The sequence below is a fragment of the Dromaius novaehollandiae genome, chromosome 14, assembly GCF_036370855.1.
Source record: "Dromaius novaehollandiae isolate bDroNov1 chromosome 14, bDroNov1.hap1, whole genome shotgun sequence".
In the NCBI taxonomy this organism is placed as follows: domain Eukaryota; kingdom Metazoa; phylum Chordata; class Aves; order Casuariiformes; family Dromaiidae; genus Dromaius; species Dromaius novaehollandiae.
In genome coordinates this window covers 11,344,763-11,405,710 of record NC_088111.1, presented here as the reverse complement: position 1 = coordinate 11,405,710, position 60,948 = coordinate 11,344,763, and the positions used below count along the sequence as shown (strand labels likewise).

Genomic DNA, 60,948 nt, shown 5'->3' with positions numbered 1-60,948 from the left:
ATTTTTAGATAAAAGCAGCAAGGCATGCATGCAGTTAAGTTCAAGATTCTGGCTAGCTCACTTTCAACAGAAGAGTGAATTTTTGTATCTGGAAAGATAATGAATATGGAATCTCTAAGTTTCCTAAGGAAGTAGCATGTGTATCCCAAGTCGTCATCACTCATCTACCCAGCACAGCTATGGCTCGAGCACAATTTGAGTACTGGGCATTTTAGAATGAAACGAAGGTAACAACTCAATTAAGAGGTCAGTTATTCCCGGTAACAGCAGTATTACGGTATGCTCCACGGCTGAGTCAGACAAGGCCTGATTCTTCCACCAGTCTGTAGAATGCTCCCTTTTGAGCTATTAGTTTTTCCGGAGTATCAAATTCAGCTACCCAACCGTTTTCCAGGACTAAAATCCTGTGAATGTTAAAACAGAAATGTAAGCCTGGAGATACACCAACAACCGTAATAAAGTTATTTCTACTTATTTCTAAAATAAATCTCAATATTAGCTTGGTGTTCAACCAAGCTTCCAACAGCTTTTCAGCTGGGAAACAGGTGTGGGGTAGAAATAGGTTTCTGATGAGTGACTGTTCAATTACTGAGTCGGTGAAAGGAGAGGCTTTTGGCAACTGTGACTGGAGCAAACTTTGTGAACATACTTTGGCTTTGTGATTTTAAGATGAAGCAAAGAGCTGTAGCCATGGTTTAGCTTTCAGTGGGGAGAAAAAGGGTATGATACAGTGTGAAATGCATCATATGGGCATAAACAATCTCTGATTAGCCTCTTGGTGCCTAGCTGATGATAACTCCTAGCTAAGATAGCTCCTAGGATGTAAAGCAAAGCTTTGCAGGTTAAACAAGAAAAGGACAGAAGTAGAATTGCTGTTTGTTAGCACTGTGTGGCTTGTCTAGTTCACACAAGCTGCTTCTGTCTTCTTTCCTCTTTGGGAAACTGAAGATGTGTTTACCTGTCGCAGTCCATGATGGTGTTTACACGGTGAGCTATAGTTAACACTGTACTCTCTTTGAACTGAGTCCTCAGGGTGGCCTGAATCTGAAGATCAGTTTCTAGATCTACAGCTGATGTAGCCTCATCCAGAACCAGGATTTTGGCTTTCTGGAGAAGTGCTCTGGCCAGACAAACCAGCTGCTTCTGACCAGTGCTGCAAATGAGAAGAAGGGTGGTAAACTGAGAGTGGCAGTCGATTTTCTCTGGGGTTAGAACTCACGATTGGTTTGAAAACAGTATGAAATGGTGATTGTTCCCTTTTCCTGAAGGGGTGATTGAGGCTGGGTGGCACCACAGATAAGTGTGAAACAACCTAAGAAAATGAAGGGCGGGTATTACTGTAGGACCCAGCAGATTCGGATTTTGAGTGGGATTCCAGTGAGTGAAGCACTGCACAAGCACAAAGTCACCACAGTGATTCAGTCTGAAAGGTCTTCCAGTCAGTGTTTTTTGATGTGTTTTTATGCTGCTAAATAGGACAATCGTGCAGTGACTTGCTGTCTGGGTGCTATTCCTTTGTTTTGATAATTTAGACTCCTTGCCCTGCTGCTTATACGCCCTTGTAGCCCAGGGGCTAGCACTGCCCTGCCTTTGTCTTTCTGCAAATAAGGTACCTCAGGTTTTCCCCTTGGTCAGTGCACTTATATTCCAACTGATCTGGCAAATCTGCGATGAAGTTCTTGAGCTGAGTCAGTTCCAAAGCTGTCCAGATGTCTGCATCAGTGTATTGGTTAAGGGGGTCAAGATTTGTTCTTAGAGAGCCAGAAAACAAAACTGGATCCTGAGTACAGAAAGCACAAACAACTCTTAAAATGAATTACAGAAACGAGCTCTCTGGTTCTCTCTGCTGGGTGAAATCTGTGGCTAGTGTTACACTGAATGGGAGACCAGCAGAGCATAGAAGTTATTTACAGATTTGAAATTTCTGATGTCCTTTATCTCACAGTGACTTTCTAAACCTTTCCTATGTGTTAAGACTTGTAGTACTGCTTAAACATTCTGGAAATTAATTTCATACCTGGGGGATCACAGTTATCTTGGTTCTGAGGTCATGGAGACCTACTTGAGCAATATCTAGTCCATCAATTAGGATCTCTCCTTCCGCAGCTTCTACTAATCGCAGCAATCCAACAGCAAGAGTAGATTTCCCAGCTCCTGTTCTCCCAGTTATACCAATCTGTGAGTAAAATGGAAAGCTTCTGTTATTGATGTTGATCGTTTTCCACTGTTGTACAGACCTGTCATACGGTTCTTAGCTGATGTACGAACTTTGAAAAGAGAGCATGACATGGTTCAAATCTTGAAGGTTGTTCAGGACTCATGTTGCCTAGGGATATATTCTTAAAGGGAATCATTTTACAGTTTGTAACTGTTGTATATGAAGAAGGAATCATGAAAGCTTTTGAGAAGAATAACTAGTATACTTGCCAACTAGAACGAAGTCTTGATGCGGCACTAGATTTAAAAAATGAAATTCCTTTACAGAAGCTCTGCTAACCCTCTGCAAAGTGAAATTTTACTCAGAAGAAGGTTTAATGCATACAGGAAACTCTGCCTTACTCTAGGAGAGGCGTACAGGGTGATAAATGGAAAAGGGCTCATACCTTACCATAGCTTTCATGCTTATAAACTATTACCTTGGTGTATGGCAGGGACTGTACTTGCCCAGATCTGATCATTGCAAAGCACCATTCACACTTGTAGCTCTTATGAAACAAATGGCTTTGTTTACCTTCTCTTGCCCATTGATTGTTAGACTGACATGCTTCAGTGCTAACTCCAAATTTGGCCTGTATCGCAAACTATAGTTTCTGAATTCAATTCTTCCTTCAGTGAGCCAAGCCTGATCTTGAGGTTTGCCATTGAGAGTCCAGGGTGCCTAGACAGATGAAAATAAACAGCAGTGTATAAATCTGATTTAAGTTACCAAAACAAGTGGCCAAACTGAAATGGGAGACTTAAGAAGATATCTGTGCAAAATTCCTCCAGATTTCTTTACTGTTTCCAAAAGAGAAAAAAGTCTAACTTTCATAATCCAAATTTTGACTTTGTTACTTTGTTCAAAGGTTAGATCATCCTAATTGAAAACGAGGATAAGCATTTGTTCACGTGTCGGAGTCCTCACACTGTAAGTGCTTCAATAAAAAAAGATTTATACACTCCTGCAAACGGGACTGTGAACATCTGCGTTAGTAGGATTTCAGGTCAGTATGTGGAGAAATAATAATTTTAATGATTACAGAACATAAAAATGATTGCACTGGAGATTCTTAGTGGCTAAAAGGCTATCTAGCAGCCATCAGTTATCACAGAGTTGCATCTGAACTGGCACAATAAATACATACTCCAAATATGGGTAGAAAATATAGCTCATTCCATGGGTGTTACCAAGTGAAGCTGGCTTAAGGAAATATGATGATCAGAGGTTATAAAACAAGCCTAGTTAGCTGGATGAAAAACAAATGCTGCGGTTCTTTAAAGGAAACATAACTGGCCTTTCAGAAAGGAAAAACTAGGGGGAGTTGTCTAGATGGAACAGCAAAGTTACTCATTTGGTTTGTAGAGAGATGTTCACCTCCCCTGGTAAGACCAATAGCTGGTTAGCTACCTCTTTAGGAGTCCTCAAGTATTCTCTCACTCTCTCCACAGAAACAATGTTGTTTTCTATTTCTGTCCAGGAGCGCACCATCCAGTTCAAAACACCAGTTATCTAGCAGAAAGAAACAGAAGCATTAGGACAGAGAAAATGACTGTTGATTTGTGCTCAAAAGGTAGCTGGTACTTTGTCATGGTATTTATTTATAAAGACCTCATCAGCTAATTACTTGAGAAATCATTTCTTAGAAGGCTAAGAAATAATCACGGGCCTCGTGAAAGTTTGTAAAGCTGTATGGAAAAAGCCTGGCCAGCTTCCCCTATAGTTTCTTCTAAGCAAGTTTATAGAGAATGAAAAGTTACTACCTGACTCAGGCGCTTAAAGATAGTGCGACTGTTTCTTAGACCATTGCATAGTTTGTCTATAAGCACATAAGACAGACAGCAAAGACCACACTTCAGTTGTTCAGAGCTCGCTATATAAACTCAAGTATGAGTTCACATGCAGGAGGAAAAAGACAGCTGCTGCATGGATTTATCAGGTTCATTCTCTCTAACGGGCCATGTTCTCAGGAGGCTCTGGATTTCAACAATGATAGTAGTTTAGATTAGATTACTAGATTAAGTTTTTTAAAACTAGAAGAGTATTCATGCTTTATCACTTTGGTCTTCTACCTCTTTTACTATTACTTAGAAGAATAAAGGCAGTTACATGTACCCTTGGAAGGTGATTTCAGTCCTACAGAGAAGAAAAAACTTTACAAATGTAGTCATATTTTAGAGTTTTGGAACTTTACACTTGCTTTTGACACATGGCATTACTTCCATGTTGAGTTACCTGAAGAGCATATGAAATAGAAAAGCCAGCAGTTCCTGGACTAAGACGTGTTCTGCCAATTGCTGCAAATAGTGCTGCAAACAGCACAACGCCATTGCCTAGAAATTCCAGGTTTGTAGCAAGCCATCTGCAAGGGAAGAACAGTACAGAGCTGTTGCTGACTGCCCTCTTCTTTCCTCCCCACAGCATCTGTGATTACTTTGTAAAACACTTGTGGAACTGTAGGTATATAGGGTGCTCAGCGAAGCCGTTACCACCCTATGGCTGCTTATCCAGCCGTCCCATAGCTCATGGAGGGCTCCAGTCTGTCCAGACATGCTGGCCTGGGGTCTCCATTAGGGCCTTTGGGGTGGCGGCAGCCAGCACACTGGGGTTTGCATGAATTGGTCTGACATCTCTTGCTCTTTCTGGTACTTCTCACCTGTTCAGTGACTGACAGCTGGTGGTTCCACTGTCTGATGGGTTTGCTGCAGGCCTCGTGGCCTCTGTCACGCAATCATGGGCCTCACCAGGCATGTACCAGATTCCTGCATTTTGGGCACAGGATCATATCTCTAGCTAAGTGGCAGGGTGTGTGTGTGTGTGCGCACAGCAGCCACACAGCAAAGATGAGAGCATACTGGTTGTGTGCTGGGCACAATGCAGTGTGACACTGTAAGAGGCTATCCTGTCACTAGGACACTGTGCACCACTGTCTCATCTTCCATGTCTCTCTCTCCAAGCCTCGAAAGCAGTGAATTTCCACTCACTAGGGCCATGAGATTAAACCATGCTTTCCTCTACAATGCTGCAGCTTTGTACCTGTCAGCAACGGCTCCAGGGAAACATGTTCTCTGATTCTCATCCACTCGGGAATTGCTTTTCAAAATAAATCTCTCCTGGTCCTTGTAAGCACGGATCACGCTGCTCCCTTGAAAGGTTTCTGAAATGTGGGAATAGATGGGGGATCGGCTGGCAGCCTCCAGGCGTCTCAGCTGGCAGGAGGTGATGACGTAGAAGTGCTGGTACAAAGGGAAATGAAAGAGGAAGTGAGTAGCAGGTTTATGCCTCTGCGCAGCTGCTCCACAGAAAATATCAATAGGGCTCAACAAGCGCAGCAATACACAGCATCCTAATGCTACAAAACCTAGCTTAGGGGCAGCAGATGCCCTTAAAAGGTGATTGCAGTGCTTCTGCCTGATATGTGCTGTTTGACCTTCATTAAGAATACCACATGGTTGGTTAATGCAGGGAAGCCAGGGTACTGTAAACTCTCAAAGCCTCTAAGCTTGCACTTATCCTTTGTTGGATGGAGAATGGAGGAGTAATTTCACCCTTTAGTTGCCCTTCCCTTATGTTCAGTCCTACCCAGCAAAGCACGTGAGGTTTCAGACCCCAGTCTTGCTTGGCATACACGTTTATAGTAAGAAGGAACATAGGAATTCTGGGGGAAATGAAAAATGCCTTTGGTCTCGATATGATTTCATTTATGTTAATGGGAACAGGGAGCATAGCTCCAGGTGGGACCTGATTTGGACATCAGAAAAACACAAGCCTCTTTGAGGTCTCTGGGATGCTTCGGAGGGCTCAGGTGATATAGGAAGAGTCGCTGATGTTCTTTTTGCTCACATGCAACTGGAGATGATGAAACTAGTTTTTGCATGTCTTGGCCCCTAAGAAATGGGGAGGAGGCTTTCTGCAGGGACGTGGCCATGCTGCTTCAGCCTCTTCTGTCTGTGTATCTATATGAACTCCTACCTGGAATACAGCATACAGCACAGTCAAGGGCACTATGGCCATTGCTGCCATAGGTGTAGCCACTATAATCACAAGATAGATCTCCAGCAAGTTGAACAAGAATCCAAGCAAGGACTTCAGCTTGTCTGGGATGACAGAATCAATAGCATCGATTTCTTTGGAGAAGCGGTTCAGCAAGTTCCCAATGGGCGTCTGCTCAAAGAAGATCATGGGGGATCTAGCGACGCTCCTCAGCAGCTGCCGAAACAGCTTGTGTGATGCTAACACGCCACCTAGAAGGACTGCTGCTGTGGAGACGAATCTGCTGAGGGCTGTAATTTTAAAAATAATAATTAATGTGTCTGAACTTGGAGTTCCCCTTTGACAAAAATGACAATTTTCACTGGTGAAAGGAAGCGACTTTGTACTGTGGTAGCAATTAAGCCTTAGAGTTGCATGTTCTCTTTCTGCAAGGTAGCTCCAGAGGGGCATAAGAGCCTGAAAACAAGACTGGTGGGGGCCAGAGATTCAACAACTTGCATATACAGGGCAGAAACCCTTCATTCTTTGCAGAATGAGCTAGACTAGAATTACTTTGAGTTACTCGAAGTCTTCTGTGTGGATGGCACCTTAGGTCTCCTACCTACACATTCACTGTTAGCACAAGGAGGGTACCAAAACCATTCCGCTCTTCTCAATTTGTTCAAAGCTTTTGCAAACTTTTGCCATTTGGGCTGATATTTTCCCAGATTTGATTTCAGCCCTAAAACAGGTGATTCTTTAAGTGTGACCAAAAGAATTGTAGACACTTTTATTTTCAAGGGAAAGTTTTAAAGAAATGTAAAATTCCCCAATTTTTTCTTTCTTTACATCCAAAAGACCTAAACCAAGATTTAGTTCAATATGGAGAGCAGCCATCATTGGCACTTTGATATGATTTGTTTATATTGGGGGAATGAGATGGGATAAGGGAGAGAAAGATCAGTAGAAATGGTGGATACAATGGGGCAGAATGGAAAAACAAGGAAGTTGTCGTTCTTCCACTGGTGGATTTTTCTAGGGTCTCAGGCCATATAACTCCAACAGGCAGAAGTGCAAGAGGAAGACACTGTTCATCGTGGTCTACTGAAATGCACAGAACACTTCTGGCGCACCGCAAAGTGGAGTTTCAGGCAGTAACACTGGAAATATTGTTCAGATCCCTCTCTGTGCATCAGAGCCTGTAGTTTTAGGTCCCATGCCAAACCCTTAGGGCCAGTGCCAAGAGACCAGGAGGCTAAGAGCCTGTGGGCATGCACTTGTTTATATTCTAAGAAAACATCCTGGATATGGGAAAGGGAGATGCAAACACACAGAAGAATTAGGTGAGCAAGTTCAACAAACCTTGAATGACTCCTAGTGCACCAAAGACTCCAACCCTGAGCTCTGTGTGCTGCTGTGTTCCGTTGTGAGCAGGGTCGTCTGTCCACATGCTGAGCCAATAACCACGAGAAAATGACACAGTTTGCTGACATGTGAACAACAGAATGATGTACAAACACAGCAAGGAGCCTGTTGCCCTCAGGTACGCCACATAAATTGAAATATTAACCTGGAGTGAAACAATTAGGTGAATAAAGGGGATAGAAGGAGGGGTGGGAATGATCAAGTTTGTCAGCAAGGAACACCAGCTCTGAAACAAGGAATGATTTATTATGGCACATCTACTCTGTTGTGGGCCATAGCAACTGTGTTAATTCTCTTTTTGTTTTCCTGCTGGATGAATAATGAAATTGTATTTAAATAAATCTATGATGCTAACCAGTGATCGTAATCAACAGCTGCATGTTGGTTCCATTAGGCTTTGTTACTGCTGGAGTGAATGTAAGGCTTTCCTTAAGCCGGGCCGTCATTTACATCCATTGTCAGCGTGAGTGATAATTTGCATGTATCCCACTGACTGCTTTTGTGAGCGACTGCTGACCAGTAGAAGTGAGAGGATCCCAGTCTGGCTAATAACATACTTTCCTAGGGGAGGATCAGCCCCCTTATCTCTTTGGAGTGTCAGACTTTCTGTTCTCATCGCTTCTCTGTTGCAGTGTGTAGTCTCAGCTATTCTTGTCCTCCTCATGTTTTATCACTGCTACGATGTGTCCTGCATCCACAACTCATCCATGCCTAACTCCTCTTAGCTGGAATCCTGCCTCTGCTTGTCTTCCATAGTACCCTCCTTGCCTCAGCCCTTTCAGGTGCTCCCCTTGGATGAGACAAGAACATTGACGTGCCCCTTCCCAGTAGCCTCAAGATCCAACGTTACAAGTCCCTCTCTTCCCTGCCTTTGTCTCCTGCCACTATCTCACCCTGACTACCTCAGTGCGCCTTCCCTCTTCAGCTCAACTCCTGAATCAGTATCTTGCTTCTCAAGTAATCATAAATTATTCTTTCCTCCCTCACTTCCACAACATTCTCTCTGCAATTTATGTACCTTACTCTTGTTTTGTAACTACCACTTAGGCTGGGACATGACAGGAGATACAGTTTGCGTGGAAGGTGCTATATAAAATAACGATGAAATTACTTTGCCTCAGTTATAGGGCTAACTTGTACAGCTCAGCTGACTTCCCTGGAGTTTCACTGGTTTGCCTCAGGCAGAGAGGTGACCCACCTATCATGAGTGGGTCAGTAATAAGCCCATGATACAAGTCTTCGCTGTTACAGGAAAGTGCTGCGCTTACCCTGCCGCGTTGAGCTTTCTCTTCCTTGGTTAATCTTCCTTTGGCAGCTGCAGCGGGGGTACAGTCTTGACTTACAGGAATGGTCTCCCTTTCCGTCACACAAGACTTGACTGAACTGTCACTTCATAAAGCAAACAAAACTCCTTTTGAATTTTAGCCAAGGCAATGAGGATTTTAAAGCCTTTTTAGATCCAGGGAATCCCACCACCACATGTGTGTCTTTGAGGACAGAGGATCCTTCCCCCTGGGAGCATGTGAGAACACTTCCTGTATTGGGAATGTGGCACTCCCAGAGTTGAAAGGGGTATGGGAACCAGGGGAATTAGACAACCTTACCCATTCACCCCTATATCCATGCCTATTTTTAGGACTGTGGTTTTTGGTGTCCTCCAGAGTGACCAAGAGCATTGTTCATGTTTATCACAGGCACTGGGATCTGTCAAGTGTAGCTATAATCAGATGGAGGCTCTGAGCATTCACTAGCTGTGACTGACATGAAATGAGTCAGACCTTGCAGCCCCACTGGGAACTGAACAGCAACCAAATACACCAATATGCCTTGTACCTGAGTTCTGGGAGGAGTTACAGCTCCTTGTGAAACACAGAGAAAATGTTATTTCGCATCCATATTCAAGAGCAGTTCTCTGCCTAGTCTTGTGTTTTCCTTGTTTGCTCATTTACAAACTGATCCCAAACCTGTATCACACTTAGTAAGAGTCTTCACAGAGTCTTCTATGGGCTTTTGGAGGAAGTCCTTTGGTGCCTGAGAGAGCTTCAAGCTTACCTACAGAGCTTCTCCTGCGATGGATCATTTCCAGAAGTGATGGTGCCTTTGGTGTCTCCTACAGCTGTGAAATAAGTGCACTTTTTCTCTCTAAATGCTTTACATTCCCATTTTGTCCTGTATAACCATGAGAGATTGGTAATATGGAGGAAAGATTCATTATAAAGAATTGTTTCTAAAGTTAGAAATAATCTCTGTGAGGCTTTAAGAATGGCACATATAGTGGGTAATTATATTAACAGCATGATTGTTGTCCATTAAGATGGAACTGTTTACAGAAGAACCAATTTTGGAGTGATGAGTCAGCTAATTTGACAGGGATATTTTTTCCACACAAAATGATAACTTACTGCAATGGAATCTATCTCTGCTTTAAATGTCCTTAATAGAACAAATCTAAAACTGGCTTTTCCAGTTTTGTTCTATTTTTCCCTCTTCCTAACTGAACAGCAGCAGACCTCTAGTTCTTTAATGTTAAGTATAACATTAAGAAGGAAACAAGTGACTGATCAGACTGGGAAAAATGGTTCCAATTGATTTGGGTTACCTGATAAACCAGAGCCTGCTTTCTCTTCTGCAGTAATGTGTGAATGAAGAAATTCTGCAAAAGCCCCATTTCTCTGTAGAAGTTCTTGGTAAGAACCAACTTCTGAGATCGTTCCATCCACCAGCACAACAATATTGTCCACTTGGGGCAAAATGTTGATTGTGTGAGTCACCAGCACACGGGTCTACTTGAATCAAGAGAGAACAGTTACAATTGCTCTGGCATTTCACTGCTCACTCGAGCTGTTGCAGTCAGCTGTCTTCTGAAGAAAGATGCATACTTGGTGTGAGGCTGTAACTTTTGTGTATGCTATGTGTAGCAAACATATACATATATAAAACAACATTTCTGTGATCTCTTCCTATCGCTTCTGAGCATCTCTTTGATGAACTTTAACTTCACAGCATCATAGTATGGGTTTGTGCCTGTTTTGAAAGTGCAGAACTTGTGAGCAGAGGGGTGAACCACCTGGCTTGTGTCACAAAGTATAAAAGAGCAAGCATAGGAACTAAAGTCTGAAGTCCCAGACTACCACCCACTGTGTGGAAGAACCTTTTGCCTGGCTCACTGACCAGTTCCACATTGTTGATTCTACCCAGACTGAAGCTCTTAACTGGATTTATGTTAATCAGAGATTGTGTCACATTTATTGTCACCATTGTCAATATTTCAGAGTCAAATCTGTGTCTCACAACATCATCAGCCTGAATGGAGTTACAGTGAAGTTCCTTTTCATCTAAATTTTGAAGCATATTTGCACAAGTACTTACATGTAGGAAAGAACATAAGAAAAATATTTTTCCTCAGATAAGAAATGGGCATGTTCTGTATTTCTAGTATATTATCAGTCTTTGAGTACATGTTAAGTCTGATACCTGCTCTTTGCTAGTCTTTCCATATTTCAATATAGTGATTACGTGCTGATGCTTGCAACCAATCTATATGTGAAGAGAAAGATATTTGTAATCACAGAAGTTTCTGCTTTAATTGGGCTTTCCAATGAAAAAAATACCTTACATGAAGTATTTGTAGGATCCCTTCTGCCTGGGCACAGATTAGATTTATGATTTTTTTTTTTTTTAAACTAACTACTACCCTCTACCCTCCTGAAACAAGTAAAGCACAGCCTAGAAATGAGAAGCTGCATGCAAACTCCTGCCTTTAATGCAATGCTCTGACAATTTATGTCAAGAAACAAACGGAGCTGGCCTATCTTCTCTTCTCATGCATGCACATTTAAGATTCAAATTGCTTGACAGCAGAGAAATACCAAGGAATAGCAAAAAAAACCCAAAGCTGCAAAGAAGAAAGGAAGAGAAGAATTTAAGATGGATCTTAAGACCAGATTTTAAGTGATGAACGTTTGGGTAATGAAAATTGTGAAGGCCCCACTGAAGTATTATTCGAAAGTAATGGGATGAGACATTATGATGAGACATGATGAGCTGGAAGAGATCAGAGAGATTTTCCTAACTGTACTAGAAGTAAATCCCAAAGAGGGAGAAAAATAATGTTGACAGAAGAACAAAGAGCTCTAAACTTGCTGTAGAAATAAGGCTGGCACTAGGCATGTGGTTTGAGCGAGGATGCAGGAAGTCTTCCAGCAGAACCTAACTTTCCAGTCTTCCTCTTCTCTAGGTGAGATTCACTGTGCAACTTCCATGTGGTATGTGCATTGCAGGGGTCACCCATTCCACTTCCACTGTTGCTAATGGTAGTGCCCGATGCCACCAGCAAAAAAAATAACTTTGGGAGTCTTTGATGGACTGAGTACCCCACCTCATGAGAAGCATTTGAGGGGACCTGATGATTAGATACAGTTTTACTATCTTTTATCATTTAGAATTTATGATATACCTTGTCCTTCAGTAGGCCATTGGGTCCAAGAACATGTTCAAAAATATGCTGTCTAACGTGGGCATCAACAGCTGAGAGAGGGTCATCCAGCAGGTAAATGGAAGCCTTCCGGTACACGGCACGAGCGAGATTCACTCTTTGTTTCTGCCCTCCAGATATATTAATCCCCTGTAAAAATATATTGACACTGTTTATTCCAAAGTTACATCATCTTTGCCAACCCTTGCCTACATTTTACACTGAGGTTTTATGGCTTCCTTATGTTTAAATCAGTGTTACTCTCTCCAAAAAGGGTCCCTGAGATACTAAGGCAGTAACAGCTTCACTTGCAACTCCACTGACCTGCAAAAGAAGACCCAAGAATGACCTGGAGATGTTTATTTCATCTTTACCATCTCTCATATCTCTGGCTACCTTAACTGTCAGGTGGTGAGCTTCAGAGTCTGTTAAGTCACGATTTTTCAGAAATTCTTGAGCACCTCCCTCCTGCAAATTTAGTCCTTTCAACAGGTGTTTCAAGCAGGACACCGTAAGTTGTAGCGCCTCATGGAAAAGTTGGCCAAAATATAAAACTGGGCCAGCACCTTCTCTCCTATTTCACTCTTCCGCCCTGCAGGGAAGCTCTCCAAATCAGCTTGAAGTGCACAAGCATCAATAACTCTACTGAACCATATTTCATCCATCTCTTTCCCAAAGAGAATGTTATCTTCCACTGAAGCATTTTGTATCCAAGCTTGCTGAGGAACATAAGCGACTGTGCCCTGTAAAAATAGAAATGGAAGAATGTTACCAATGTCCTTTTCATAAGCTAAACTTGAAGAGTTTTACATACAGTGGGAGTGTGTCTTTGAAGAAAAGACCTCTCAGTTAGCTTTACAGAAGTTTGGTATGATAAATGAGACTGAGGAATGACTATCACCATTGACAGTTCTCAGAGTACTTTGCAGCAGAGAAGAAATGAGGTACAAGCAGGTGAAGTGCCCTACCAGGATACCATTTCAGCTCGGTGTCAGAGTGGGAAATGGGACTGGATCTCCAAAGTCCTGCTCCAGTTCCCATTCCCAAAGGCCAGGCTCCTCTAAGAGGTCTTAGGCACCTTCAGATGAATAAATGCAGGCTGCTACATCACAGCCTTTGCCAAAGTTTAGCAGTAGACTAAACAGGTTTTCATCAAGGAGATGATGCCTTGGGTAATACCTTATTGTTCCTGAAGACGGCCTAATCACAAGCAAATGCTCAGGGGAAGACTCACCTTCATGGTCACATAGCCATCTGTATTTTCCATCTCGCCAAGTAATGCTGACAGCAAGGAGGACTTTCCAGCACCCACTTGGCCAACTACAGCAAGCAAGGAGCCTCGATGCACAGTGAGATCTATCCTACAAAGAAAACACCCCCCCCTCTGCCCAGTTAGTCTCTTACCAGCTTTCAGATGTGCCTTCTGAAAAGAAAATAAGCAAAATTCTTGCTATTGTCTTGTTACAATAAAATTGTACCAACCTCCCCCCCCCCCAGTTTCATACTTTAGGCGTTAGTTACACAGAGTTACTCTTTCTGTCACGCTGACTTTTTGCAGCAGCTCAGGAGTTATCCCTTCAAAGGCATCTTCAACCAGAAATCCTTCAACCATAGCCTCATCTTGCTTTTTCCTGATGGGTTTCAAACCCAGCTCCAAGGCCCAGATCCCCATTCTGGAGATAGGCTAGCGCAAAGCACTGGATGCAAAACATTCTGAACATCAGTGCTTTGCAACAATTTTTCTTTTCTGAAACTGCAATACTTTTTGAAATAAGCATGTAGTGACATCATATATAATATTTGTATACAACTATTTCCACTTTTTGACTTAAATTACTGTATTTTCATATTTGGACAAGAAAATTCTGTAAACAGTCCCCATATATTTAGCCAACGTCCAGATGCAGGCACCCTCCCATTTCTGTGCCCCCATTAAGACAGGCATAAAAGCAAGATTAATTTTTGTCTGATTTTATAATTTCAGAATTCAGTGTTAAATATGAAGCAAACTCAAATCACAAGTGTCTAGATATTCCACACTGCTTTCACTTATGGCCTTGAAGAATTATTTCATTCAGCATGCAACCTGGCCTTTAGAAGTGAGATGATTAAGGGTAAGTCTATACCTTCTAAGACAAGGAGAAGTTTCCTTGCTCCAGCTAAAAGTCCCATTCCTTATGGTGATGCTTGCTTGCACTAAAATAGGAGAAGAAGTAGAATTAATGTATTTTCAAAGGTAAGTACAGAAATATCCCTATTTATGTGACTTTACTTTTCAGTGTGTACTTATATGTACAAAATAAGATGAACCTTATGTCCCAGAAGAAGGAGTTAATTATCAGGGCATTGATGGTTAGAAATGAATAGGCCTGAGAGAGAAAATGATGGCAAGTGGCAAATGGTTTTCCCTCTCGACTATGTAAGCACTCTAACAAAAGCTACAGCCTCTGTAGGACAATAATGCTAATGCAAAAGCTCACCCTGGTCAGAAGTGTTTCTGCTTGAGCTCTCAGGATTCAGTTCTTCCAGATTCAGAAAAGCTGCTAAGCGGTTTAAAGAAACTTTGGCCTGAAATAAAGAAACACAGGAAACAATAGGATTTAGAATTAGAAAGGTAGCTAGAACTCCAGGTAAAGACTCAATCTGAAGACCTGTTGACTAGGTGCTATGTTGCAGATGCTGTAACCTCAGATGGATAAATGTAGCGCTTCCCTATACTAATTGCTTTTTTTCCCCACCTTGCTCAGCAAAAACACATGTTCTTCCAAGTGTTTTCTCTTCTGTTTAGGTGCTTGAAATTGGTGCTTTTTTTTCCCCAAATTCATTTTTCAATACTTTCCAGTGGTTGTTTCTGTTAATGAAGAGTCATGATAGTCCTCTTGGGGAGCAAGAGGGAAATGCAGTTTCCCAATTTCTCCACAAGTATTTTTGCTTTTCTCTCTGGCCTCGTCTAACAGGATTTCTTTTGAGCTCCCAGGGAGCTTTTGCCCCATCTGTTCTGATTTCTGTAATTAAAAATGGTGCTGGAAGCACTTCTGAGATGAAATGCTGCTGATATAGGACTAAGAAGGAATTAATGCTTTTAAAAGACAGCTCAGGCACAGACGTTGCCCAACGAAAAAAGCATTAGCCCCAGCCTCACACCACAGGACATTAATATGGCCCCAAAAGACTGAAGAGTTGCTGTTAGTGACTATTTTGTTAATACATGGAGCCTTTCTGAAAAACAGTACCTCAAAGTACCTGTACAGCTGCAAATCCTTGCTCTTCACTGTTTCACGACAGCAATTAAATAGCTGGCCTGAAGTTGAATACCATAAGAAATACCTACCTTTTACCTTTTAATAGTAATATGTAAAAAAAACAGTTATGGCGAAAGAAAGAAACATAGCCTGCAATTCACCTGGACTGCAGCATTTATGGAGAATGGCAGGAAGGAGTGTGCAGTGTTGAGAATGTTGATCAGGGTTAAAGATACAAAAGCTTTCTGAGCATCCAGGATGTGTGTGTTGTCCACCAGGCTGTAGACAGCGAACATGACAAATGCAATCTGCAAGGAAGCAAAGAAAAAGCAAATCATTTGCTTCAGACAGGGAAGAGAATGCTTCAAGGGTGGCAGGTCCCTTCCTGAAGACTCTGGAACCCATTCAATCGAAGCCAGGGTATCAGCCATATACATGATGCCACTGTCCAGCAAATATCAGAGGCAAAGGTCTTGCATGCTGGTGACAAAACCAGCAATCTGATCACTTGACATTTGTTCTGCTTTAAGGAAGTTTTGGTGCTGCAACTATGGCAAGGTCACTGGCACAACTAATTCCCCATTGAACCGCAAGAACAGCAAGTGCAAAAGTGACTTGTGCAGACACTGACAGTGCCATAAACTGGGTGCAGTTGGTGGTCTCCAGGTGGTTCATGCAAGGCAGGGTCAGTCTGCCTGAAACACACCACCAGACCAGGCGACTGTCCATTGAACTGTTAGGACAATGTAAATGTCTGTATGGCTGATTCCTCTGGGGCTAGCTCCTCCTGTGAGACCACCAGACCTTCTGGGCAGACATTATCTATAGCCGTCCAACAGGAAAAACCTGTCCAGACAGAACCACAAAGAGAAGTAGAAATAATAGCAGCATGTGTTCTAGGTTGGAAGGTGAACCACTCACCAGGAAAGTTGATGAATGGAAGGAAGCTAAAGATGCTGAGAGGAGAATCTGAGATCTTCTTAGGGCCCAAAGTTCTTGCTTCCGGATATCAAGCACTTTCTCCATGAAGATGTTCTCCCAGCCATAGAGTTTGATTACTTTAATGTCACTGAGAATGGCATTGGTGAGTTTGGCCCTCTCATCTTTATAATTCATCTGGGCCTCCTGTAATAAATGTTTATGAACATCGTTTAATAGGGTGAGTGTTTAACTGTGCAATTATTCTGTAAAAAACACCTTAATCTTGCCTATGAATTCTAAACAAATTTCCTTGCAGTTGAGCTGTGTATACCCTTTTCCTTACAAATCTTCCAGGCTGGCAAATATTTGGCTTTTCATCTTCAGAGTTTAATTTTACTGGAAGTTTAAAAAAGAAAAAAAAACAGAAAAGGTGGGCAGACACAAAGTGAAAGATTGAATGTGAAGAAAAGCTTACTCTAAACCTCAAGAAACTTTATAGGCTTTGAATCCTACTATTGACAGTCCTTCTGGCAGTCACAGTCAGTATGGAAAATAAATATTAAGCTATTATGCATTAGTGATCCACTTCAGTACAATACCTTCTGTTACAACATGCCTACTGTAATCACCAGGTTTTGATTTGTTTTGTAGTCTTGGGTTCCACGTGATCCTTTCCTGGGAAAGCATGGCAGCCTTTAGCTTTTGAATCCCAGCATATTTCACATTAGTAAAACACTTCTCATTTTTATGAAGCAAAATATACCTGAAATTGACTCCTTTTCTTCGTGATCACAAAATTCAGTGGCAAAAGAAGAAGAAATACAGCAATTGAAGTCAAGGCAGAAGGCCCAATAAGCTGCCAGGAGAGAAAACGAAAGAAGAACTATTGGTGATTGCTAGAAACAACTGTCTTCTACTCCTCCTTGCTCACCTTCCTTCTCATTTGAAGCTTCTGCCTGACACCTCTCATGCCTATGGTTTTCCTCTAATCTACCCTTTGCCTTTCTTGGGAGTTGTGCTCCCTAATCACTGGGGATTGCTAACTCCCGAGGCAGGGTAGCTCCTGTCATCGTGCTCTGCTGAATTTATTTGCTTCCCTTTTAGAAACAAGATTAGGGCTGAAAGGGATCCAGAAACACTCTTGAGATTCAAGTCATTTTTTTCTTCCCACCTGTTCTTGGATGCGTTAAGGAGGACATCTTGTGGCTGGCATAAGTCAGTCACCCAAATCAGGTTTTGTTTAAAACAAAAGCAGACCCTCGACAAAATATTCTTGCAGCATAAATAGCTTGCCTGAATTTACATCAACGAGTGAGATGAAATGACAGCATTTTACTGTGCCATGTACACCTGGACAGCTCTTGGATACCAGGGTTCACAATGATTGTGGCTGTGGGCCAATATAAAGAGCTTGTTTTTCCTGGTTTAGCTGCAACCCTTGGCAGATTATTTCAGTTTGGTAGAGAGGTGAGTGCTGGTATACAGAGACAAAAAAAGGTGTTCGCTACACATAAGGTCTGTAAATGCTAGCAAATGAAGTATTAATTATTCCTAAATAAGGGAGAGAAAGATGTAAAGCAATCTGTAAATTACTACTGAAAAATCTCACGTAGCTCCACTATATGCAACAACATTCAGCTTGTCACCATCGCTAGAAAGGGATTAGAAAGGGATGATGAACTTTCAGCAGTCTATGTCATGGCTGCTAATCTATCTTCCAAGCCTGTAGGATCCTGCCAGGTACAAGGCATGGCCGATCCTAGTTAACATAGGAAGGTCTCAAAGGCCTCTGGAAAGCTACTGTCTTTGTAGCACTCATACTTCCATTTGGTGTGCAACCAGGAAAAAACAGGGCCTGAGAAATAGGGCTCTGTTCTGCCGAGAAAATGCCAAGAAACTAAGAAAACTAAGGGAAAAAAATGAACTTTTAGACTACCAGCCTTTATTCTAATTTAGGTTTTGCTCTCTCCTTGCTAAACTCCTTGATACCTATGAAATTTAACGTTTCCCATACTCTTTCAATATCATATGACCTTGCTTCAAACTATTCCGTTGATCTTGTGGTAATCAGACCTCAGGATGAAGTCCCTCAAGTTGTTATTTCAGACCATTCTCATTTATGCTTTGTAACTATGCTGACAAGCTGGAACTGAACTTGCAACCTGCTGTGGGCCACCCTATTTTGTTTGAAAAGACAGCTGAGAAAAGATCTGATGGCAGAAGTTTATCAGTAAGCTCAGAACAATCACACTTGCTGTCTTTGCCTAAAAGAGACTGAATGCTGAATACAGAGGTAAAAGGATGAAGTAAGCATCAGAAAAGGATTCTATACTGAAAAAAAATCTTCTAATAATACATGTGAATCCACCACGCTACAGAGCTAAGAATAATATGACAATTTCTAGTTGTTCAGATCAGCAAAACTCTAAGCAGAATTTTGAAAACTCCTCTTTCCTTTGATGTCAAGAATAGAAACAGATTGATAGGTACTCTCATCATATTTTACCTGCCACAGGAAGACAAAACAGATGATAATCCGAATAGGAGCAAGCCAGGTCCCGTTAAAATAGATGATGAGATCCATTAGCTTTTGGACATCAACAGATACCAGATTAACAATTTCACCTACTGTTGCTGCTTTTCTTGATGCATTTGACATGACTAGAATCTAGACAGGGTGGAGAGGAAAGACATAGTCAAACAACAGCTTTTGATCTGAGAATCAAACAAGTTTCTTTTCCTTATAAAGAAAGGAGAAGATGGAAAAAATGTCAAATCCTAGGTACTGAAAACACACTATTGCCTGGGATATGTGACTTCACTTTAGAATGAAGATTATATTCCTTCTGACAATGAATGAAAAGCCCCAACCATAATCTACAGCATAAGAAATCTTAAGTTGCTTTCTCCTTTTTTTTTTTTTGTTTTTTTTCCTTCAGAGGTAAGATTTGAAAAACAAATAGTAAAATACCTCCCACATGCTGTTCAGAGATGCATATAGCACAGAACTATATGCTAAAAGTAGTTCTCTAGTAACATCTTCCTTGATATTGTTAAGAATTAGTACCAACAATGTCATAATGATTAATGTAGGGCTTAGAAAAAAATGAAGCTGAAAGGGAAGCTGCAGACTCACCTTCCTGTACACAAGCCCTGTTACTGCAGTTTTTAGCCTCAACCCCAGAACAAGACACATGTACATGTATCGTTGTTCAAACAGAGTCTGGAGACAAGCTAATAGGAACATAGTGAAGGCATAGAAATAACCATGCCAGTTAGGGGCTTCTTGGTCTTCAATGAACTCCAGGAAAAGGCTGCAAGACAGGAGCAAAGTGTCAATGAACCCATGTAGAACTCATGAAATATCAGACACACAGAAATGCAGAAATTTCAGGGATTATTCTGTATTCGCTCTGGCTGAACTTTGTCAGCAAAAGAGCAGAAGAGTGGGACAGACTGCTAATATCCTGTGTCTACAACATCCTGATTTTAAACCTGTAGCCACTGTTGGTTTTGGAGCAATCTCAGATCTCATCATCTTCCCCTCAGGGGTGACCTCATTTTCAGTGTTAAGGATGGCTCCTAATTGTATGAATTTGTCAGAAATAGGCAAATTGGGAGCCATAATCTAAGGGAGCCAGTGACATTCCAGAACTTCATTTAACCTTTATGACTGACAAGTGATTCTGGCCTTGAACATATACTGTAATGTGTTGTACCAACACAGTCCACAAAGCAGAAAGACAGCTGACTAAACAAGCTACTTGAGATGTATAGGATGCACAACTGTGCTCTTTATAATTAGTCAGAGATCACAGAGCCTTAAGACTACAGTGAGTGGCTGACAGCCCATGTGATATGATGTGATATGTAGAACGATCCAAGAACTGACATTCCTGGTCTAGTCAAGTTGCCAAAAGACTTGGAGCAATGGGCCCTTTCCATTGTCAGAACAGAGCCATGAGAAAAATGTGCACAGCTTTGGCCAGTGATGGCTTTTTCTCATTGAATTGACTGTAGGTTTAGTACAAATGATAATTGAGCTCCTTTCATCAGCACTACGAAATTTCTAATTTAAGTTTCTGTGTGTCAGTCTCTGTGGGTGCTGTTAGACACATATCTGTGTGAGCTCATGCATACAGCAGTCTTATACGTGTGGTATTTCCTTTTGGAAATACATTCTAAATTTGCACGTACCTCAGTAACTTTGGGATGGAAAACAAGAAGACATCACAGATAACTAAGCTGAGGGTGCCAAGAAGGAAATAGGTTCCAAACATGCTCCAAAAAGCTTTCAGTAAGGGCCCATTCTGACTCTGCTCTGATTGCAGTAGGACCTGGGTCTCTTCAGCTTCTGCTAAGCCAGTTTCACTCTTCTGACTCCTTTTAAATGTTATGGACTCCATTTTTCTAGAGAAGAAAACATGAAGAAGGCTAGCTGTAACTGGAGAAAGCTTGAGGATCTTGTGCTTTCATTGTTAAATATCCCACACTGTGTCTTATGTCATGTCCAGTATAAATGCACATGAAAAAATGATCCCTCTTGCAAAGAATTTAAAGCTCCAACTTCCAGGAATTAAAGCATGTTCTTCAGCAGATTTCAATACTTAAAATCTGCTTTTGCACAAAGGAACTCACTTACTGAGTACTCACTCACTAAGGAGTAGTGACCCCCAAGTTTTCATAGCAGAGAGTTACTCAGATTATTTTACACAGACTATACTTTTCCTTGTTCAATTGACAAATAATTCAGAGGGAATGAACCTTCCAACCATTCCCTCATCCAGACAGGAAACACCTAGCAGATGTGAAGTTCAGACATGCATATGTGCTGAAGCAATCTGTATGGCACTCTGCAGGGAATGGAGGGGATGAAAGCATCTGTTCTGAGATGGCGTGTCAGCACCTGTGTATCTTACTTGTTCTGAATCATCTAGAAGAGAGAGAGAAACTGCCCACTTGAGTGCATGCCATACTCTCTAGACTAAGTACTTACTGCTTGGTTCTGCTACGATACTTTTTCCATTCTCTTTCAATCCGGGCAACAATTTCTTCTGAGGAGTTCTCTTTCCTCACTGACCACAGGTCATCCACCCCCAAGGATTGCTGATAGCCTTTCCAGACAAGCCTGGAGAACACAGAGACTGCTGTAACCTAAGCGCAGAAGGATTTGTTTGTGCGTGTAGCATATTCAAAACAGATGGGCTTTAAGTTAGTGGGTCGAGAGAGCTGCTTACATAAAATGTTATTTAGGAACACACTTTCCCAGAATCAACATGAATATTCAGGAACAGCAGTTTTGTTTCAAACCCATATGCTGTCTCGTGCCAACATAACTGTCATTTGCAAGTGAGCCCTAATTATATTTTACATTGTACTGAGATTTGCGGCGTGAGCAATGGGAGACAGAGTGTTGTTTAGCATATTCTGTCGCTCGGTGAAACATAGGCTAGGCCTTATCATTGCCGACAATCAGGCCCAGAGTATGTAATCATTTTCCTCCTGAATGCAAAGCAGCAGGGTGGGCCAGTGTCCCCCTCTGACATCTCCTCTCTGCCCAGCATTTGTCACAGGAAGGTCTGGCAGGCAGATGGGGCTGTGGGTGGTGTACACTGATCATTTTACATTACTGAGGTCTTTCAGGATTGGGAGGGCACTGGAGGGGTAGCTGGAAGCGGGGAGAGAATTATCTAGAATTGCAAAGTCAACTTTCAAATTTGTGCTTTAAACTATTTTCAAAAAAATAACTGAATTTGTGTAACTTGATCTTTTGGGAATTCCTCAGGTCTTCAGAGAAAGAATTTAAATCCTCACTAGGCAAGCTAATTTTTGAGCTGAGATATTTGCTGCTGGCTCTCATCTACAGCCTCTCTTACCCTAACTGTTTTTATCTGATATTCTAGAAAAAAGATGTTGTCTTCTGTGTTTTCTTACCCAGAGAACCACCAGTATGTGATTTTGGAAAGAAAAGAGGTGTTGGCTTCTGGACACTGATTCTGATGGGAGGAAAAACATGGATGATATTTATATATAGAAATGGGTACACATCAGATAAATACAATCCCCTTTCCACAGGAAAAGCAATCAAAAAGCAACACAATCCCCATAAACCCCCCCATACAAGGTGAATGTATTGTGGAGGATCAGTGTGATCAGGAGAGTTTGGTGAATTAGACTTTGAATGACGCCTAAGATGGAGGAGGAAAGAATCTCACTCTTCACACCCAAAGACATTCATTTTCTGAAGCACAGAGCTCTGCCCTACTCATACCTCATACAAGATAACAACGTTGGTGCTTTTGTGCTTGCTTTGTGCCCAGCCAACTCAGGAGTGAACCAGAAGGGGTTTATTAGCCTTGTTAGTTTTGCTAGTGCTGGTAGAAGTGGGAAAACTGGAGAAGCAGGAAAAAGCAGTGGCAAACTGGTAGGCGAACTGGGGAGATATGAAGAGCGGCATGGGGAGTGTTAGGTAGCAAAAAATTGGGAAACAGATTGGGCTACGGCACTCCCAGGAGGGCAAAGAACCCACCACATTAATAGCAAGTACAGGTGTTCTGAGAATAAATTGGTTCAATCAAAACAAGCAGTTAAACTGCTTGTTACTTTTAAAAATGTTGTCCTTTATACAGAACGATGCATTTTACATCTCCCAGATAATCATGTTCCTGCATTCGCAGAAATTTAAATTCCTGTTTGGACAATAAATCAATGCATTATGAAAAGCCGTTATACTTACAGTGCTGTTGACAGCTTTCGAGAAGAAGGGAGGGTGGTCAACTAAACAGAACAACACAAGTTCTCCTAGCACCAGGCTAACATAAAGGTAAGTTGTAACATGGTGGAAAGGGTCTTCCAGGAAGCCCTATGAAACAGAATACTGTTGAGATTGAGGTAAAGAATGTGAAATCAGTGGAGAAAGATGACATCTCATATTCTATAAGCCATAAACTCAGAGTTTTGGTTCAAAGCATGAGTATATTTTCTATAGCTGCATTTATTTAAACTGTAGTTATGCAGAACTACTTAAATGGAAAACTTTAAATGGAAAATTACCCAAATAATACCAAGTAATACTTAGTATTATTACCCAAATAATACTAAGTAAGTATAATATACCAAGATATTTATGCTGATACAAAATCTGCGATGAGGCCTGTTTTTAGTGACAGTATTTACATTCATTTTGCTTTTATTCACATATGAAGTCAGCTGAGCTCTCAGAAAACAACACTCTATCTAGATTGATAGGGATAACATGGATTAGAGATGACCAAGAATCATCAACTGTTCTTCTCAGCAAGTATCTTGAGAGGAATTTAGTTGTCCACCTCACAATCAATGAGGCAAAAAGAGCCATACTGTTTAGAGACTTCATACCCCTGCATGTTAGAAATACATGATTTCACTTACTCTTTCTAGGGCATGTTGGATTTTGGAACTAAGCATCACGACTGCAGACAGGAACGTGAGCAGCCAGTAAATCAGCAAGATGCCTGAAGACTGGGTGCCCACCATTCTTTCTGCCTGGGTAAGGAACATTGCAAGCATCTGAGAGGGAATGAGAAATATGTCCAAATAAGTAGCTGGTAATGGAAAGCCAAACACCATTATCAAATTAATTGACATACAGAGCAAAATAAATTAGTTTTTTTGCCCAAACATTTCAAGATGCTCAGAGCTGAACTATTGTTCCTAAAAGGCTAAAGATGAAAGGCATGTGCAATTTTGCACTCAAGAACGTAGGTACTGAAAGGGCAAGCAATACAAACAACTACAAGCAGGCCAAGAGGCTGGGAGGATCAGGGCTGTGAAGACACAGTGATAGAAGGGGAGAAGAGGCACTCAGCTGAACAGGAAACCCATTTCGTTCATTGAGATACCAACCACGCTACATCACGTACTGTGGCTGTGAGAAACTGGATCTTATCCTCTTATTGTGAGATCTCTTCCTAATCACTACTGCTGCCTCAGTTCCTGCGAGGTACACTCTACCCACAGGGCTGTATATAACATAGCCGTACACCCAGTGGTCCTGCCCCAGCTCCAAACCGTTGCCACTTCATACAGCAGAAGCTCACAAAGCGTGCCTCCGGCCTGCAAAGGCGTCACAGCAGCTTCTATTCCCCATTAGCCATCTTTGCACTCAAAGATACTGAGAAATAAAAGCAAGATCTACCCCAGGAGGGCTAAGCTGGGCCACATACAGACAAAACAAAGGAAGAATTACCATCGTAATCCCCAGTACTGCAGGGGTAATGAAGACTGCTGGAGCCCACGGGATTCCTTGGTTTATTTTCCCCAGCATGAAGAAGACATTAGAAAAGCACAGTATTACAAGGATGAATCCAAGGACCTGGGGCAGAGACAGCAAACACACGTTGGAATGGACTGAAATGGTGAGGGAATGGTCTACCAAACCCAGTGCTCCAAGCAGCCTGGGCTGTAAGACTGGAGAGGTGGGAGGGCTGGTTGGGGATAGAGAGTAAATGTTGAAGCAAACACAGAGACGGATTGCCAGGAAAGAGTTGATGATTTAGAAAAATTAAATTCTATATCAAAGTTGCCATAATGTTAGGATCAAACCCCAGCTTGCCCTTACCATTTTACTTTTGAAGATGTGGGACATCCTAATATAGCTTTTGTTTTTGTGTCGAAGATACAAGTAGTAGAATGGAAAACAGATCCAAAGATAGGCACAGGGGATCCAAGGAACAACTGTGTTCTCGAAGCACCAGGTAAATCTGGGGGTGTTTGTATACCACGTCTGGTTCCAGTCCTGCCACAGAATCAACACAGAAGTGAAACAGTAAGCCAAAGAATGCACAGTTTCGACAGCTAATATATGTTGCTAATGCTACACTGAGATCTACTATAATGTTAGAGGAACTCGATTTAGAGTTTTAAACATAAAAAAACATTTGGCCATAGAGGGGCTGGGGGAAGAACAGCAAGGTGTCATAGGTGAAGGAGGGAGGGCTCAGCAGTAGCATTTTGGAGGGAGTAGAAGTGGAACGAGAGAGAGAAAAAAGGTTGGAAAGTCAAAGACACTAAAGAAAAGACATCATGTGTCAAAAATAGGGAAAAAATGGTAACATGTAATAAAATATTCAATGTGGAATGAGATAAAATAATTGTGGAATCAGAAAGATTATGGCCAGTTGGGAACTGCCCACATCAGAGTGGTCAGTAAGGAACGATTGGTGAAGCACAGAGCTTAGGAGGAAAGAAGTGTCCTAGTGCATAAACTGCGTTTCCTTGGTTGTATTTATAATCAATTTATAATCTTTTTGACTGATCCTAACAAGCAGTTTAAATACTACTAACTAACAATGCAACAACTGCAGATGAACAAGTGAAAAAAAAGACTCAAGATAAATGACTTAAATAAATTAATAGCAAAGGCTCCATCCTGATAGATCTAAGGGACCAAATAATCTCCAAGACTGTGAGGGACCTTCGTGAGAACCAAGTATTTCAGAGGGGTCAGTGCCACTCAGCTGCAATAATCAGGCTCTGCTCAACTTGTTAACACTCCCAGGTTTTGGTGCTTGTGAAACTATAAGGCCCAAAGATGGAAAGAGCTGCAAGGCAGAATAACATGGCCCAAATCTCCAAACTTGTGTTGCCAAAGGAATAGTCCTGAATGATCTGTTGGCATCCAAGTAACAATGACCTGTTTTTTCAGAGGTACTTCATGTGTCTACAGCTCTCCCTGACTCCAAAGCAACTTGCATCCATGCTGTGTTTCTGAAAAGTGTGTGTCTTTTCCTTAGGTGCTCCAAAAGTAATCTAAAGCCAGTGTATAAGCAGCCAGCTGGGGAAATCTTGGCCTACACTTCTCAGTTCTGCCTGGTGCAGAAAGTTGGACCGGTGCTGACCATAGAAATGGTTCAGCAGGGTTTTTTTCTGGGTTATGGCACATGGCAGAAATTGAAGTTATGGCAGACTCCAAGCAAGTACTCGAATGACTGAAGTTATAATTTTGCTGCCTTACTGAATGTATAGACCTAGACCTAACTCTGTAATAAAGTGTCTAGTAAGTGTCTACAGTGTATATTTAGACTGCTTCCCTGTCTTGGTCCTTGATCCTGTGGGTAAATTTGTTCCAGCTTTGAGTAAAAGAAGATATTTTTTCTTTGACAGCTTGCTGAGGTGGTTTGAGTACTTAAATCCTTTTGGAGGACACTGAGAACAGGATGCAAGGCAAAGCAAGGCCAGGGGATAGGAACTTCTTGATGAAAAGCAGCAGCAGATAATGGCTTACAATTATGGCAGTTTATTAACCTTGAGGAAGAAGCTCCATGTGAGTCTGGATTGATCAACTCATTTCAGCCCTTTCAAAGATATTTCTGTACCGGGCCATTCAGCAGCCATTTTCTGAAGACAATAAAAGGCCTAAAGCGTATTTCAATATCCTCGGCGGCACAGTCCCACACAACCCACATCAAATTTACTTTAACTGGGAAAAGCGGGCACTTCCTTCGCACGTAGCCCAGGCGCGAGTGCAGAGGCCAGGCCAGGAGGCGCCGGCTCTGGGGAGGGGGCTGCTCTCCCCCACAACCGGAGCTGCCCCCCAGCGGGTCCGGGGCCGGGCAAGGCGGCGGAGGAGCCGCTCAGGGTGGGCCCCACGCGGCCCCACGGCAGCCAAGCCTGGCCGGGCCGAGCGGCGCGGGGGCGGCGGGGCTGGCCGCCCCCAGGCAGGGAGAAGGTCCCGGCGGCGCTCACTCACCCAGAGCCCCGCAGAGCCGGCGCGGGAGCCGCAGAGCCCGCCGCCCGCCGCCATGCCGCGCCTGGGGCAGCACCGCCGGCGTCTGCGGGTGCGTGTGGGGGCCCCGGCGCCTCAGTGCAGGGCGGCGCGGCAGCCGTCGCCCTTCGCCCCCGGCCCCTGCTGACCGCCCGGGCAGCCGCCTGGGCTGGGCCAGAGGCGGGTTGGAGGAGCCCGGCCCCCCGCGGCCATGTTTCCCGCACAGCCGGAGCCCACTGGCAGAGGCGATGGAAACAGGGGCGGGAGGGCTCGCTGGAAAATGGCCGCGAGCTGTGTTCCCGCCTGGCGTGCGGAAACCCCAGGCCAAGGCAGAGGGAGGCAGAAGCCCCCCACCACTCCCGCGCGGCGGCCCTGGCTGGGGGTTGTCGGTGTCCGGGTTCAGGCGCCGTCACTTTGCGCAGAAAGGTCCCCCGGGGACGGCGAGGCAAAGGGCAGCGGCGCTCAAACACGGCCTCTGGCGCGGGGCGGGTAAATGATTGTCCCTGGGTCGATAGCAGGGAGGGCAGGGCACGGCGAGGGCAGGGAGCGCAGCTACAGCGCGGCTGGGCCGTGGGCTGCGTCTTGCTGGCGGAGGTGGGCTGCGAGGCTTTTCTACAAACTGTTCGGGTTTGTTTCGTCATTCTGGAATAGCAGTTCACTGAAGCTGAACTCCCTCCTAGGAGAGGGCTGCTCTCAGTGCGTGTCCCAGCTGACAGACCAGCCCTCCCCAGGCTCCTGCGGCAGCTCGCTGTGGGGCAGGACAGGGGGCTGTGCAGGGGGGGCTATAGCCTATATCCTAAGATGTCTCCCAGGTGGCAACTTGGACGGGAGGGATTTGCCCTTTCCTGGTGGAACTGTAATCCCAAAGGCTCCCACAGCTGAGCGGTGGAGTCTACCCAGGGGTGAGCTTCACACTTTCCAGTCTTGAAAGCTTTAGGAAACCTTGCTTGCTGCCCGGCAGCATTTCTCCCTGTGCCAGCTCGGGGCAGCTCTGAATCCCCCCACCCAGGCACCAAACACGCATGGCGATGGCTCAGGGCTGAGTAAGATCCTTGTGCAGGATCTTGCCATGCCAACAGCTTGGCCACCGGAAAGGCAACAGCTCCTCAAATCCTTGAGGCCCGAGAAGTATCCCAAAGCTGCAATGGGAAAAGGGTAATTTGGGACTTGTAGGAGAAAAAAAGGGAATTTAAGGGAAGTAGGTAAAAATGCCAGAAACGCCGTGGCAGGGAGCAGAGCTGACACGAGGGCCTGTGTGGCAGGGCTGAAGGCGGCGGAGGGGACCGGAGCCCTCCCTCGGCGCCCCGTCTTCTCTGCCCTGGCGGCCCTGGTGGCAGGTGGCAGACGCACAAGGCGACCAACGAGTGAGCTGCCCTTGTCGCCTCTGCGGGAGAGGCGGCGGGATGGAAAACAGGGAAGAACACGAACAGAACAGAGATAAAATCCAGGAACTAATCTCTTACGTTAATAAAACAAAACCCTGGTTAGTGTCTGGCTGACGGCTGTCGGGTGCTTCGGCGGGGCGGGGCGGAGCCCGCCGGGCCGGCAGGGGGCAGCAGCGGCGCTGTCGGGGCGGGCGGCGCTTCCGGGGCGGGCGGCGCTGAGTCAGCGCGGCGCTGCGCGGCGGCGGCATGGGGTGCTGGGCCGCGGCGGCGCTGGCGCTGGGCTGCGCGCTGTGCTGCGCCCGGGCGCGCGGCTCCGAGGACATCGTCGTGGGCTGCGGCGGCTTCGTCAAGTCCGACGTGGAGATCAACTACTCCCTCATCGAGGTGCGCGGCGCCCCGCGGAGGGCGAAGCCGCCGCCTCCCCGCCCCTGCCGCGCGGCGTGCGGGGTGTTCGCCTCCTTTCGGCGGGGCTGCTCCCGGGCCTCGGCGCCGGCTCGCCAGGCCGCGGCTGCGCTCCTTGCGTGTTTGAGGCGGGCGGTTGTGCTCTGCCGCTGTCGGCTCTGCCCTGCTGCCCCCAGCCCCGCGGACTCGCCGTGTGCAGCCCCTGCCCGCAGCCTGCCTCGTTCCTGCTCTGCCCACGCTTCTTAAAAACCCGCAACTTTCTGTGTTTTGTTTCGCACAGATTAAGTTATACACTAAGCATGGTACTCTGAAATACCAGACCGACTGCGCTCCGAACAACGGCTATTTCATGATTCCCCTCTACGATAAGGTGGGTGACGGTGCTGTGCCCGCTGCGCGGGGCAGCCAGAGCCGCTTCCCGCTCCGTCTGCTCGCGGGTTGAACGCTGCCCGGACCCCGCGTGCCCGGGACGCGTTTGAACCGGTACAGCGCTGAGCTTCGGGACAAACGTGCAGGTTCTCACAAGCTCTGTGCATGCAAAGCTTTCGGTTTTCTACCTACAGAGATGAAAATAAATTTGCTGTATAAGGATGCGTTTTGTTGTGACCAAAATAAAAATAATTGAACAATGAACTGCAGTTTTTAGAAATGGTTTAAATATGAAAATAATGAAGTAGGAAGCTCAGAATGTCTCAGAAGTTTCATGGGGATTTAGACTGGAAAAAATGCTTGTATTTAAATTAAATAGAAATTGGCCTCAATTGGTCAAAGTGTATTGCTCTTTTACAGAACTGGTTAATTTATGGAAAAGAAAAAAGCTGTTCCCTTCCAAATCTGAGAATGTAAGACACTTTCTGATGTCGGGGTTTCATTCTTAGGGCTTTGAGCCTCCTCATGGATGAGGTTCAGAATGTGTGTGGTGCCCACTGGTTTAAAGAGGACCTCTGTGTAGGCTGATGCCCTTTTGGTGCAGAGCTTTTAAAAGGACTGAAACTTTGTTATCTCGTGTTTGGGCAGAATGGCTGAGTAGGACCTCCCATGAAAGTATTAAAGGCTGATTTGGGGCACATCTGTTGGGACAGACATTGCTGCTTTTTTGAACAGAGTATCCTAGGTAGGAGGAGAGGAAAATGGGGTACTTGACTCTTGTGTTGTTCTCTGCAGCATAATGCTTGCGTTCTGTTTTTTTTGTTTGTTTTGTTTTTTTCACCTTTTAGCTAAATTGCTTTTAGATCAGTGAAAATGGTTATTGCTTTCTTACTTTTAGGGGGATTTCATTCTTAAAATTGAGCCTCCCCTAGGGTGGAGTTTCGGTAAGTGGTTATATCTTTTCTTACAGTAGGACAGTGTATGTGCTTCAACTATGCCTAGCTTGCTGTTGGTAGGGAATATCAAGTGTTTTTCAGAAGAGATAAGCCCTACTGTATGGTTTTAGTAACTAAAATGTACTAACTGAATGGGAGGAAAATAAAGCTGTAAGGTAGACAGTGTGAGAAGGTAACCCCTGAACTGCTTTAAGGGAATGTGGGATTTTGACAGAGGCAAATGTAATGGCAGGCAGAAAGAGGTTTTTCAACATTTGGATTTGTGGTGGTTAACTTTGCTGAGACAAAGCTTCCAGACCATAACTTGGATGCTTGAGTTAGTGCATTTCTGTGGAAGTTTTGTAAAGCTTAAGCAGAATTGTGCCATGATTCCTCTGTCACTAACTACCATGCTGTTGCATTATTTTTCACCTCCAGAACCAACCAGTGTAGACATCCATGTGGATGGCATTAATGACATTTGCACAAAGGGAGGCGATATTAACTTTGTGTTTACTGGATTTTCTGTGAACGGAAAGGTTAGACTCCTTTATTTTTATTTATTCCATCTCATTTTAATTCTGCCTTCGTAGAAACATTCTTCTTTGGCTCTGCAAGCTGCTTTTATCCATTTATGCTTTGGTTTCTCTTCGTTTCGGCAGGTTCTCAGCAAAGGTCAGGCATTAGGTCCTGCTGGAGTCCAGGTTGTACTGAGAAATGCTGGCAGTGACATAAACATACAAGCAACTGTTACCCAGCCTGGAGGAAAGTGAGTGTGGGAGTATGCATGTGTGTGCACACTTTGTTCATTTGCTCATTTACACAGTAGTCTTTCAGTTCTGCTAAATCGGTTGGGATTATAGTAGTTCTGAAATATTTTCTTCAGACATGTGCAGAAAGTATGAATTGTTTTTATGTAAGCAAAGGTTTATGACTATTTCTGAAGAAACATAACCCTTTTCTTGTCATACAGGTTCGCTTTCTTTAAAGTGCTTCCTGGTGAATATGAAATCTTTGCATCTCATCCTACCTGGACGTTGAAAGAGGTTAGAGCCTATGAGAGTTCTTGTTGGCATGTTTAGCGAAGGTGGATCGGCTAGACCTTGTCTTGATCGGCTGTCATGAGCAAGGGCTTGTGCAAGCGGACAAGTTTAATGAGGTTTTTCTAAATTTCATTTAGGAAGGCGAGAAGTTAGGCAGGCCAACTTGGAGAATGTGAAGCCAGGGAAGGACTGGCAAGTGAGCTCTTGCCTTAGGTCTTCTTCTTTTGTACGTTCTGCAGGAGCTGGGAGATTAGTAGCAGTGCTCTAATCCTTCCCTTTCGGATTGCTTGCTTTCTAAGGAGCTCTGACAATCCTGATCAATTCCAACAGTAAAAATACTATTTTACAGAAATATCTTTGATTTAGTGTCTTTTTTTCTTTTGAATAGCCAATGGTCCCTCTTTGAATACTGCTGTTCTAGCTTGTATTTCTGTTGTTGAATATAGTAGTCTCTGATTGTTATTTAGGTGCTGTAAATATTCTTTTGATGAAAATGTGTGTGTTTTGGTATTTCAGGCAAATACAATGGTACGGGTGACCAGTTCTAATGCTTATGCTGCCAGTCCTCTGATTGTTGCTGGCTACAATGTTTCTGGGTCAGTAAGGAGTGATGGAGAACCCATGAAAGGAGTCATGTTTCTTCTTTTCTCTTCCTCAGTCACCAAAGAGGTAATGGCATGTCAGAACCTTTTCAGTAGGTGTATGGACATAAATCAGAAAGAGCAAAATAGCTTCTGAACTCACAGTGCCCTGTATCTCATCTTTGCCTTTCATTCTGATGCAGTCTAAAATACTGATACTGTAAATGAATGAAAAGATCCTCTTTGTATGCAGTGAGCGTTGTTTATAGAATACGTAAACTGTACAACCCCTTAAGCTATTCTTCTGTAACAGGTCCCTTGTTTTACAGCATTTGTATATGTGCTTAGTTTTCCCATGACCTCTATAGAATTACTCAGATGTGTAATGCAATAACCGTCTGTTTAAATGTTGGTAAAACTGAGGCCGAAGGTCTACATACAGTCATCTTTATACCTACGTTTCAGACACAGGAAATGAGAAGATTCTTTTAATTTCAACTCTTTTTGCCTTTTTTTTTTCTTTTTTCTTTTTTCTTCAAACAATGAGGCTCCTCAGCACCGAGGCTTTTCAGGGGCATAGAGCTGAAGTGGACAAGTGCAGATATAATATTGTTCAGTGCATGTTACTGATCTGTACATTCCTTGTGGGTCAGCAGAGTTATGGCTATGGTTTTTAGACAATATTTTTTCCAGTTACACCTTTTTGCATGCTGAATTTTGGTTAGTAAGAGTGTTCCTTCATCAGGATTACACTCTGCCAGGGTGAAAGACCACCTTCTGGTGCATGGTAAAAAATGTTGCCAGACAAACCCTGAATTTCATTGTAGAATGGATGTAATTTGTCTTCAGCATGAGTTTTTAGTTGTTCTCTGCCCTTTCAAGGTGAAGACAAAGTTCTCAAAGTTCAACAGCTGCTGTTGCTACCTTAAAAATGTATTATGAAATGATTGTGGAATGTTTGGTCATGTACTGTGATTTGATATGCAAAGTAGACCTCCGTTCTGTAATATTAAGCTTGCCCTCAGAACCAGAGTCAGTTAATGCTGAGACATGTCATGCTGCTCTGGGGTGCTGAGGAATGTTGAATTTCCCAGTTTTATGCCCTTGTTACCCTAATGTTCATTTTCTTTTTTCTTTTTTTTTCTTTCCCCCTATACATATACATGAAATGTAAGCTACATTACCAAGCTTAGGCTTCCAAAATAATTGGTACTTCCCATCCTTCGTTCTCAGGATAGCATTTTGAAAAAAAATCCCCAAATTATTTCCTCTCTGTTCTCTCAAGAGCGCAGAAAAAAAAAAAAAGTTAGTAGTAATGCATGTATTTACACAGGATGTCATGGGCTGTAATACTTCTCCAGTGGATGGATTCCAGTCCAGAGATGAGTCTTTATCCTATTTGTGCAATGTTGTATCAAAAGAAGATGGATCTTTCACCTTTCTTTCTCTGCCTAGTGGGAAATACACTGTGGTAAGTAGCTAGGAAGTTCATTGTTTGTTTGCCACTGGGTCATTAACTTTTGTTTTCTAAAGTAGGTAATATATAATTTTGTAGTTGTTAAAGTAGAAGTAGTTGAAGCATTTTGAAATGGGTGAAATAATGGAGGAGGACAGTCCAGCCTAAAATGTTTGACAGTGAAGTAAGTTGGTTTGGAAGAGCTGTATGGTGCAGTTTCTGAGGCAGGACTTACTGGTAAATTGCTCTCTGAATTACCTGAATACGCTGGCCAGTCAGAACCACACCTAGGCTGATACTAGATTGAAAGCTGCAGTTGCTGCTCCTGTGTCGCATCCTTTAAGTTCTGTCCCGTTTTCTTTTTTGACCTTTTTTTTGTCATTAATTCTAGGCATATTCACACATAGCTGGAGAGGGAAAAGCTATTTAACACGATCTAACCAGATCTCCCATTTAGGCTGTAAACACTGAGAACAATTTTACACTGCAGTCTGGAAGCTCTCTATACTTTCAGCCTTGCAGTTTCTTCCAGTGCTTTAAAGATGCCCTCAGTGGTGGACTGAGCAACACCTCCTCTCAGTGTAGACAAAAACATGGATGATGGAGCTGCACAACTGTTTTTCATCCCCCAAAGTGCTATTAATGGCTCTGATAAAACTTCATCTCCAACATACCCATTTTACGCTTTAAAATCTTTTGGCTCAAATGCCAACTTTAATCCCGCAAGAACAGAGTCTAAAGTAGTCAGCAGTAATTTTGCGGGTTTTGGTGGTGGTACAGTACTCCGGATATCCTGCTTGGCATGTTTGAGTTCTGTGACTTTTAGAATAGAGCTTAGGTTGCCTGTTTACTTTCTTTGCTGGTGTGCTGGAATACAAAATTTCTGAGCCAAGCAGCTTGTTTTCATGGAGTAACAGAAAACGAAAGGGTAGAAAAGTGAATGACTTGCATACATCTCTATTTTCTTGTGCTTCATCTGCTCTCTGGGAATGTTTTGAAACTGCAAGAATAGACAGAAATTTTAAATATTTCAGTGAGAATTATAATATTGAAATGGGAGACTTGAATCAAGTGGAGTGGGAGAACTGTGGAAAGGAGAAAAGAGTGGACACTAAGGCGTATATCCACAGAAGTGCTGTGGAGGGTCATGAGCCACTTACGATCTAGAATTACATGGGTACAATGCTGAAATAGAGGTATGGCTTCTGGACCAAAGCTGGTTATGTCTGGGAAGTGTGGAAGCATGGTTGTCTGTGCCCTTCCGAGAATGGTGGTCTTGCATTCTCAATCTCCATGGTCTAGAAGTGGAATCCAAATTTTTCTTATTGCTTGAATTCCTCTAGTGGTCATATATTCTTTTATACTCTGTTATCTGTAAACTCTCATGCATCAAAGTACCTTTGCTGTATTTTGAGTACAGGGTTATCTTTCTGTCCCTTTCTGTAATCTCAAATGGTTCATCAAACATTTCTGAAATCACCTTTGTTCATGTCTCCATCCCTCTGAGTTATTTTTCTAGCAAGTTTGCAGCCCCTTGGAAACTTTCCACTGCATAGAGGTGTCTGATGGTAGTAAGAACATGGAGGTAATAGAAAGCATTTCTGACATCATAGCTTCTTAGGAGTGAAAGCAATGTGTCTTCTTTCAGATCCCATTCTACAGGGGTGAGAGAATTACCTTTGATGTTGCACCGTCTAGATTGGACTTCTTTGTAGAACATGACAGTTTACAAATTGAGGTAAGATATTCAGAGAAGTAAAGCTGTTATTGCTATTTTTTCCTTCAGAAACATAACTGATTTTAGTAGAAAGCAGGTGTACTGTGCAAAAATGTTTTTATAAGAAGGGTTGAAGACATTCATTACCATGCTCACTTGCACAGCATGTAGACCACAGTATCTGGTATCGTGCTGTATTTCTGCACTTCAGTCCCTTTTACTCGGTAGAAACAAAATAGAGAAAAGCTGTTTACTAAGTTCACTTTTCATGTCCCTGTTGCAAGCAGTCAGTGACCTTTCCGGTTGCTTTAGTCATTCAGACTGTCAGATCTCTGGAGAAGGGCCTGTAAATTTTCACAGTATTTCTTGTAATGGCGTTATGATGTGTGATTTTGGCCTTCTGAACCATAGTGATGCAAATAAATTGCAAATCTGTTCCTGTGCTTGTTGAGACTCTGTTTCTTGAGCTTGATCCAGAATTTCATTGCAATTATCACAGGGGATTTTTTTTTAAAGGAGGAAATAAATTTTGTTTGTGTGAGGGGAAAGAAAAAAAAACTGTGTTCATTGCTGCAGATGTCTGAATGTTTTTACTGGGTAAAGATTGAAGTTAACTTTTTTTCCCATTTCAGCCTGTTTTCCATGTGATGGGTTTCTCTGTCACAGGCAGGGTGTTGAATGGTCCTGAAGGGGAAGGAGTTGCTGATGCCACTGTGACTCTAAACAATCAGATTAAAGGTATGTGTTTGTCTTGGTCTTTGTTGCTATAGGGAAGCCTTTAATTAAGGGAAGTCTTTAATTAAGCTCAAGCACAGGACTAGTGTATGAGTTGGAATTAAATCTTCAGGATAATACACTACTTCTGTTGTGATTTATTTGAAATATTGTAGTGATTTTCATTCAGTTGATAAAGTTTCCATTTTCTGACTTTAGAAGAGAGCATTAGGTATTCATCTGTTCTGATTTAGAAATCTCGCTTGGAATTTTTGTCAGACACATGCCAAATTGGAAATGGTACTATAAAATACAGAAACAGAAGTTGGTCCAGTAAGAAAGCATAATATTGTTTCTTTGCTATGCAATGTGAATTAAAAATAGGCTGAAGCAGTGCATGCCCTCAGTGGCTCTTTTAACACATGAGGATAGACAGTCAAGACATGCTGCTGTTTTTTTTCTTTTTTTTTTTTAACCCTCTTCTCTTTATTTGTTGCAGTAAAAACAAAAGCCGATGGCTCTTTCCGCCTTGAGAACATAACAACAGGTACATACACAATTCATGCCCGGAAAGAGCACCTTTTTTTTGATACTATTACGGTGAAAATTGCACCAAATACACCTCAGTTAGCAGACATCATAGCAACAGGGTAAGTACTGGTGTCATGATGAAAGTGTAAGCTGATATGTGGGCAAAGTCTTGAAAATGGGTGGTCCTCTTCTGTGTCATGCCTAGATTTGCATAGTTGCCAGGAGCTGAACATTGCTTGAGAAATTCAAGGAATATACATCAACATCATTGCATGGCAATGTTCTATCCACAGTGCTTTGCTGAACAGTAGTTAAACCTTAGAGCACCTTTTTAATAACCGTTCCCTTCCAGATGAAGATGCTGAGACATGGGGGTGTTAAGCAATTGTAGAAGAGTGTGTGGCAGAACCAAGAAAAGAACAGAGAGGCTTTCTGCCACTGATGCTGCACTTCAGATTTGACCCTCCTCTGCAGGAGTGGAGTAACATAACTGCCTAGTACAGTGTGGTACCAAACCGGTACCTTTTATTACTTATCACTGTTAGGGTCATAATTATCTTACATGAATTGTCTTTAAAAAAAATAACTCCAGCCTTGTGATTCTTTGACTGCTGAGCATAAGCCTGTATAATGGTGACAGGATGGTTTTGGCAGCGTAAGGCTGCGCAGTGGTGGGAGGCATGGTGTGAACTGAGCAAAACAAAAGGGGCATGGTTCTGTCCCCAGGAGCTTCTCCTCAGGAGGAAATAGTAGCAACCTTCAACAGTAGTGGTAAAAGCAGCAAATGAAGACTAGGAAATTATTAAGACAGGTGGCAACTAACTCCTATGGATTTGGCTAGCTATTTTTTAAAAAGTGTGTGCTATTGAATGATGAATTACAGTTGATTTTCAGTCACTGAATCTGTTGTACTATTGAAGGTGAAAAGTAAAACTTAACAGCTTCTGATTTGCCTTCTTGTCTTGTGTTTTCACAGAATGTAGTTCAGTAGGGTTGTTTCAATTCAATACCCATCGTATTTGAGATCTTTGACACAAAACATACCAGACTAGTTAAAACCTAGGAAAAAAAAAAAAGTAACATCATAGGGACTGCATTGTAAAAATCCCATTGGTTGTACAAGAATTTGCATTTACTCTACTGTGGCCACTTGTAATATCACTTTGGTATAAACACTGTTTAAGGGAGAATTCATTCTAATTCGTGTGTTAGTTCCTCAGTATAGTGAGTTTTGCTTTTGAGGATATTTTAAGACAAGTATTTTGTATATGTTTTGTCAAGTTGATATATCTATTCTAATGACTGACATTTATTTTACAGATTCAGTGTGTGTGGCCACATCTCAGTAACTCGTTTCCCTGACACAATCAAACAGATCAATAAGTACAAGGTAACCATGATGCCTCAAGACAAGGACAAAGCATCACTGGTTACAACAGAAACTGACCCTCACGGAACATTTTGTTTTAAGGCAAAATCGGGTACATACAACATTCAGGTAAGAATGAGCTTCTCTTACTCCACTGTAGGAATGTCAAGAGCTGTTACAAGATTTTGAAAGAGTTTATTTCTAAAGTTTGAGAAGTTGAAAATAGGTTTCTCTTCACCTGCTTGCAGTATTTAAACAATGACAGTTATTTCCTTTGTTCTTCTAAGCTGAAATTGCCATATTTCTTTACCTTTACACTTATTAAAAATGAAATTGGGCCATTGAGATCGAAGGTTTTTGTCTCTCTTTTCACTGAGATGTCCCCTAGATCACTTCTTATCTTAATATATTATCCTGTGAATGAGACATGTGATATGTACCTTATCAGGTGTCTAAATGGTTCCCTAGATTATAGGTCACAGCAGAATCTATAGCACAACCACCACACGTCTTGCATTGTGGGAGATAGTGCAGACTGGAAGAAGATGAGGAAGCGCATAGTTACAAGGCCTCTGACTGTCCTTAAAGATAATGAGAGCGCCTAATGTAGAAGCAGCAGTATTTCCCAAAGTGGGAACTCTTTCAGGCTTTTGGAACTGAGCTGTGAGGAGGATTTTCAGTTCAGGCCTTTTGCAGTTTTTTGAAGGATTTTTAATATCAACCACAGAATTTCGAAAAGCATGTTTGAGAGGCTGATTTTGCTTTGTCTGAGACTTGCCGTAAATTTCCATTTTCTCATTTCTGGCAAGTTGAACTCAGTACAGTGAGTGTATTAGGACTGGTATTTAAAAGCTGGTGATGCATTGATGTTATGTGCTCTTCAGGTAATTGTTCCAGAGGCTGAAACCAGAGCAGGATTGGCTTTGAAACCCAAAACGTTCCCTGTTACTGTTAGAGACAGACCAGTAATGGATGTGACCTTCTCTCAGTTTCTGGCCTCAGTCTCAGGAAAAATCTCTTGTTTAGGTAAGCCAATCTTGAGAGTGAAGTGAAAATGGGAAAGGAAAACTCTAGCACTGTGTGTGTGAATGAGTACTGTTTGGATCAAGGCAGTTGCTGTGGTTAGCCCCATCAGCAGATAAGTAAATTAACTTCCAGCACATAGATACAAACAGCCCTTATTCTGAAGACCTTACAGCCTAATAAAGTACTTTACTGAAGTTTGGAGCTATCTATTTTGCTGACTTTTTGTACCCATTTTAAATACTTGCTAGGCTCTTTGCTTTGCTAAGTTCTGGAAGGAAATGCTACTGGCTGTTGCAAGGGGTACTGTACTTCAGAAAAGTACTGGAAGGGAAAAAGCCATTAAAAATACAATGGATGTAAACATGTAAAAGCTTGTAGGCTCACGCTGTTGACTGAAAGTTGTAGTGTCTTTCTCTTTCTTATGCTTCTCTCTTTATTTTGGTCTATGGTTCATTTCTCCTCCTGTTTTGTTCGAGTGCCCACTAGTTTTAGCAGCAGATGATTCAAGTTTGACTTTTGTCATTTTTGCCCTTTACTTTTTCTCTCTGAGCTTTCTCTGCACTTGGTGTCCTGTTCTGTTTGGTCCCAGTAGTCTCGGCAGAGTTATTAGCCCAGGAGTTTAGTGTTGAGCTTCTGGTTGTTACTTGCTTTTAGATGCAAGAATATGGTTAATAAGCTTAAAATTACTGAAGAGTGCAGCAAAGCACCAGTGAACATGTACTTAAGAAATCAGAGCAATAGTTTTGCTTGGAAGTGTTTCTACTGGAAAAGAGTAATCATTTTAATCTTAATACACATGAAGCCTGGAGTGGGGGGTTTTGGAGGCTAAGCTGGGAAGCCAGAATGCAATGTAATTTTCTCGCGTCCTTCCTGCACAGATGTTTGTGGTGATCTGATGGTGACCTTACAGTCTGTGAGCCGCCAGGGTGAAAAACGCAACCTTCAGCTCTCAGGAAGCATGGACTCAGTGGCCTTCACATTTGAAAATGTGCTACCGGGCAAATACAAAAGTAGGATTATAGGGAATTGCTTGAAGCATTAGCTCAGTGTCTAAATTTGTGACTTAATCTCTTTACTTCCCTTATTGTGGATACTATTTACCCTGTATGTCGCATGCCCAACATGTGAACTGGTTCTGAAACTTGAGAGAGGCTGGAAAATACTGTACCCCAATGCATCATGTTTCCTCAATCTTGTACATTTAACTCTGTTGTCAGTTAACAGATAACTGCTCCTGTAAGTTTTAGGGACTATGTGCTGGTCTCACGGATTGGCTGGTGTGAAGTGAAAGAGCATTATCAAGAACTGAATTGTCCCAAATGTAAGAGCAGGCGCATGTCCTAGTTCTTCTGCTTCCACAGTAACCAGCCTCTCCTAAGAGTATTAATAGGTGTTTTGGCCAGCCTGGTTTAGCCTAGTATGAAAATAAATTGCTTTCTGGGGGAAGGCATAGAAGGGGCATGTACAGATTGCTGTTTTTACACGTGAATCAGAACATCATTCCACACTTGAAATTGGAGTTGGGATCTGAAGTCCTCGAGGCTCCTTTGACTACTACAAGGGTAGTGTACATTGCAGAACTTTCCAGACTTTATTGTTCTGTCTTGTAATAGCTTTTCTATTACAAGGTGTGCTGGATTCCTGGTGATGCAGCAGTACTTTGAGCCAGGTCTGTTGCCAAAGCTGTTTTCTGGGCTGATACTTGCTATGCATCTGAATTGGAAGATTTTTGTTAGGGAACAGTTAGCATGTTATGAGCTTTTTAACGACAATAACTGTCCTTATTCACAAAGCTTTGTTACTAAAATGCTTCGTATGGTGTGTATTCTAGTAAGCATTGTACATGAAGACTGGTGCTGGAAGAATAAGTCTTTGGAGCTGGAAGTCATGGAGGAAGATGTTTCAGGAGTAGAATTCAGACAGACTGGATATATGCTGAGATGTTCTCTTTCCCATGCAATTACGCTGGTATGTAGGTGACAAACACTCACATTTTTTAATAAACTTCTGTAGATAGGTTGGATTATGCTTTGAATCAAGGCTTTCTCATGTCTCTAGGGAGTCCTAAAACACAGCAATACTAATGGTTAGAGTGCTTTGAAATTTGTCTCTTGAGGTTGGTAAAATGATTGTTTGTTGTTAGCTGCTAGAAAGGAGAAGCATTAATGTACCTTTAGGCAAATATTGTTTTCATTTTGTTGTTTGGTAGTTGCTAATAGTGAATCGTATCATGGCTTCACAGGAATTTTATCAGGATGAAAATGGACCAGAGAATGTCGGCATTTATAACCTGTCCAAAGGAGTTAATAGATTCTGTCTTTCAAAGCCAGGTAACAGTTCTAAAATGTTAGTTTAAAAAAGAAAAAAACAACCTGTCAACTAATACTGCTAGGAATTAAAAAAAAAAAAAAAGTGGTTTCTGAGATTCTTGAGAGGAATTATTTTACTTACATCTGTATGTAAATGCTCTGTTATAGTATTTTTTCAAACTCTGTTGCTATATTGTCTTTTAATCAAATACATGTTCAGAAGCAAAAGAATTTTTTTGTTGTGGCTAGATGAAGGGCATTGATCTTTGAAAAACCAAGAACATACTAAAATAACTTTGTTCATAGGGGTTCTGTAACTAGAATGTGACTGACAAATAGAAGTTTCATTTCGATCCGGTATTCTTGAAGGATAGCTGTTTAAAGTACCACAAAGGAAAAAAAGAATTTTTAAAGTTTTGGGTGGTCTTTTCTTTTTTTTTTTTTTTTTTTTAAATATGTCTTGGAGGTAATTGTCTGTTATCACCTGTTAGCAAAACAATTAAGAAATGCATTTAGTTTTGGTTCAGTTTTCAGCTTTGATCAGTTCATTCTTAAAGCCGGTGGTCTCATTCTCAGTACAGTTACAACAGTGGTTCTGTAATCAGTCAGCAGGGCACCAGATATGGGACCCTAATAGGCTACTCCTGACCTTGTTAGGTCTGTTGTGTTTGTGATTATGTTTACCTGTGCCTGTCTATTGTGATGCCTAATTGTGTTTAGTATCAGTGTACGTTAGTAACTCTGAGCAGAGTCCAGTAGCGATCTGTGACTGAAGAGAGGTGAATCAATTTACAAGTGTCCACGTGAAAGGTAGTAGAGATACAGGCAAATTTTGTAATTGTGTCCATACCTCAGGTCTCATGTGGTCTTTAGAATTCAGCTGAATGCCAGCACAGTAAGCTTGAATTTTTTTCAGAGGATCTTTCTTTGACTTAATGTTTACAGGTGTATATGAAGTGACCCCACGTTCCTGCCACCGGTTTGAACATGAATATTACACTTACGATACGTAAGAACAAAATAATACTCTGGTTTTGATCTTTTGCCTGTCAGTGCACTTTCGTAAAGCTTCCTCTGCTGCTTGCTTTCAGCATTCGGGAGGTATTGCTATGACTGACTTTAACCAATAGAGGGAAGCTGTAGCAAGGCAGATGTGTCCTCTTGCCCTTTGCAGCACTTAGAAAAGAAAAATTCAACTAATGATAGGCTTTAAAGATGTTTTTGCTATTTTAAATGGATATTTCTGACTGCCTGTGTTTAATGCATTTTGCTTTGTAACAAAGTAGAGATATTTCAGTGGAAATTGTTGAATCACTTGTGAAGGTTGAAATGCAAAAGGTAGGATAAGGTTTTTTACTAAGGCACATGCCTCTTTGCCTGTATCCCTGGTACCAAGACAATCTGTGGTGACTTGGTTCTGCTCACCCCAGTTTTTGCAAGCTGAATAAATATTCACTGTAATCATCAGTGAGCAGTACTGATCTTCCTAATCAGCCATGTTTTATTAGTTATTTCTAGGTTATGGTTTGGCAAGGTGCTTAATGGCTCCTTGTGCCCAAAAAGAGGGTTTCTGTTCCCAGAGGGCAAAAAAATAATATGGCATTAAAAGCGGATTGTTTTCTGATGTGTTAGTGAATTAAAAGTAGTTCAGAGAGATGCATGAGAAATGTCAGAGCCAGCATAAAGCAAGTAAGTGTACAGAAGCAGGAACCCCCCTTTGGCAGCGAAGAGCAGTTAGACTTGGGGGATTTTGAACCATGTTAAATATGGAGAAGTGGTGAGTATCCCTCTGCTGTGTGTAAAGGGACTGTACATATGAAATCAATCACAGCAACTTGGGCTTGAGAGGAAGCAGGAGGCACCAAGCAAGGAAGTAATTTGGCCAATGTCATGCAGTAGTTTGGAGTTCAGAGCTGAGTAACGCTCCCTTTTCAATATGCTGTCATCTCAGCCATATAGCTTTGCCTGTGTAATTTGTATATTGTCTTTTATAAAGCACATTAAACTTAGAGATGGGAGCACAAACTCAGCTAAATGAGATTTGATTACTTTCTTTAAGAGGGAGACCTTCAGTTCATCTCTTTTATTACTTTGATTTACAGGTCCTCTCCTAGTATACTGACGCTCACTGCAATTCGACACCATGTCCTTGGCACAATTTCAACCGATAAACTAATGGATGTGACTGTTACCATTAAGTAAGAACAAAGAAATCTTGGGCCTATAAAAAGGGGGCGGGGGGGAGGGAAGGCGTCTTGCTCATAAAGTTTTATTTTGCTTTTAATACCACAGTGGTTGCTTTCTAAGGCAATGGGGTCCCAATCTAGACTATAAGAGGTTTGTTTGTTTGTTCGTTTGTTTTAATGCTAAGCTGTGCTTTGAGTACTCTGTAGATGGATATATAATTCCCAGTCATTAATTTCAACACTGTTACTTCATTTCATTATAGCCCGTTTCTATTTGCATGTCATGGAAAAAAGGAATAATTTTTCTGAGTGTTTATACATTTTAGTGAACTGAAATTTCAGAATTCAGAGGATGTTGTTTTTTAGCCTTTTCTGAGCTCCTTAGCACCAGGATCTATTTTGCCTTTTTTATTACTCCAAGAAGAGAGACTGCTGCTTTAGAGTATCGTTAGTGGTGTGAAGAGGGCTATAAAAGGAAAACCGTGCAGAGTGATTACACACTAATGTGCCGATTTATGTTTAGCCTAACATGCAGCTCATTGGGGAGCACTGATTTGTGAACATCTTTAATCGTTTGAGGTGCCAGATCTGCCTGGAAGAGGCTGATAATGATGAGTGCTTTGCTAGTGTTTTGCTGATGTCCACTTGTTCTGGACTAGGGGATTTCAAACTTTTTTTTGACTGTAGAAAATATCCTAACAGAGAGTGAATTTCCTGCAGCGCATTGCCTCATCCCTGAGTTTAGTGAACTTAAAACTGCAACTACTGGGCAACTACAGCAGCTGGAAAAAGAATACTGAGATGGTAAAGAGCCATTAGGTTTTAAAAACAGTTTAGTGAGGAATGAATATCATACCAACCTTCCAGGTTAGTTGAGGTTTTTTTTGAGACTACTGGCAAGTGGTCTGGAGGCAGCTTGGTTGCCACAGACTGTCTCTGTTCAAGCCTGCCTGAATCTTCCCTTTTGTGAAATGCCATTAACATAAAGGAAACAGCTTTGAAGTTAAAAACCGGACAGTTGTTTTTAAAAGGTCTGTGCTTGTGTTCAAGATCTGTGGCAGTAACCTGTTACCTTTCAGTTAATTAAAAAAAAAATCAAACGATTCTTAGCATTTTCTGATGAGCCTTGATAAAATTTAGTGTGATAGAGCAGTAGTATATGTTTGTCTCAAAAAAGAAAGAGTTGAATGCTGGTGAATATTGAAGTAGGAAAAAGCATTATCCTGATAAAGTGTTTGTAGAAAAAGTAATCACGGTCTTTTCAGTTCACTCCTCCCAGAGAATTTTGCAATATTCTGTACCAGTTTTTCAGACTGTTGTAGAAGAGACGAGATAAGATACAAAGGATGGCTGGAGACTAGAAGAAATTGGTAGGAAAGGGAGGACATCAGATCAGGGAAGGTAAAATGAGATACATTGTTCTAAGCTGATTAAAGGAACCTGATTAAACTTACCTAGTAATCTGTTAAGTAGACAGTGACAAGACAGCTGGATGGTTCAAATATCTGTGGCACATAGGGCAGAACTCAGAGCTATTTCTGGAATTTGCTATCTATTGGATGTATTTATTAATGACAAAATTATTTTCTCCTTGTATGCTCTTATCCCTGAGAGGCATATTCTGAGGGAAGGTAGTACTGGGAAAAGAAAAGTGAGCTACTAGTCTTTTCTTTAGTTTGTATAACTCATCCTTTCTGCATTAAACTAGTACTCAGTTCAGGAGTTCCAGTCTTTCTCTTGTTACAGATTAGGGCTTTGTTAAATGTACTCTGGCAAACTGTGTTGCTTTGGCTTAAGAATTTACCACTCCGCTAGCTCATCAGTGCTTCTGGGGGAGGTTATTGCCCCTACAGGAGAGCTGGTGTATGCTATTTTGTGCAAAATCAAGGCACTTTACTCACCAAAACTAAAGTTAAGCTAAGATGCTGGACTCTGCAAAGTGGCTGAGACATAAAAATGGTGTGGGTTTTTTTTTGTTTTGTTTTGTTTTATTTTTCCTGCTGGCTCTGCAGTGGTATGCTGAGGTGTAGCAGAGGGGAGGAAGAGGCAGCAAGGGTGTGACTTCTTGAATGGTCTTAACATGATGGAGCAGAATTTTTGTCTGCAAGTGCTGCAAGTAGGTCTTTTTCTGCTAGGCTAAGTTGCAGTAGGTTATCTGCAGCCCATATGAACAAACCTTCCTAGTAGTAACTGGTTCATATGGAGGTTTGAAAGTTTTAGTTGCACCTGGAATAAATAGCAGAATTAAAAAGGAATGGGTTTAAAAAAAAAAAAATCCTGGGATTTGTCCACTGGGGTATAAAGGGTGTAATTAACAGATATAACAAGCTCCTATGCGTCCATGCCAGAGGAGGTTATTTTGTTTTCTGCTTCCCATTTTCAGATCATCCATTGACAGTGAACCTGCCTTAGTTTTAGGGCCCCTGAAGTCTGTACAGGAGTTGCGTAGGGAGCAGCAGCTGGCAGAAATTGAGGCCCGCCGACAGGAGAGAGAAAAGAAGGGTCAAGAGGAGGAAGGAACAAAGCCACCAGTGCAAGAAATGGTGGAGGAACTCCAAGGACCATTCTTGTATGAATTTTCCTACTGGGCAAGGTACTACAGAGCTCTAGTGTACAGGGTGTATTCTTTGTACTACTGTCTGGAGTTGCCACCAGACAGAACACTGACACATTCCATAATGGAAAGAGCTGCTTTATGGAACCTATGTTTGTTCTTACTGCCTGCCAGCTAAAGGGAAACTAGTACCAGATAATATGAATGTAGCTCAAGTAATTGTTGTCCCCCCCACCCCCCCTTTGGGTATTTAGATGGGTCCTCTAGTCAATATGCAGTGCTGTGTACTACAAGAGAGCTGCTAATTAATTCCATCTTCTAATTGTGTCTTATTTGAGTTTTATAGGTCTGGAGAGAAAATTACTGTGACGCCTTCATCGAAAGAGCTTCTTTTCTACCCACCTTATGTGGAAACAGTTGTTAGTGGAGGTAAATATAAACAAACTTTTTTCTTAAAACAGGTTTTAAGGCAGAAATGTATCCCTACAGATGAGCCTATGAATAGCTCTTCAAAGGTAAAATTAAGAAGGCAGTTTCAGTTTCAGAAATTTCTTTGTGGACTAATTTCACTATGTGGAATTTGGAAATGGGGCTATTTGGTAGAGAGTGCAAATGCTGCTTTTTATCAGCAGAATATGCTTGCAAGTGCAGATAGATCAGCTGGCACAAGAGGATAGACTAGATTTCTGGAAATGATAGCAGATTCTCAGAATTATTTGTATTATATTTGTTGTCTAGAAAAATAGATGTAAAAAAGCAATATGTTTGTATTTTGAGACTATTATCAAATTCAAGCTTCTGTCAAGTTTTCTCTGTAGTAAATTACAATAATAATATTTACAAAATAAGTAAACTTTAAAATTGTCAGGGCTATCAGCAGTCAATTTATGCTACCTGTTCAGTCAGTGTCCATCTAGCCCTCAGGTTCCTACAGTGAACACCTTTTGTTGTCGGATTTTAATAGAAAATGTTAGGTGCCTCTCTGCTGTGCACATTCTAAATACATAGGTAAATTTAATTTTTTTACATGATTTATCAAAGCTCAGTATAATATCAGTTAGAGGAGAATATTGTTGGGTTTTTCTCCATGTGGCTGCATGCCTTGGAACTTTATGAATCCTCAGAACACCTAGCAAACTCAAAATGTTTTTGTTGGAGACATGCTTATGGCTTTCGAGCTTAGTTATTGATTTGGTTAATGTTTGGAGGTTTTAAGGTGTATGGCTATGTGGGTTGATCTCTTATTCTAAGCCAAAAGAACATCAGCTGATCACTTTGGAAGTAGTTAAGCTATTGCTGGAAGACAGAATGGTGACTGAATGTTTTACTTTCTTCTTGTCTTAAATCCCTTTTGCAATGACCAAGAGAGCTGTCCTGGAAAGCTGATAGAGATTCATGGAAAAGCAGGCTTATTTCTGGAAGGGCAGATTCATCCTGAACTGGAGGGCGTGGAGATTGTCATAGGTGAAAAGGGATCAACTTCCCCACTCATCACAGTTTTCACTGATGACAAAGGTGCTTACAGGTAATTAGCAGATTCGTTGTGCTTTTTTGGGTTCTTTAGTTTAAGTGTTGTGTGACTTGACAACACGTGTGAGATACCTAAATGTTTCTTGGCTTTTTTCGTTTGAAATGAGTTCTTCTTTCCTTTATTTAAAGTGTTGGGCCACTCCACAGTGACTTGGAATATACCGTTACTGCTCAGAAAGAAGGGTTTATTTTGACTGCGGTAGAAGGAACAGTTGGGGACTTCAAAGCTTTTGCCCTTGCTGGGGTGACGTTCGAGGTAATATTCTAACATGCTGAATGAATAGTGTGCAGTTTAGGGCCCGACAGGCAAGAAAGTTAACCCACTTCTCCCAGCCAACCACAAATGGGTGTGGGGATCTGATAATTCTGTTGTAGGGGAAACAAACCTCAGTGAATGAGTATAGCGGTAGACCATGACTTGCCATAGAGAAGTTATCTTGCATGTTTTATAGTGCAAATGTTAGAACCTGCAATCCAAAAGACTGGCTTTTTTTTTGCTTTTTGCAGCGTTGGACCATCTTCTGTAATTTCTTTTATCCCTTAGAGTGATTTTCTTTGTGTACAAGCTGATCCAGCTGGTACCTGGTTCTAGCCTATGGGATTCTTCATTCTGGCTCCCCCTGTTTCCTTTGAGAGCATGGGAATGGCTGTTCTGGTGGCACATGCCCTGTGCACCTTTGCTGCCCAGATGTTGGGAGCACAAGCTGTCGTAGCCCTGCAGTGTGACAGGAGGGGATATGCTGCAGATGTGGCTATTTTTTTTTCTGCTTATAGCTGAGTGCTCAGAGCCAGCAATGTGTGCGGCCCACAAGGGGCTTCTATATTGAGTCCTTCTTCGTAAAGCAACCATAGCTTGTACTTACAACTGTCACTTATTCAAAAATAGATCAAATCTGAGGATGACCAAGCTCTTGCTGGAGTTCTCCTGTCCCTCAGTGGTGGGGTGTTCCGGTCCAACCTCCTTACCCAGGATAACGGCATGCTGACTTTTTCCAATCTGGTAAAGTTGAAATTGATTCTTCTGAACGTGGCAATGCTATGTTACTTTACCCTCCAAAATCGGGATGTTATCAGTGCTTCTCATTGTTTTTTCCTGTGGGATTATAACACACAATGAGACTTCTGGCTTCCCTAGACAGGCCAGCTGTTAGTTTGCCTAACAGCACTTAAAATCTTAGGAAGTAAAAGATGTGAAATCTAATGTGGAAAGAGCTTTCTCCCCAGAGAAAGCAGATGATGTTGATTTCGATTACTAATGTGCAGTCTGCAAACATGAAGCAAGCCAATTTGTTAGTGATCATTTTAGAGACTTTGGAAGAAAAAAATCGAATTAGATTATTAATCTGTACATGTGTGTAGACATGTATGCATCTGCAAACTTAATTCTGGCATCTTTCTCTCCTGGTTACTTTCCTGTCCTTGAGCTCTTGTGTTAAAGTATTAGGGCCACAGTTTCCCTTTTCAGACTTTGTTTCCTGGTAGAGCTTCATTGGTCCAATGTGTTCTCTGTTTTTAAGTGTTCATATTTTCTGACCAGTTTAACCTATGGTTGGGAAAGTGAAATTCAGCTCTTCAGGGAGCTCTTGAACAAACATAATTGTTTGGAGTCAGTGAATCTTTATATCACTATTGGTGAACAGATTGCTTGATACCTCTCTGCAGAGCCCAGGGCAGTATTATTTTAAACCCATGATGAAAGAGTTTCGCTTTGAACCATCATCACAAATGATCGAAGTTCAGGAAGGACAGAATCTTAAAATCCGAATAACTGGTTACAGAACAGCTTACAGGTCAGTAGAGCTGAAATACTGTGCAAAATGCTACATACTTTGTCTGGATGTAAACGTGTTATGCAAAATGCACAGTTTGCATTATGCAAATTGTGTGTTTTCTCCTGATGTACCTCTATGCTGGAGGTTTGGGGTTTTGTTATTCTGCATATAAGCACATTATTTTAGCCGATTCCCATAGATGTGAGTTTATAGCTGAGCCCAGATGACAGGACATTTGCTGTGAAAGCACTGTCAGTGGCACTGAAAGTGACTTGTGCTGTGTGCAGTGGGAGAGGGGAGGTCTGTGTGTGGGCTGGTAGACTGCCTCAGGTATGTGACTTCAAGACTCTCCCTTTCCCTGCCCTCAGAGCTGTATGCCCTTGTTCAGCCTTGGAGGATAGGGACTCAGATTCCTAAAACTGTGCTCTGAATTGCAGCTAATTTAAATGCTTTAAACAGCTTCACATATATATTGTAAATTTCTCTTTTCTTCTCCATGTTATGCTAAATATACTAGGTACTTTTCCTATCAGTTATAACAATAAAATATCTTTAAAATGTGCATTAAAAGAGCATCTGCACATCTGTAGCGATTAGTTCTCTTTCTACCTCTAGTTGTTACGGCACAGTTTCCTCTTTAAATGGAGAGCCTGAGCAGGGAGTCTCGGTAGAAGCTGTGGGTCAGAAAGAGTGCAGCATCTATGGAGAAGACACGATAACTGATGAAGAGGGCAAATTCAGGCTACGTGGCCTTCTGGTAAGGATTGGAATACTCTGTTATTTGTTTTTATGTTAGTGTGATCATGGAGCAATAAAGCGTGTTTTATTAATTAGCTACAGACTTCTGTTTTCCCATCCTATTTTCTAGCTCAGATTCCCTTGAGTCTCTCTGTGGTAGGAAACATTTTCATGTAGCGATCATTTATTTTAGTAAAGGTGAAAAATGTGTTAGTGTAAGTCTGTGGAACTTTGTGCCAGCATACTCCGGTGGCCTTCAGGCAAACGAACAGTTTCCATGACATGATACAAGAGCCCCCCAGTCGATGCACTGAGCAGGTCTAACAGGTACACAAGTAAAAGCATAGGTGTTACAGCAGGGAGTTCTCTTGGGCAAAAGAGTTCGGGGAAGCATTTACTTTCTTTTGTGACAATACCGCTGCGGTGTATGTTAGCGGTACAATTGGGTGTATGGTTGATTGTACAACATATGTCTGCAGTAAGCCATTTTGCAGGAAACACAGAAGCTGAATTTCTGGGACCACTATTTGGGGTAAGCAGTTTATGTTCAAGTAGAAAGCAATATTTGATCTGTTTTTAATCCTGTTTAATGTGTTTTCTTTCTAACTAAAACATTCCTCAGATGACTTCTTTTAATAATGTAATGTAACAAACTAGTGAAAGTTCTGTGATAGCCCTTTTGTATTTGCTGGAAGTAAAACACCCTTAATTATTCAGATAAATTTTCCATTCAGGATAAGGAAAATTTTACTTGGACGAGGTTGGATATATTTGGGTGCTGCATTTTAGATAGAATATTAGAAAATTGTCTGACCATCTTAATTTGTCTAATGATAAAGCACGTGTTATTCAGTGATGGGTTTTATCATCTGGATGTTGCTTTTAGCCTGGCTGTGTATATCATGTCCAACTCAAAGCTGAAGGCAATGATCATATTGAAAGAGCTTTACCGCAGCATCGGGCAATTGAGGTAACTTCTTTGTTTTTGTTTTTGTCAGATCACTTAATGTGAAATGTTGTGTCTTGAATCTGCCTTGGCATTGTGCATATTCTGTCAGCAGCAAAGTAGCTGAATGCATTCTGTTTAGACAGGTGGCTTTCAGGAAGTTAGCTCTCTAAATACAGGTCCCCTGTTGTGTGTCAGCACCATAGCTTAAAATTGAAATAAAATCAAGCCCAAAGAGGAAACAAGTGAAAAGAACTCTTTCACAGTTGCAAAGACCATGCATCAAAAAACAAGTGAGTAAATATATAGAATACCTTTCAGCATTCCTTTATGATGTGGAACAAAGTACTGTCAGCTTGAGGGTGTGTCATAAATTGTCATATGATCTTATCTTAAATTATTGATTGATAGATGTATCTTATTATGCTCTATTTGGTCCAAATCCTGCAGTCTCGTGGTAGATAAAATTGCCATTCAGACCTGTGAATCTTTATAAAATGTAATAATAACTTTTTGAATTTTAAACTAAGCAAATCTTTTTAAATATTCCTCCATCCTTACAGATTCAGGTTAGCTGCCCCTCACTTGTCTCTTGACATCCAGCAAAGGTTAATTAACCTTCATTAGTTGTCCAGAACTTTTCAGTGGCAGACGGTTCAAACTTGAACAGGCATCTGACCAGGATGCCCTCCTTTGCAGCAAAACAGCGGGACAGAATTTTTTCAAGTTCTTAGTGTCTTCCTGCTAGGAGTGCTTGCTTTTTGGGAAAGGGAAGAAGAATCGCCACCCAAATCACAGAAAATCAAATGAAACTTAGATAATGCAAGTGATAGCTGTATACAGTGATTTGTACTGATCATATCCTAACTAGCGTGCCATTTTCTGCAAGAGAGAAATACGTTTAAAAGGTACCAGCAGGAAAAATGTACAAGCCTAGTGGGGTAGTTGGGGTACCCTAGTGGGTATTTGTAGAAATACAGATATCTTACATTTTAAGCAGTTTTGAAGCATATAAAGTTGTGTATTTTTGCAGTAGGCTATATTATGATATGAGCATATTTCTCATTAATCAGCTCTGTAGATATCCCAGAATAGTAATATGCATCTTTCAGCACAGAAGCAAAACACTGCGACTGACAATCAGACTTTGGGCAGTTCCGTGTATGTAACTCAGCACTTTACTCTCAAAATAATGCATGCTTTTGATACTTCTTCCATTTTTAGTTTAAATAAATCAATGCCATCAGCCTTGTGCTGATAATGCACAAGTCTAATTGCGAGTTCTATGCTCTGGAGGAAAAGTAATTGCAATTGGAAAGATTTCAAGTTTCCGTGTGTTTTTTATAGAACAAAACTCACTTTGTGTTTAAACTATGAGCAGTATTTGTGTTCTGTTAACTCTTACTCTGTCTAGAAAAAAATGACTGTTGTGTGTTGCAGGTTGGGAACAGTGACATTGATGATGTTAATATTATAGCGTTCCGGCAAATTAATCAATTTGATTTAAGTGGAAATGTGATTACATCCTCAGAATATCTCTCCACGTTATGTGTAAGTTCAGCCCTTTGATCTTTGTCAAGCATATTTGCCCTTGGTTCCCCAATGATATTGTGCAGGGTCACTGGAAATTGTTCAGTAGCCAGAGCACACATTGAATTCAAATTATCGCTAATTGTTTAATGAAGGTGAATTAGAATTACGGGTAGAGTTAAGATTCTAGTGTTGCTGACTGTGTTTCTGGGTCTGCCCCCTTGAGAGTTGCACTCATTGTAGGGAGAGAAAGACATCAGAGGTGAAACGAGTTATTTGCATCAGAGAACAGCATTTATCTGTGAAATAACTGGAATTTTTGACATACATGTCTGCTAGCAAGAAAATATTGTGTGAATACAAATATACCATAGGACACATGAATGTAAGAGTACATTTGTGTAAAAGTGTATGAAACAAATAGTATAGCTGAAATTTTCAAAATTCAGAAAACTGCACTGTGGTCTGAAAAAAATTGTGAAGCCCCTGTGATCCTTTCAGCTTAGGGTACAAATACTGAAAGTATCTGTAAGAGGTGCTAATGTGGTAGGAGTTGTAGTACCGTTTCTCAAATTTAAAAGGTTCTTCCTTTGACATGTTATCTACAAACATAAATGCAATGCCTAGATTTCTTCCTAACTAGTCTGTTTCGCATCTCACTTGCCAAGGTCTCATTGGCAGGATGTTGGGCTTTTGGGCAGACGTTCAGAGCATCCAGTGCTCAGAGCAGGTGTGAAAAGAAAATGTATCGCCTCAGTGAAGAGCACCTGAGCATGCTTCCCATCTTTCTAGGAGAGTTCAGACCCTTACAGTTCAGCCTAAGCATATAAGAGTTGATATCAAAATTTATTGATGTGGAAATTATTCAAGTCTGTACCTGTTTCACATTAGCCTGGGTCTTTTATTGTGTGTAATGCTTATGTGCTGGTGCAGTGTGCATGATCGTAGGCACTGTTTTCAGTGCAGAGGTTTTTGTCCTGAAAAGATGTGCTCAGATTTGATACAGGCACAACTGAGAGGTTTTGTGACCTCAGCCTGGCCTCTTCTGGGTGCATGAACTTGATGAAATAGCTGGAAATGCTCTGGTGAGCTGTGGTTGGAGCTGCGATCAGGGCAGTACTGGTTAGAACTGATGAGAATTTAGTTGAGCTATGACTTGTAAGGACAGCCAAGTCTTGGCAAATATCTGATCCATAAGTTTATAAACAATGGTATGGATGGTAGAAGACTAAGTCAGCTGCTTCAGAGTGGTCCACCAAATCCAACACTCTGCTCACTGTGTCTCCTCTGGAGGAGGCACAGTGGCTGATAGATGTTCTGTGCATATAGGCAGCCTGGGGGAAGAAGGTGCTGGTGGCCTTCCTGGTCTTACTCTGCTATGATGCAGTCCTCTTAATTAAGCTGGTCTTCAGCAAACTATGCTCAGGATTCAGGCCTATTCTGTAGCTTGAGTGTCTAGCTTGTTAATGAAGTGCAAAGAAACTGAACAAAATGAGCCTATCAGAGAAATGGAAACAAATCCCATCCGCAAATTCCTCTGAAATTGTTGGGATTATTTAAAAGAATTACTAAATAAAAGAATTACTAAATTATTGATGCACAGCACTGGCTACTTCTAATATGTTTAGATATCGCAAAATGCTGGACATTACTTGTCCCTACATTATTTGAAGTTCTGTTAAAAGCCTGTTTCTGTGACTTCATATTCCAGGTTAGAACACTTTCAGGTGTTCTTAATTGACTTTGGCATCTTTCTGTTTATAAGCTGCATGATAAATTTTGAAGTACTTTTATCCCTTAAGATATTGGATGTCTAAAGTATTTATTGTTACAGACTCTAATGCCTGGTTTTGTGCTTTCTTCTTTCCCTCAGGTGAAGCTTTACAAAAGTGAAAACCTTGACAACCCAATTCATACGGTCAACTTAGGCCAATCCCTCTTTTTCCATTTCCCACCACTGCTCCGAGATGGAGAGGTAAGGATATTGCTGAATCATTAGCTTAGCTTGCTTTATTTGTTTTTTTTTTTCCCCTGAGGACACTGAATTGTTATTTGTGGTCTGCCTGCAGTATACTCACGCTGGAGTGAGCAGTGTCTCAGAAGATTTGAAGCCTCCTAAACTGACTTTTGTCTTTAATTTTGTCTCAAAGACTGTTACCATCACTGTAGACTGAGTTTATTTTTAACCCACAGAATTATGTGGTGCTTCTGGATTCTACATTGTCAAAATCACAGTATGATTACACCCTACCTCAAGTTTCATTCACTGCCATTGGATACCATAAACACATCACGTTGATCTTTAGTCCCTCTGTAAGTACAAAATATTTTAACATTCATTTCAAGTGATCACCTTGAGAACAATGTCTGGATATTGTAGCCTGTGTATATTTTGTGGTTTTGGCCTAACTTTCTATTTATGTATATACAAAGAGTTTTATGGGAGGCATTGAAGGATAGTGAATTTGCTCTTGGCTATATTTAAAGCTTCGAACAGCAATGTAGTAATCTGGTATATTGTGGGAGACAAGTAGGGATTTAAGGAACCAGTTGTAGCCATGGCACTGGTTGAAAGAGGTGCAATAACTGGGGCAGGAAGGAGAAAGATAGGATTGTTCAGGAATTCTTTTAAGGACCTTTTCATATAGGAAAGAAGTGTCACTGGGCCAAAAAGAGTTTTTTGTTATAGGAGACAAGATAGAAGAGTAAAGCAGAGGGATTCTCAAATTAATGTGAGGAGAAGACTTCTCCCTTGAGAGAGGGAGTGTCTTTTTGCATTTCCAAGCTGAACAGTGCAATCAGTTTACTGAAGTGTTCATTCTTGTAATATGTAAATGATCTCTTTCTTTTCTACATCACTGCATGTTCAGATGCCAGTAAAACATGAGGGAAACATGAAATGGCTTATAAATGAAGGATGCAGATACGCCTGAATGATCTTGTGATGGTGTGGTTGCTGTAGCGTTATCACTGGGATCAGAGAGGTTTGGGCAGCATGTGACAAGTAAATCAAAGCACATCAGGCTGACTGGAAAGTGGTGACTGGCCATCACTGAATTAGCTTTAGAAAAACAAAACAACCCCCAAACACCCTAGGAAAAAGGTAGCAGATGTATGAATCTGATCAAGGGGACTGCTTTGAAAGTGAAGGTAGCTTAAATCTTAGAGTAGTGCTTGGAAAGAAGTCAGATGGGAAGGGCTGAACATGCCACATGCACCTATTGTTGAAGTCGCTTAAAGCTGAGAGATTTCATAGTTGAAATGAGCCATTTAAAAAAGTCCACCGTCCCCACTGTTTTCAGAGAAAGCTGCCTGAACAAGATATTGCCCAAGGATCTTACATTGCATTGCCACTGACGCTGCTTCTGTTGTTGGCTGGCTACAACCATGATAAGGTAGGTCATATGTTTTTTTTGTCCTTATCCAAATATTGTTGTCTTATCCATGACTATTTTGTAATGTGTAAAATGAGGGTTTGTTGAGGTGTATATCTAGGCAGAAATGCACTCAACAGTCACATTATGTGACACAGTTCAACAAAAGAAAAAAATGTAGCCAAGTTTCTCGACAATTACCTTCCCTTTAAAAATGCTAGTGTGAATTTGAGTTTCTGTGCTGTTTCTGAATTTTGTTATCTCATTTGGAAAAATGGGTAAGACAATATAACAAATTGGAAAACAAATATGGAAAAGACAATGCAACAGCATTCAAATTCAGATAACCATACTCTGAAAATATGAGCAAAAAAATTACTGGCTTCAGGAACAGGAGACTGCAAAAAAACTATGCAAGTCATCAACCTGGTCTCTGTAGCTCTATGCCCTCCCTGGTGTAAAACACTCAAGAGGAATATAAAGAGCTACCAGATTATCCCCTCTGTCTTTGTTAACAAGCCATGCTCTTCTAGTTTCCTCTGATATGACTGGATTTCAGTTTTGCTGTTAAGAGAAAAGAGATTTGTCTGAGCAGTTTGATTTACTCTCTCAAACATGGGTAGACGGCATAGACCATGGGATTCTCCAGGATTTTCTACAGTGGCACTGATGATGCCCTGCCTCCCCTGAAAGTAGAAGTAATCTTCCAGTCTCAGTACTCAAAATCTTATTCTCGGGTAGATTACAGGAAAAAGTGACAACCACTTTAATTTTTGATGATCAGAAATTTCCAGAAGGTTGGGATTTGACTCCCCAAGAATTGACTGCTGTTTTCTGGCACATTTGTAGATGTGCTGTTTATGCAATAGATTCTATTTCACAGAATTACAGAAGGGTTGAAGTTGGAAGGGACCTCTGGAGATCATGTAGTCCAACCCCTCTGCTCAAGCAGGGTCATTTGTTTGGAGACATACGGGTATAAAAAACATTATCACTCAGACCTTATATGGCATTGTAATCACATGCTGCTTTCCCTCCCTCCCCCCTGCCCTTTTTTTTTGTCCAGCTCATTCCCTTGCTGCTGCAGCTGACGACTCGACTGCAAGGAGTACGTGCGCTCGGACAGGCAGGTTCTGACACAGGTGGCCCAGAGGATGCAAAGAGACAAACGAAAAAACAGAAGACAAGACGGACGTGAGATGGAATGGATGACTGCATGAAATGATGCTCTGTCGAGCTGGAGCCTGAGGAAGCAAAGCCACTAACATGCATTTTTGATAATTTTGTGGACTTTACATTTTCATTGTTGCTACATGAGCTCCATTTGTCACACTAGCTCCATTTTGGTTGTAAATTTTCTATGGATTCTACGGATTTCCTTGTTACAAAATAATGAAACGAATGCCTTTGTTGTCACTGTGAGTGCATCTCCCATACTTGAAGACAATGAATTTTTTTCTCTTCAGTGGAACGGGTCATGCTGTCTTCATTAATCATTTGTAAAGGCAGTGGTAATAAACTTCTTTAAATAAAGTTCAGTCTTTTGGGGATCATTTTTCCTTACCTTTCCAAATACTCAATTTAAAGAAGCGGCACGTAGGGGTTCTACTAAATCAGTAGTGCTTCAAACAACAATGTTTTGGGAGACGTAGGTCAACTGGTGAATTATGTCTTTGGTGCTTACCGTTCAGCAACTTCATTGGAGAGTCTTTGTCATCTGCACAGCCGTGATTTCAGTTCTTATCCAATGGCTGTTGTTTGTGATTAAAATCAAGTATTTGCTTGATGGAAACAAATACAATGAGCTTACATTAGTGTTAATGTCAGATAAGTTCTGGTGATCCTACTGCAAAAGTGACATTTACATTTCAAGTTTATATACACTGTGGCATCTTTAGACCTCCACTGTTCCTGAAGTTCCTCCATCTGGTTGTGCTTTCTTTCCAACACAACACTGTGCTGTCTGTGATAACCCTTCGCTTATGAGTTTGTCACATCTCCCATTTAGGCTGCAGGCAGCCCTTTTGCTGGGTGACGGAATGACTTTTTTACATGTCGTTCTTTGTTTAAACAAAGTTTGAACTGTTGGAAATCTTCAACACATACAGACCCAATGTAGACTGTAATAAATAACTGTTTCTCACTGGGTATCTTTTGATTCTTGTTGGAAATAGATGGTTAAACATACACAGTTTAAATGTTAATGGAGCTTTTTATTGACAAATAGTATAAAGGTTAATAGAGCTTTTGAAAGATGCACATAAATGCCTACGAATATTGCACAGACATTCATACTGCCAGTAAGTGGCAATGTTTCTCTTTTATAGGACTGAAATAAAGTCCCTTTATGCTTAAATATTTAAGCTTGCACATTCTACTGCTCTTAGAAACTTGGATGCTAAAGGTTTTATGCTATTTTTGTTGATAGTCTTGCACTAATTTGGGCCTAAATAATTAAAAGCTCATTCCAGTCAGTGATCATTCTTTTTGAACTTACGTCATTACAACACAGTCTCTGAGGGAAATTTTATCAGGAACAGAGTAAAAATGAAGAATGTTGCAAAAGCAAGTATGTATAGTTTGAGATGAAATTAGTAAACTTATCATGTTCTCTATTTAGTGACCTTAAATTTTACATTGCTGTGATGAAATGGGAAAAAATAAGATGCTTCTAGGATTTATAATAAATTCTAATTTTTTAACACATCTTTATTTTAGGATGGTGCATATTGATAGAGGAATAGCTACTTTGGGAGAATATATGAGGAAAAAAATGCATACTTACATGTGACTTGAGGGGGCTACCAGCTATGCTGATTTGTGAACTGTTGGACTTGCTGATGATTGATATTAAACATTGGAAATACTGTTACTAAATGGAGGCTTTAATACTTGCTATTTTATTGAAGGAAGCAATTTGGTTTAAGTGACATCCATTTCCCCTAACTCAGGGAATCAGCTTTTGTAAATAGTTCAGCCGATCAGCTGACTCGGGGTCATCTTTCGTGAATAGTTTCTGTGGCCTCCCATGGACAGCACTAGTGAGCTGGGGGAGACTTGTGAATACAGAAAATGGGTTTGTGTCAAGACTTTGCAAGACAGGAATCGTAGTAATTTTATCCCAATACTGATTTGTCTGGAAAAAACTGTAGAAGCGGATCTGGTGAATGGGCCTGAGAAGGGTGAGGGCAGCTGGAACAGCGGCTGCGCTGCGGGAGAGCAGAAGCGCTGGGCCAGGAGTGCCCAGCAGGAGCAGAGCCGGGATGCTGCGGTGCCGAGGGGGGAGTAGCTCAGAAGAGGCTTCATTGGCGTGAACGCATGCCTGTCCTTTGCGAACAGCTTCGCTTCCAAATCTGGGATCTGCCTAATGTCCCTCAATCAACATTTTCCCTTGTGCAGCACACTGGTGGCCTATGTGCTTCCAGCGCCATGTTTCTGAGGTTTATTCTGCTTTTGAAGTGTTTATTTCTAACAAAACGTGTAGCTTGCGGTTCTTCACTTTGTGGAAAAGTCATAGTGCTCTTTAAGAACACGGGGAAAACTTAAAGCACAAGATAATTTTTTTAAAGCAGAGCTGAAGTACTAAATGCTAAGAAATCAGTATTTCCAATTATATTTAGAAATCAATAATCAGATTTACAGTGGACCCAGGGAGAAAACTCATCAAGGTAGTCTCTCAAATTTCCAGACCCACATGGAGAAAGCTAAGACAGACTGCGATACGCACATGCTGTAGCCCAAGCAATCTGTTGGGGCACCGGCAGGAACTATGTGTATGAATATGTCCGTTTGCATGGGCGAACCCTTCCCGCCTCTGGAGAGCTGCTCAGGGGAGGCACTGGGTGCCTCCGGGCCCTGCGAAGCGGGTCAGTGTGCGTGCAGACCCGGGGGGAGCGGCACATCTGCTTTGTCCAGATGCAGAGCAGGCAGCCGTGCAGCATCTCCCTTATCCTGTGTGGCTGTTAAGTGCTTTTCAGTGCAGAACTGATGGATTCAGTTGAGTACTTAAATAGCATTGGCTCTGCCTGGCCAAGGTATGCAGTCCGTCTTGTGCTCCTAAAACCAAGGCTGCAGCACCAGTTGGCCTGGGCTTTTCAGTGTTTCCCATGAAAATCATTGGTTAGAGCAGCTTTGGTTTTCATTGTTACATCTTTAATTCATTTATGTTAATACAGAGAATTAAATGCAAAATGGGGACTAACATTTATATATTGACTCTTACTTGAAAACATCAGAGGTTCAGTGTTTATTATTCTTTTTTGCAGGCACAATAGTAAAAGAATGATTAATTCATTTGTCTGGTGAGCTAAATATAGCAAATGTCTGAATCCTGTTGAAAATGAGACTAAGGCCCTCCAGATAAAGATAGCATTGAATGTTATTTGCTTTTCATTTGAAACCAAAAACAAATGTTACGTGTGTTTGGTCAGCTCATCAGTGATACACAGAATTCTGTTGTTTAAGAACAAAATGGATCATTAATACTGAATTTCACAATTTGTTTATAGGAGATGGTCCAGCTTAATTTCTAAAGCACCTTCTTTATTAGATGGCTGTCAGATCAAGTCAGGTTCCAGGAACAAGTATTTCAGCTGCGTTAGCAACAATGTTGTTAAGTAAAGATGCAGTAATCATTTAAAAAACAAATGTGCTTAAAAGCAAGGAAACAAATACTTAAAATGGAGAAATGAGCATTCTCAGCAAGGGTGAAGAAGCACAGGTCTCTTTGCAGTCATAACTTTCAATATTTTCTGAGTTGTGCTATTTAATAGAAGATATATAGTTGTCAACAGACAGATGCTTGGGGCTGTGTTCACTTGCTTTTCTTAAGTACTATGTTTATAGGGGCGTGTAAGGGGAAAATTATAATTTACAATGACATTGGCTCTGCGGATCTCTTTGCGGCCAAGCAGTGGGTGAAGCGCCTGATGCGGCAGCCAGCTCAGCGAGAGCTGCTGCGGTAAGCACCCCGGCGCCCCCGGCCCGCCCCCTTCCCGGGATCCGGGTAGGATCCTTCCAAACTTCTCTAACTCCCCAAAGAAAGAAAGAAAATAAAAAGAAAACGAGTCAACATTATGGTGTTATCCTTAAATATTTTGATCTCTAGCAACAAGGCAGACAATGCTGTGGGCCCTCAGCCTCACTCACCCCATCCCTATTATCTGATACTCCAATTTGATCCCTGTTGCTGTTCTTTTTCCCCGTGTGGATTTTCTTCTTTGTATATTAAAAGTGCAACTATAGAACAGCTGTTGTCTTAAAAAGTAATGAGCACCCTCCTCAACCCCATGCTAGAGAAACACTTTGCCTTCCCTGTGGTGTACGGTGTCTATATTTCTATTTTTTTTTCCAATCTGAAAGTAATTTAAGTTGGGCATAACATAAAAGTAGCAATTGCAATAAAAATTATTTACTTGCAATAAAATCAGTAGTGTGGAGGAAGTCTAAAGGATATTGAATTTCCTGAGTTGTGCACAACAGTGCTAGCCCACATCATGCCAAACGA

The 60,948-nt window shown here is 41.6% G+C and overlaps 2 protein-coding genes across 4 annotated transcripts; one reads left to right on the top strand and one right to left on the bottom strand.

Moving 5' to 3' along the window:
- Positions 1-239: 239 nt before the first annotated feature.
- Positions 240-27,395, bottom strand: ABCC6 (ATP binding cassette subfamily C member 6). 3 transcript variants are annotated; one of them, XM_026096428.2, is made up of 31 exons: positions 26,961-27,395; positions 24,831-25,007; positions 24,459-24,584; positions 23,642-23,779; positions 22,968-23,093; positions 22,166-22,227; positions 21,228-21,359; positions 20,429-20,641; positions 19,368-19,545; positions 18,738-18,899; positions 16,995-17,087; positions 16,232-16,435; positions 15,472-15,618; positions 14,549-14,636; positions 14,195-14,264; positions 13,303-13,429; positions 12,635-12,811; positions 12,051-12,218; positions 10,194-10,377; positions 9,647-9,710; positions 8,863-8,983; positions 7,532-7,739; positions 6,170-6,480; positions 5,234-5,433; positions 4,433-4,559; positions 3,608-3,709; positions 2,732-2,878; positions 2,018-2,176; positions 1,614-1,780; positions 959-1,153; positions 240-404 (listed from the first exon to the last, which is right to left on the bottom strand). In XM_026096428.2, exons 1-31 carry the CDS (start codon positions 27,012-27,014, stop codon positions 296-298), a joined length of 4,536 nt encoding a protein of 1,511 aa, XP_025952213.2. In that variant the 5' UTR covers positions 27,015-27,395; the 3' UTR covers positions 240-295. The 3 variants fall into 3 exon arrangements, with proteins under 3 accessions (XP_025952213.2, XP_064376409.1, XP_064376408.1); XM_064520339.1 differs by lacking the exon at positions 26,961-27,395 and adding an exon at positions 26,516-26,611; XM_064520338.1 differs by lacking the exon at positions 24,459-24,584 and having other exon boundaries at positions 26,961-27,394.
- Positions 27,396-28,548: 1,153 nt separating this feature from the next.
- On the top strand, positions 28,549-56,975 carry NOMO2 (NODAL modulator 2). Its single transcript, XM_026096364.2, has 31 exons — positions 28,549-28,744; positions 29,043-29,132; positions 30,030-30,075; positions 30,505-30,605; positions 30,729-30,835; positions 31,040-31,112; positions 31,626-31,778; positions 33,024-33,161; positions 34,795-34,884; positions 35,496-35,601; positions 36,077-36,227; positions 37,429-37,606; positions 38,362-38,503; positions 39,382-39,513; positions 40,335-40,471; positions 40,746-40,833; positions 41,758-41,821; positions 42,915-43,010; positions 45,382-45,591; positions 45,899-45,981; positions 46,918-47,077; positions 47,212-47,338; positions 47,969-48,082; positions 48,745-48,872; positions 49,470-49,611; positions 50,479-50,562; positions 51,979-52,089; positions 53,942-54,043; positions 54,262-54,381; positions 55,371-55,463; positions 56,509-56,975. Exons 1-31 carry the CDS (start codon positions 28,607-28,609, stop codon positions 56,638-56,640), a joined length of 3,636 nt encoding a protein of 1,211 aa, XP_025952149.2. The 5' UTR covers positions 28,549-28,606; the 3' UTR covers positions 56,641-56,975.
- The last annotated feature ends 3,973 nt before the right edge of the window (positions 56,976-60,948 follow it).

Coding starts and splice junctions, on each gene's coding strand:
- ABCC6 (XM_026096428.2), bottom strand. CDS start 27,014: ATGGCGGCGGGCGGCGGGCTCTGCGGCTCCCGCGCCGGCTCTGCGGGG. Junction 6,481..7,531: donor TGCACTAGGAGTCATTCAAG/GTTTGTTGAACT, acceptor TTAAAATTACAG/CCCTCAGCAGATTCGTCTCC. Junction 1,154..1,613: donor GACCAAGGGGAAAACCTGAG/GTACCTTATTTG, acceptor TCTCATTTGCAG/CACTGGTCAGAAGCAGCTGG.
- NOMO2 (XM_026096364.2), top strand. CDS start 28,607: ATGGGGTGCTGGGCCGCGGCGGCGCTGGCGCTGGGCTGCGCGCTGTGC. Junction 43,011..45,381: donor GATGTGACTGTTACCATTAA/GTAAGAACAAAG, acceptor TCCCATTTTCAG/ATCATCCATTGACAGTGAAC. Junction 48,083..48,744: donor TGCTGACTTTTTCCAATCTG/GTAAAGTTGAAA, acceptor ACCTCTCTGCAG/AGCCCAGGGCAGTATTATTT.